This window comes from Dermacentor albipictus, chromosome 2 (genome assembly GCF_038994185.2).
Source record: "Dermacentor albipictus isolate Rhodes 1998 colony chromosome 2, USDA_Dalb.pri_finalv2, whole genome shotgun sequence".
Lineage (NCBI taxonomy): Eukaryota > Metazoa > Arthropoda > Arachnida > Ixodida > Ixodidae > Dermacentor > Dermacentor albipictus.
In genome coordinates this window covers 163,977,000-164,049,088 of record NC_091822.1, presented here as the reverse complement: position 1 = coordinate 164,049,088, position 72,089 = coordinate 163,977,000, and the positions used below count along the sequence as shown (strand labels likewise).

Sequence of the window (72,089 nt, the reverse complement as noted above, 5' to 3'; positions counted from 1 at the left end):
ATACTTTACCGTTGTCGTTGAATCGGGGCTCAGTCACCGAATACAGAATCAGGCTGATTTATTCCAAGAAGGATGACTGTTATTGTTCTTACAAAATATAATTTCCGTTGTACAATCATAATTCATTGCGCCTCTGTTATGTACAAAACCGCAATCGCGCTCCAGATGTGAGAGCAATCACTGAAATTATACAGTACAGAGTGCAACACGCTCATGGGACTGCGAAACCAGTTCGCTTATGTTCCTGAACACGGCAGGTGCCCAGAACGCAAGCAGTATCGTCCACGACGACGCAGCGTCAGCGACGGTATGTCTGTGACAGTGAGCGCCGACTCAGCGAACAGAGCGCAGTTGAGGCTACCGTGCGTACGCATGGTCGCCTCAACCAGTCCAGCGAGCCAATGACGTCACGGGCAAGCAACGTGGCTGTTGTCGCTAAAACACACCGTTCGCTGCGCCCAACTGACGCCGGAGACATCGTCTGCTTTCGTAGATTTTCGGCAACGACGACCCTGGATCGGGCCTGCGCTGAAAGCGGTTCTGAACGGTTCCTGCAAAAAGTTCCGGTTCGGGTTCAGTTTCAGGATGGCGGGGAAAAATAATAGTTCGGTTCGGTTCCGTTTCAGCTCAAAATATCAGTTCAGCTATGGTTTTCGGTTCAATTCCGGTTCGGTTGGACACCCCGACTGCGAGAAAATGCAGTCCGCAAGGACTCTAACAGAAGCGAATTGTGCCATTATGTTCAAGTAAGCATCTTTTCTCAGTGGTGGGAAAGGTGCACTGTTTCTAGAAAATGTATTGGTCTACGTTTTTCCTTGGACAACACAACTGCCCTTCGCGGTGCATTTTAAAGCAGGGTGTCGGAACTAAGTGTTTTTCGATCCGGTTATAGTTCTGTTCATTGAAAAAAGGCCGTTGGGTTCTGTTCCAGAAGGAAAAAAAAAAAAGAATTGTTCGCACCGTTTCATAACCATTTTGGCTCGTATGCAAAAATTTTCGGAGCAATGTAACGATAAAAGCATAGATAGTTATTTTTCTCAATAAGCGAATTCTGAATTCTGATATCATGCTGAGTGCCTTGAGCCAAGTACCTAAGCGTGCTCTCAGAAGCCGCACATCGTCGAGTGTACTCGCCGAAATGCGAGACCGCCGTTCCCACAAAACGAACTTAAACGTATGCACAAACGAACGATAAAACTTAGTTAATAAAGCGTTGCATCCGTGGAAAACAAAACGCTAAGCTCCTCAGTGCGCAAGCCCTGGGCTTTGCTACGATGCCGATCTACTAGAGCACCGAGCCGCAGGCTTAGATTAGTGGAGCGCTCGACCGGCAACCGCTCGCACTATCTCTGCCTGAGATACGTCGGTTGTTTCGAATTGTCGACCTTCCCCTTGAAGCTGATCTGATCGAAAATATTTCGGTTTCACTCCGAAACAAAATAATAAATAACGTTTCGGTTACGTTTTCGTTCCGGTCAAAATATGTTGTTTTTTTCGTTACTCGTTCTTCTTTTCGTTCCGTTCCGGCCTTCTGTTTTAAAGTATCGTATTTATTTCAATTAGGTAGGTGTTTACTAAAGTTGAGCCTCGAGATAGTTGGTGCTGTGATAACAAAGTTTCCCCTCAGACAGGTATACACATATCTAAATAAATATTAAGCTGATAAAGAGTGTCAGTGTCCCGCCTCCTTGTTGTCCGCGTGTGAGGCATTGGGAAACATTGGTAGCGTACATTTTGTTTAATTTAGAATCAGTCCGTTCTTGTTACGCGTACTCTGACGTGTCTGCCGCGGCAAACTGTGTGGTGCTGAAGACATCGTTCCCTGCTTTCAACTTGGTTGGTGTTCATTCGTCATTTAGCGTATTGACTTTGAAACACCTGTCCCGAAACAAACGCGGCACTGTAGGACATGCCACCGCGACGAATCAGTGACTGCGCCGTCTTGTTGCTGTCGCTCGAGATCACGTGTTCGATTGGTTGCTTCAGCCGCCGCATTATCGCCACGGAGTACCTCCAGAAAAGCTTTTGGCCCGAGCTGGGAAAGCGTGGCGGTGCCGCACGTTCTGGACAATGACGCTTCTCATGTCAGCGCCGGCTAATTCACCGACTGTGGTAGAGACCGCGGTCACGTGAGGATGACGTCAACTCGTCCGTTTTGGCTCGGGCGCTTTAAATTGAGCAGCTGCTAGCAGCGCGACCATGGGTGCCAATTAACCATAAGCGACGGAGTCGCGGATTGGTACGCAGAAAATGACGATAGACTTCTAGACCAATAGTGTATTCACACAATTCGGCTTAATATATTCTTTTTCCTTAGCGTTTCTTTAACCCCGAGAAAGCCCAAGCACCACTTCGCATCCAGAAAATATCGAAGAACTCTGTTAGACCAGCAATAACTTAATTCCTGATTCTTTATTTTTTTCTCTGTATTTTTACGATATATAGTTGTTCCTTTCAACATTTCACCTGGACAGGAGGTCTGAATACACTCGATTACAATGGGACCTAACTTTGCATTTCATATTTCTCAAAATGCTGGGAGACATATGTCTCCCAATAACTAGTCAGTAGGCAGCGCAAACTACGATATATGTATTACTCGCATAATGCAGAAGACTAGAGTGCTACCAGCCCAGGCCGGAGAGCAGGGCCATCGTGCTGGGCGAATGAGACATGCTTGCTGGGCGACTGCTTGAACTGTCTCGACGATGCGAGATATTCATATATGGAGAAAGCCAACATACATCGATACCAAGGTGACGGGCTCGTTTTAATTGACGCGAAATGAAAGGACGCCCGTGCGTTGCGTAAGGTCAGCGCACAAAGTGCCCCGGGCCGTCGTGCGCTCCGGCGTTTTAGCAGACGACACGAAGCGCCGCCTACGAGCCCCTGTGCGCCTGCGCCGCTCACAGCAACACGCGAGCCACTTCTAGAATTATTCAAGGCAAATACATTTCATTAAAACTTCTTTCTGGGCGAGTTGGTGCATACTTGACATAAAACTGCTTACAGTGCAAACACATGCAACCACAAACATTTATTTACATTTTATACATTTTTTTGTACATTTATTTGAGTAACGTGTTGCTTCAGTAAACGAAATGAAATTTAGAGAAATAATAGAACATACAAATCGCGTGTCGCGCGTTTTTCTTTTACTTCGCACCGCAGCAAGAGAGATGTCAGATTTCGTCTGCTTGTTTCCGCGTCGTTGTTCCACGTCGTTCCACGTCGCTTCCACGTCGTTTCCACGTCTGCTTGTTTCCACGTCGCAGACGACGAAACCATGTCGTTTTCTGCCTTATTCCAGCGCGCGATCCTGCTCTGTGATTCGCTTGCGTCTGCCTGAGTGTTCGTGTAGCCCTGACTTAAGTATAAACCCCATGCAAGCGATCTTGCACGCGACAGCGACAAGCGACGCGATGGAGATGGCTGTCGCGTTCTCTCGTGGCCTACAAGTTGTACCCAATGCGAGCGATGACTTCGAGCGACGTCTCCCCAGTGTTGCCGGTATGAGGGCAGCAATATCGGCGCCGAAACTGGCGTGACGCGTGCTTTATTAACTTAAGTTGACGTGTTTTGTTGTAAAAAGCAGCACAAAATATTTCTGAAAGTCTTGCAGTAGGCTCTTTTCCTAGCGCGTATAAAAATTCAATCCTTTGCTCGTTCCGTGCGGCAATCAGAAGTACTTGAGTTATGTACATCCAGTTCCGGCTTCACCCTATTGGCTAGTCGTTCATAGCACTTCCGGGCGACGGGCGACGAATTCTAGATTTGCAGAACCAAGCGATCGCGCGACAAGACCGAGCGATCTGTTCACGCGACGGCCCGATCCGTCGCTCGAAGCCGTCGCTCGTCGCTGTCGCGCACAAAATCGCACTCATGGGGCTTAGCCTTTATGCCGCTAGTCAGCTGTTCTCACGCACAGCGCTCGAAATCGTCTGCTGCGCGAAACCAGACAAACACAACAGCTCGCGCGCAGGCCCATTAGGTAAAGTACGCCGCACAGCAAGAAAGCGAGAGAAAATGAAAAAAAAAACAAGATGAAGAAGGCGAGGATCGTGACTTATCGGTCACGCGATCCTGAGAACGCAGGGAAGGATTTTCGCTTGCGGAGGCTATAGGAGGGACAGGCGGACAGAGCGTCCGTGCAGGCGGTGACGCCCGCCTTTTGAAATCGTGGCTTTGCTGCACTGAAATATTTCTGTCTCGTCTAATAACGAACAAATTTGAAAAAAAAAATTCTTGCGGTAAAACGATCCCAGTAGGGGACGCAAAGCCCAGACCACACGTACGCTTGCGGACGCGCGCGAGCTCGCGTCTATACGCGACTTGCGCCTTCCGCGAGTAATGGTGATTTGCATCCACAAAGACGCGCTTACATTCGCGCGACAGCACGCGTTCACTGGGCTCACTCATAGACGGCTTGGAAGACGTCACTTCTTCATCATCATCATCATCTTCTTCTTCTTCTTCTTCTTCTTCTTCTTCCTCTTCTTCTTCTTCTTCTTCTTCTTCTTGGTTACGCCCACTGCAAGGCAAAGGCCTCTCATACTTCTCCAACTAGCCCGGTCATGTAGCAATTGTGGCCATGTCGTCCCTGCAAACTTCTTAATCTCATCCGCCCACCTAACTTTCTGCCGCCCCCTGCTACGCTTCCCTTTCCTTGGAATCCAGTCCGTAAACCTTAATGACCACCGGTTATCCTCCCTCCTCATTACTCGTCCTGCCTCTGCCCATTTCTTTTTCTTGATTTCAACTAAGACGTAATTAACTCGCGTTTGTCCTTTCACCCAATCTGCTCTTTTCTTATCGCTTAACGTTACACCTATCATTCTTCTTTCCATAGCTCGTTGCGTCGTCCTCAATTTAAGTAGAACCCTTTACGTAAGCCTCCAGGTTTCTGCCTCGTACGTGAGTACTGGTAAGACACAGCTGTTATACACTTTTCTCTTGAGGGATAATGGCAACCTGCTGTTCATGATCTGAGAATGCCTGCCAAAACGCACCCCAGCCCATTCTTATTCTTCTGATTATTTCAGTCTCATGATCCGGATCCGCGGTCACTACCTGCCCTAAGTACAAGTATTCCCCTACCGCTTCCAGTGCATCGCTAGCTATCGTAAACTGCTGTTCTAGACTATTAAACATTATTTTAGTTTTCTGCAGATCAATTTTTAGAGCCACCCTTCCGCCTTGCCTCTCCAGGTCAGTGAGCATGCATTGCAGTTGGTCTCCTGAGTTACTAAGCAAGGCGATACCATCAGCGAATCGCAAGTTACTAAGGTATTCTCCATTAACTCTTATCCCCAATTCTTCCCACTCCAGGTCTCTGAATAACTCCTCTAAACACGCTGTGAATAGCATTGAGGAGATCGAATCTCACCCCCTGACGCCTTTCTTTATTGGGATTTTGTTGCTTACTTTATGGAGAACTGCGGTGGCTGTGGAGCCGCTATAGATATCTTTCAGCATTTTTACATACTTCATACTTTGTTATTGACAGGTGTTTCAAGATGCTTCGATATCTGTAAATGTAATTGTCATATTTTTAGAGCTGTTAGATCAGCACAAAAGGTAAAGATTAAGCACTTCCTCGCACGATACAAGTCTGCTTCACAGATATTTGAATCTACCGCGCCGTAGCTGCGTAGCCAGGTGCGCCGATGCGAGGCAACCCAAGTATAGCCTGAGCGCTCAATAACCGAGAGCAGGAGGTACTCTGTCGGAGTCCACCTATAGTCGGATACAACTTAAGAAAAAAGGGGGCGGATACACACGAGCGGATGCACACGAGCATCCACCAATGGGCGCGCACTCTGGACCGACGTCATGCGCCGGACGGCCGGTGACTTCGCCGCTTCGGTCATCTGGGCGGGGCCTCCCCTTTTTTCTAAAGTTGTATCCGACATAGTAGACTGTCCATTTCGACCGCTGCTGAATTGCTGGGGCCGCTCATCTCCTCCTCGCTCGTACAGCTGCACCCAGTCAGCAGAGGCCGAAATGGACAGTCCACAAGGTGGACTCTCGCAAAATGCCGTCGCAGCTGTTCACCGAGACCTGACCCAGATCGCGCCGCGTTTCGACGCGCACGAGCCATGTCGGACTGTCTGCGCATACGTGGGCGAGCGGACGCAAACGTACATGTGGTGTGGACTTAGCGAGTTCCAGCCCATAGCCGAAATTTGCTATGTTGCTTGATGAGAGGCCCTGTAAAACGCACGTTATATCCGTGCAAATACGATACGTCATACTGAAGGCGCGCAGAGACAATTCACGTAAGTAGTGTTATCATGGGTTCATGCAGAATGTCACCCCGCTTCGCTTGCAATTAGAGCCAATGTTATATACATTCCGATTAATATCTCATTCGCTTCAACATCAACACTGACACGAGGTTCTTTTATAAGTTTTCTTTATAGCAACCGTCTATTCAGCAAATATACATATTTTGGTAAAACCCACCACTGAACATATTGAGACGAGCAGTGAACTGTAATTCAAAAAATTAAAAATAGATTAGTAAAGTCTGGTTTACACCCTAATTATCAGTCATATATCAATAAGTTTATTCTCGGATGCAAGCAAATTGGCGTGATGACGATGACTAGTCTACTGATAATGAACATGATGATGGCGGGGCGTATATATATATCGTACAGATCTTCGCTGGTTCTCGACAGAGAACACTTTCATGGTAAGAAAAAAGCTTCAGAAATGTAAAGCCAGTTCTAGGCAGTGAAAGCAATCGAGACCAACGTTCTTAGACATACTTCAATTTCACAGCTCCGCACACGTACCCACTGGCCGGTGTGGCCGCAGCGGCTGTCCCAGGAACTACCGGCGCTGCAGTCGCGTCTTTCGTCACGCGCCGCGCGTCGTCTCCTCCTGCTGCGATGCGTCGTTTGCACCAACTGGCCTGTACCGCTTATCCGTCGGTAAATTTAGTTTAGATACGCGCTCTGAGTTTTGTGACAAAGCTGCCACGCTTAAGTAACAGCGACTTTAATGCGTTGGTGTATCTGTGTCAATGTGTCTTGCAGTCGCGTCTCTCTTTCCGCACGGTGCTTCGTCTGCTATGATTGGTGCGACGAGTCGTTTCTCCACCTAGCCAGGTACGGCTAGGTGAGCGACTGCGTGCGATGATTGAGTTCTCCAACCAACTTGTACTAGTCAGAAGCGCCACACTGGCCTGCTCAGTGCTTTTCTTCTGGCAGCGTATTCATACCATGTGTAATAAAGACAAGCGCCTGTATATACTCTGCAGCGGTATTAAGAATGTATCTCGCGAAGCTCGAGATTGTAAGGTGCACCTAATGCTACTCTTCAGCTTGTAAGCTAACTCTCGTTATCTTAATGCATAAACATTCTTTGGCGAGTACCTTCGCAAAATCTGTCACGCTAGAAGTGTAATGCCTTGTATCGACACAAAAATGCGTGATTCCCGAAGTTAGGGCTTACAGTAATTCGTTAAGGTAGTGTAAACATAGTTGATTGGCATGCGCATAAGCTATAAACAATAAACAAACGGGACTCATATCTAGAAACTGAATGCGTTCGGTGAATTTCTCCACCCGCCATCTGTTCCTTGTCTAGTAAACCTAATTTGTGCATGCCTTTTTACACGTCCATCACGCATTCAAAAATATGTACGTTCAATGTGACCGGCAGGAAGTGGCTAGAACCGATTCAACAACTGAACATTTATAGGTCAAAGAATTATTTTATTTTCCACGAACAAAATTGGCAATGAACATTGTAAACTAATTTATTTACAAGACCAACCTTTTTTCAAGGTAACTTACATTTTTTTTTTACTGGCGGGTCACGTGCACGTGCTTTGCAAGCGGTCATTTAATATTCTTTCTTTTTTGTCAAGTGATGCGGATGATCGCATAAAACTTGATTAGTCATGTCAACGATTGCAAATCTTCCCATCCAAATGCAGGCGCTCACATATAAAGGTGGTTTCGCCCGCCTGACTGGGGTGTTCCAGAATAAATCGCCGGAAGCAGAATTCACTAAAGTGTGATACAGTAATGTTTACTTCTGTACGCGTTTAATAACGGTGAATTTAGCAGGACTGTTTTGAACGACTTCATATCATTGTGAATAAAGAGGTTTGTGGAGGGGGGGGGGGGTACAGCATCACGTTCATTTGAAGCTTCAGGCATTTTTCTTCATCGTATTGCCCATACTTATGCTTCTGTAGTCGCTTGAAGGTTGTGTTCGGAGGCTTGCTCGAACAAAGTTGCCTCTACAGCAACACATAACGTTCACAAGCTTTTCCAAGTACTGCACTACACTATTTGTGGTGCACAAATGATCTTATCTTGTACGTCGCTGTTCTACTTTGGTTTGATGTTATGCACACTGGGCCGTGCTTAATTTTCTTTAAATTATGGGGTTTTACGTGCCGAAACCACTTTCTGATTACGAGGCAAGCCATAGTGGAGCACTCCGGAAATTTCGACCACCTGGGGTTCTTTAACGTGCACCTAAATCTAAGCACACGGGTGTTTTCACATTTCACCCCCATCGAAATGCGGCCGCCGCGGCCGGGATTCGATCCCGCGACCTCGTGCTCAGCAGCCCAACGCAATAGCCACTGAGCAACCACGGCGGCTGGGCCGTGCTTAATTGCCAAGCCGTCTGCTTCTCTCAGGATGATTTCAATTATGATTTTGAAGGTAGTGTAACCGCTCGAAATAGCGTTTTGTGGATTTTGTTGTAGCTTTTCATGCAGCAAATTAGGTGCGATACTCTTCAACGACAACACTTCCCATAACTCAAAATATTCAACATACGACCTAGTTGGTGAACTCACGTAAAAGTATTCTCATATAGCTGCTGCATGGCGTAATCTTCAATAAATTAAAGCTTTTAGAGTACAGAAGGCAAGATCACGGCCGTGAGCTCATTGATCACAGTCAGTAGTGCATATTTCGAAGGCAAGCGCAACAACATTTCATGTACAATTGGTTGGCCACCTGCATGAAGTGCATCCCTGCAAGATTCCGCCGAAGTGTCTGCCAACACTCGAGCGGCTCCTTATGTTGAACATCGCTTTTGCATCACATTTATTGGCTTCGAGATGTGTTCGCGTGGACCGGAATAACTAAGTCGTACAATCGCGTCGTGAACAAGCATCCATATTTCCAGTGAGGAATCAATATATATTTGTTCTCAAGAATTAAAGTATAGATCGTCGTCCTTAACATGACGTTCACACACGTCGGTCTTATCTGCGGGGCATTCTTTCTTTCGTGCAGCATGTGTTTTCATATAAAAAACTCTCTGCCGTTGTCGTGGTGCGAAAAAAAAAATAATGACCACCAGCTTCACGTTGAATCTGGCCGCTGGAGCAGTCGTGTGCAAAGCAGAACTGCATAGGGAACTTCTTCCCATTATGAGACGCCGAAACGTTTCAGTGCGAAACCTTTTACTGGAAGGAACCGCCACACATCCCACGACGCCAGCAACACGCCCACAGCAGCGAAAGACGAAGCAGCACCACCGAAATGAAAGCAGAAATGAAACTAGAAGCGAAATCAGAAGTGGTAGAAGTGACGAAAGACGCGATCGCAGCGCCACTAGTTCGCGTGACCACCCCTTCGGCCATCTCCCAAGCGGAGCTGTGAAACTGAAGTATGTCTAAGAGCGTTGGTCAAGAAAGCGAAGCTGGCGGTCGTTTTCTGAAGTTTGAGCTCGTGTTTAGCGCGATGTGCATGAAAGTATTTTGTCTCGTTGTCGTCGTTTTGCTAGATTCGAGATTCGGTTACGGATTGCGCACACTCTTCAGTTGCGTGAGGTTGTGATCAAGCCACGGTCGGTCACACACCTTGCAGCTGTGGCCGCACTCACGGTCTTGGAATTTTCTCTTGAGCCATCTATCGCTCCTTCCTCGGGAGGGACCTCTCTGCGTCGACGTCTCGGCTCGGCCTCCTACTCTCGAAGTTGGAGGTTAACTTGCCTCTGCCTGCGCTTGGCTTGGATTGCCTTCTCTTGAAAGTGGGGATTGGCTTGCCCCCACCGGCGCTTGGCCCGGGCTTCCTGTTCTCGATCCTCGGCGTTTGCGGCTTCCCTCCGCTGGCGCTTTGCTTGCGCTTCTCGCTGTCGAAGCTCGTTATTCACGCGACGTTGGCAGTGCCGCTCTCGTGCGAGCTGCCTTGCCGCTCGCGCCGAACGAGATCCATGGAGCGAAAGGGGGCGCGCCGGCGAAACACCTGCTCCTATACCCCTATCCCCCTCCTGTGGTCTATCCCCTGTAATCGGTTTGTGCCATTAACTTGTCCCGCTGCGTTACACCGTATGATGGACTGCGAAGGCTCGGCTTAGAACAGCTCGGCTGTTACATGTCCAAAAGAAGCGCGAACTCTATTGCGTTCAAAAACGTCACAGGCCTCCCCAGCACAGGCAGCACAGTAATAGCGTGAGCTGGAGCTGGGCTCCACAGGCGCTCCATTTCCGGCACCTCGCCCTACAGGGTCTTCGCGGCGAAATCTCTTCGCTTTGTTTTCACGAGAACGATCCGAACTCTCCGGCCGGCGTCGGCGGTGAGCTGTGGTTTGTGCTGGTCTCTGCACAGCGGTCTGCTGAGCTCGATGTAGCCTGGTTGCAGCAGCGTGCGTAGTTCTGCAGTTGGCTTCTTCAGCAGCGGTTGGCAACTTGCGAGCAGGCGTAATGAAGAGCAATCAAAAGTATCCAGACGATGGGGCGCGCATTTCACATTCCTTGACCTGTGGCACGATAAGTTGAAGATGACGATGGTTGTGATGGTGGTGGTTTATTGGCATCCCCTTTGAAGCGCGGTGGTGGCATAGTGCACCTAGCCAGCTAGATTTAATTAGGTATACACTATATATATATATTTCTAATATTCTTGTATACATCTCCTTAAACTTCTTTTTCTTCCTCAAGCTTTCTCTACGTAGCACTGCTACTTGTGCATCTGCCAAATGGTGTTCTACCTGGTGTAATAATACGCAACTGCAATGCGAATTGTGCACGTAGCGACGCTCTCACGCTGCAAGACAAGTGGCACGATACGATGCTAATGATGGTGATGGTTATTATTTATCGGCACTCCCTTCGAAACGCGACGGTTACATATCACCGGGCGAGCTTGATTCAGTCGGATACACAGTATATATGTTTTTTCCAGCATTCGTGTATACACCTCCGTAATCTTCTTTTTCTTTCTCAAACCTTCCTTAACGGCCTCGTACCGCTAACACGTGGATCTGCTACATGGCGTGAGGAGACATTGCGACTGCCCTCCCACGCTAGGACGCGTTTATAAGGCATTTATGCCCGCCACGCTGGCAAGCCCTGGCGTGGCTCAGTGGTAGTCACTGAGCACGTGTTGGTGGGCTAGTTGGTTAAGCATGATTACAAAGACGGCGCCGAATAAAACAACACACGAAGAAGGGGACACGAGACAAGCACGTAGGCGCCAAGGAAAAGGGCCCACTGAACTAGAGATGAAGTCACTGAGCACGTGTTGGTGGGCTAGTTGGTTGAGCACGATTACAAAGACGGCGCCGAATAAAACAACACATGAAGAAGGGGACACGAGACAAGCACGCAGGCGCCAAGAAAAAGGGCCCACTGAACTAGAGATGAAGTCACTGAGCACGTGTTGGTGGGCTAGTTGGTTAAGCGCGATTACAAAGACGGCGCCGAATAAAACAACACACGAAGAAGGGGAACACGAGACAAGCACGCAGGCGCCAAGGAAAAGGGCCCACTGAACTAGAGATGAAGTCACTGAGCACGTGTTGGTGGGCTAGTTGGTTGAGCACGATTCCAAAGACGGCGCCGAATAAAACAACACATGAAGAAGGGGACACGAGACAAGCACGCAGGCGCCAAGGAAAAGGGCCCACTGAACTAGAGATGAAGTCACTGAGCACGTGTTGGTGGGCTAGTTGGTTAAGCGCGATTACAAAGACGGCGCCGAATAAAACAACACACGAAGAAGGGGAACACGAGACAAGCACGCAGGCGCCAAGGAAAAGGGCCCACTGAACTAGAGATGAAGTCACTGAGCACGTGTTGGTGGGCTAGTTGGTTAAGCATGATTACAAAGACGGCGCCGAATAAAACAACACACGAAGAAGGGGACACGAGACAAGCACGTAGGCGCCAAAGAAAAGGGCCCACTGAACTAGAGATGAAGGCACTGAGCACGTGTTGGTGGGCTAGTTGGTTAAGCGCGATTACAAAGACGGCGCCGAATAAAACAACACACGAAGAAGGGGACACGAGACAAGCACGCAGGCGCCAAGGAAAAGGGCCCACTGAACTAGAGATGAAGTCACTGAGCACGTGTTGGTGGGCTAGTTGGTTAAGCGCGATTACAAAGACGGCGCCGAATAAAACAACACACGAAGAAGGGGACACGAGACAAGCACGTAGGCGCCAAGGAAAAGGGCCCACTGAACTAGAGATGAAGTCACTGAGCACGTGTTGGTGGGCTAGTTGGTTAAGCATGATTACAAAGACGGCGCCGAATAAAACAACACACGAAGAAGGGGACACGAGACAAGCACGTAGGCGCCAAGGAAAAGGGCCCACTGAACTAGAGATGAAGTCACTGAGCACGTGTTGGTGGGCTAGTTGGTTAAGCATGATTACAAAGACGGCGCCGAATAAAACAACACACGAAGAAGGGGACACGAGACAAGCACGTAGGCGCCAAGGAAAAGGGCCCACTGAACTAGAGATGAAGTCACTGAGCACGTGTTGGTGGGCTAGTCGGTTAAGCGCGATCACAAAGACGGCGCCGAATAAAACAACACACGAAGAAGGGGACACGAGACAAGCACGTAGGCGCCAAGGTAAAGGGCCCACTGAACTAGAGATGAAGTCACTGAGCACGTGTTGGTGGGCTAGTTGGTTAAGCATGATTACAAAGACGGCGCCGAATAAAACAACACACGAAGAAGGGGACACGAGACAAGCACGTAGGCGCCAAGGAAAAGGGTCCACTGAACTAGAGATGAAGTCACTGAGCACGTGTTGGTGGGCTAGTTGGTTAAGCATGATTACAAAGACGGCGCCGAATAAAACAACACACGAAGAAGGGGACACGAGACAAGCACGTAGGCGCCAAGGAAAAGGGTCCACTGAACTAGAGATGAAGTCACTGAGCACGTGTTGGTGGGCTAGTTGGTTAAGCATGATTACAAAGACGGCGCCGAATAAAACAACACACGAAGAAGGGGACACGAGACAAGCACGTAGGCGCCAAGGAAAAGGGCCCACTGAACTAGAGATGAAGTCACTGAGCACGTGTTGGTGGGCTAGTTGGTTAAGCATGATTACAAAGACGGCGCCGAATAAAACAACACACGAAGAAGGGGACACGAGACAAGCACGTAGCGTGCTTGTCTCGTGTCCCCTTCTGCGCGTGTTGTTTTAGCGTGCTTGTCTCGTGTCCCCTTCTTCGTGTGTTGTTTTATTCGGCGCCGTCTTTGTAATCAGTGGTAGGTAAGCTGGCACCCACACAGTGGGGCCAGGTCCTGTCCCCGCAGGAACTGAGTATTTTCTCATTCCCGCTGATAGCTGCTACGCACACTGGCGGCGCGGCGTCCGCGGAGGACACGATCGCCAATCGAAACAGCTGTTGGAATGCGCCCACAACAGCTTATACGCTGTAGAACTTGTTGACCTTTACTTCTGACCGTGGAGAGTATATTCGCGCCAAATAAAACAACGCGCTGTTACTTGAGTTAAGGATATTTACTGTCGTATTACTCAATTGGTTTTCTCAACTCATTCACCACTACAGCTTCGCTTAAGTGCGTCAAAACGCTACCATGCTCTTCGCTACCACTGCACGATCTTTTCACGCCTAAAACAAAACTAGGTGCCCAATTCTCGGCGTGTTCAAAATTATTTCTTTGGGATCTGCAGGGTTAGTATTCCCATTCAGTGTCCCGTTATTAATAACTGCAGCGCCGGAGAAGCCAGGGAAGCACGGCGAAAGTAGAATTGATTGAAGCCCGTCAGTTCAAAACAACCGTAAAAGCAAGCCAATGTCGACCGAATGGAGGAGCATGACATTAAAAAAAATTGAAAAAAATGCTGATTCTTTTTTTTTTTTGAGCGAGGTCGTGCTGAAAGGGATGGAAACTGGATCGCACAATCCAGGCATTCCCAGATATTCTTTTCCTTCTCGTTTTTGCTGTTCGGGAACTCGAACTATTTGCCGTGTATCAAATTTATAGGTCGCCTTCATGAAAGATTTGGTTTTATAACCATATTTGTATGTCGGTACGAGTGAATGGATCAACTTCATTATTGACATATAGTTGGATGAGATGAGATGGAGAGTTGGATTAGTTAGAGCGCTTGTTTGTGTCATCTTCTTCATATTCCTTCTTTTTTTTTTGCCGTTTCTGCGCTCTTGTTCCTTTTTTTTTCTGAGGCAGTTGAATGAATTGAAGGGAATGCTGATAAGAAATGAGAGTGACATTGTTTTCTCACAGAATTTTCGTGCTTCGGTCCTTTCGCGATGGCGCAACATTTTTTCTGCGCTTCTTTTCCCTTGTGACCGAGAATATAGGATTGCATCATGCTAGGGTTTCATCTTATCGCATCTGCTTATCCACTATCATTTGTCCCAGCTTTTGGTAAACAAAAGCCGTGGGTGTCTCCAATGCATTCAGAGAGCTTGATTTAATAAGCTCCTCAGTGAAAGCGCCTATACTTGGCAAACTTGATAAACATACGGCGTGTACGCAACGTCGGCACTAAGTCCGTCGACCGCGGTTCTTCTCGCAGTAGATCTATGATCGATGTTTCATCCGACCGGGCGATTTTATTATTCGTTGACAAGAGGGCTCGCACTATGCACACCGTTTATTTTCGGTATAAGGTACATTTATAACTTTTTTTCCCCGTAAGAACGCGGGCAATGAAGTGCGAAATTCCTGCATTCGCATCTGTCGAAATCAATGGACGAGCGGAAATATTTTATTAGAAATTTGAATGATCGGTTTGCAAAATAAAAAGAAGCGATTTCGGTAAGTCACTTTCTCTCTCCAACTTAACTCTCGCTCACAAGCTGCCGGTAGTACGACGAAGCCTATAGCGCTCATATCAGCCAATCCCTAATGAGAGCCGGTTGCACGTTCCATAGAAGAATGCAGGAGGGTTCGCCCAATGTACTCCGCTGCTAGCTTTTTTTCTACAACTTTACTCCCTTTCACAAACTGCCGGTAGTATAACGAAGCCTATAGCTCTCATGTCAGCCAATCCCTAATGAGAGCGGGTTGAACGTTCCATAGAAGAGTGGAGGAGGGCTCGCCCAATGTGCTCCGCTGATCCTTCCATGAAGCTTCCAATTCAGGCGGCGATTGGAGGGAAATGACGGAGGAGCGCTTCGTACCATCTTCGTACCATTCTTAGCCCCGACTGGCTCACGCGGCGCATTGCTTTCGTCGCGCTGCCTTGAGTTGGTCAGCTGTATTTCAATGAGTTTGCCTGACGCCTTTATCACGTTGCGGAGTTGAAGGACAATCTTACGAAGGGCATTTTCTTTTTTAAAGCGAATATTTCTTTGCCTTCTTTTACTGTAAACGCACGTCGTTTCTCATAGAAAAGTAGATGAGCAGCGAAGTGCGAGACATTGTGACTGCTTTGTCACGACATGTGCCTATAACATTCAACAATAAAATCCGAAGGAAACACCTCCTCATGCAGGGAAAGCTAGGGAACGACTGGGTGTTACATCTTTATTCACGCCTCAAACAACACCTTCTGGTAACTTCTGCCGCCAAGGGCACATGGTAATGCTAAATATGACGTTGTTGACACTGATGTGATAGCGTGATCTTGTTGACGAAACCAAAGCAAAGAGAGAGACAAAGCTTTCTTTTGAAGCGGGCGTCACTTAACAAAGCTGGCTTTCTTTTTCTCACTGAGACACTCCAAACTGCAAATATGACAGACAGGGTAAGTTTTAATTGAGAAACGGTTGTTAATAGGGGCGATGGTGCTAAAGTGCGGCAATGCTCGCCCTTTTCTTTCCTCGGCAAGTAGTCTATAGGACAGTCCCCAAATTAGTATGTTTTTTTCTTTTACAAACGGCACGTGCAAAAAATAACTGCGGAAGAACCCATCTCGCGACGACTGTCGGCCGTGATTCGTTAGCATTGAATCAATATAGCGACACAACGTACATTGCCACCGTCGACACGAGTTATGTATGAGGCGTGTACTGCAGGGGGCCTGATCTTTCGCACTTCCCTATAAGAACGCTTGGCGCCATCTAGGGCTGCCGCCGCGAAGCCTGCGCGTGGCTTCCGAAATGCACGGCTCACCGGTGCTTGCGAACGCCGAGGAACGTGTCACGTGGCAACTGGGCTCCCCTCTCTTTTTTCTTTCTGCACACGTTGCGCCTTCTAGTGGCACTGCCGAGAAATGCACGCGTCGCTTCCGAGACGAGTAGCGTAACGTGCCGGTTTCCTGCGAACTCGGAGGGAACGCTAGCAGGATTCCTCACAGCTGGCAACTCTTTAGAAGCTTGCTAATCTGTAGCGAAATTGACAATTGGGAGAGTTATAGCTTTTGAGACAGAGCAAGAGGGAAGAAAGACACGGGAAAAAGTGCACGGGGTAGGCGTTGATTGACAACTGGTATTTTCATTTAAAAAAGAAAAACAGCGATGGTGGTGGTGGTGGTGGTGGTGAATTGTAGCAACAGGCGGGTTTAGCCTGGCGAACAAGGCCGGCAATTGCTCCGCCCGAGCGTCTCGCACAATACCGCTGAAGGGTTTCACCCTTCAGCGGTATTCACCCTTCAGCTCACTCACCCTTCAGCGGTATCAACCCACGCGAGCATACACTCAACCAAAGGCACCGTCGAACAGATCTATTTTACAATTACTGAAATGCTAGAAATCATATGTACAATTATCCGATTCCTTTTTATGTTAAACGCTTTCACTCGTTTAAGAATGTACTAATCAACATGAAATAATGTATGGTAGCAAATGGCATATTTACATTAGAATTGGTGAACATTGCCTACTTGGTAAAGTGTACTGTTTCTGCGTTTTCATATTATGTGTCTCTTTTGGTTGTTATGAACACATTACTAGTTTTTTCATATCTCTCTTTTTCCCTGCAGTGTGAATTCCTAGAACTAACCCTGTATTTTTTACTCTTTGAACAGATTCTCGCTCCTCCTCTCTGCATTGTACAACTATGTATCTTGAGAGTCTCGCAAATAAATAAATAAATAAATAAATAAATAAATAAATAAATTTTCCATGCCCTCTGACTGCCAGGCATGGTTATCACATACGTGCGCACAAAAGGAAGAATGCAACCGCTCGACCTAGATCGAGTAACCGAGTAAGCATTTGTAAATGTCACCGCTCCCAGCTACAAAGTGACCCAGAAATGTCGCATCGGAATGGGCGAATCGTCCCGGTAGTTGGACGCTCATCTCGCAGTCCCTTTGAAAGGGTGCAGTCCGCTCGCCGTTTGAGCCACCGGCAGATCGGGGAAGGCGCGAATGTCCCCCCTATACGTGCGAGAAGTTGACGGCGAAGCATTCCCCGAAGTATACAGCGGACTGGCTTCTCCGTCACTCAACGCATACGCCTCATTGACCCACACACACACACACACGCGCACACACACACACACACACACACACACACACACACACACACACAAACACACACACGAAAAGGGACGACAAGGAAACCACAAGGGAGCCGCAAGAACTACCCGCTACACCAAAAGGGGCCGCGTCCACGGGGGATGCCAGCCGGAAACGAGAGCGAACGGACAAGCCGGGCCGACTGGCGCCGCGCCGATGCTTTGACCTGGGTTTGGCGCTGATGGATCGCCTTTGTAGACGGTCTGTTCGAGCGAGATTCGGTCGTCCGCAATTTGCCAGCGCCGACGAGGTCCAATTTGCCCACCCTTTGGTGGTGCGGGCTGCCGCCATTCACCGTTTTCGAGAGGCGTCAGCGAGCAGCACGATGGAGCTGCATGCGTTTGGTAGAGAAGGCCGACTCCTCAATCGCTCACCGCGTATGTGCGCCTAAATCGCTTCGCTTATAGTAGTTTCTCTATACCGTTCTCTCTCTCTCTCACTCTCTTTTTCTGGCTTTTTATCTTTTTATTCGCTTCTTTCCTTGCGGATGAAACGTTGGCGCACGAACGCTGGCGCCTGCTGCTCCTTGTATCACATAAAGTTACTGTTTTACACGCATGCTTCTATGGTATGGTATGATGAACTTTATTTATTTTCCTGAAGATCAACCCTTAGGTTGACGCAGGCGGCTCCCACATCGGGACAGTAAGGTTCAACCTTACCGCCGTATCATGGGCCTTCTGGACGGCCTGTACTTGATCGAAAAGACCTCCACCGTGTAGGACTCGCTGCCACCAATCTCTCTCCTTGTCACATGCTTCTATGCATTCTAATACAAAACTGTGATACTCTCGTACGTACGCGTAACGTACGCACAAGACGTAGACAACTTATATGTGACATATATATGAAGTGTGCATGTATCTAATATAAACATGAAAGGAAACTTTTTTTTCCCATTTTTTGAGAGTAGCACCAAGCTACAAGGAAGTCCATACGGGTTTCTCGGATAGAGAGCTTCGCCGTTGAGAAAAAAACAAGAACATCCTGTTTTGGGGATTGAACTAGGGATCGACGGTGTTTCCGAGGTGATCGCTGAACCTTCCTAGAGAAATAAAATTTTGTGCTTATAAATTTGCTGCCATCTTGCGAATTTTCGCAGAACTGATTTTCCTTAACATGCATACGTATAGCATAGGTTATGAAATACGACAGTCATAGCTGTTTTATTATTGAGTCATAAGTTATCATCTAAATCATTTGGTTTTTATTTATTTCTGCATTTCATACACGAGAAATATAAAAAGCAGCATAATAAGCGTGTCCATCAGCATTTTAACGGGATACCTGTCCCCCAATGGGAATCCTGTCACACCTGCCATGATGCTTGCGTCAGGAAAATGCTACCTCTTCTTCTAGCTAGGGTGTTTTCGTACGAGCTTCTCTTCAGAGCAGAATGTGTCAATCGATTCTGCCTCTGTAACATAGGTAGGAAATGTTGATAGAGTGAATGAGTGACACAGAAGAATAACAGAATTTATCGACAGGAAATACAGAGAGATTGACCTGAGCTAGTGCTGGGGAAAAGGGAAGGTGAGTGAAAGTACTGGAATGGGTGATGATGCTAAGAGAAGTGGTGCGTGCTTATGCATATGAGACAGTTGCCCTGATAGATCCGCTGGTCCAGCTTGGTGTCCTGCAGAAACTTCAGCAGCGCTTTAGTGGCCCACATTTAGGTCGCAGTGTCAAGCCATGGGCCGAGGATAGCGTCCCCCGGCAGTGGTTGCTCTACGTGAGATCTCTGCATAATTCCGGGTATCTGAAGCCTCACTAATGGTCTTGGCAATGTCCATGGAGGTATCTCGGGGATGTTTGTGGCCTAGTACCTTGCAGGTATAATGCTTGTGTGGCATGCAATTGCTTTAGAAAAAGCACAGTCAAGGTTGGTTCTTGGAAGTGCTGGCAGAGGATGGTGTGAGTGTCTGGTTGCTGAATGAGTGAGAGAAAATAAAGAAGGCATGGCTATTAACCAATCAGGAGTCCGGTGGGCTACCCTACGCTAGGCAAGGAAAAGGGGGTAGAAAAGGGAGAGAAAAGGGAAAAGGGACAGATCTAAATGGAATTTGCTGGTATCTTAGGGAGCTTAGCAAGATTAAACTTGAACGTAAATTTTCTACGCTGCTTAAATTGGCAGGTTCAGTAACCAACGTGGAAACGATGTGGAAACGAAGGAAACGTCATGCAGTACTCTCTATCACAGATTTTTTTATTATCGTGATAACGTTCGTATATGATATGAGATCATAGAGGTGCCTTAAATGATTTTACTCTTCGTAGGCGTCGAGTACGACAGAATATGAAACAACAACTGCGTGAGTTGGGAGCGTGGGTAACAGCTTTTCCCTGTCGCCATGAAGCGCCCATTAATACTGCGATATCTTGTAGCACCTAAGCAAACAGCTACTCACTCCAGCGCCTAACTATAAACACAGACGCTCAAAGATCTCCCTGCTATGGCAACCACTGATGAAAATCAACAAAGAAAGTTTCGAAACAGTGCAACCATTTCCCCTTGTAAGCCTTTCGTACTGTTGCGACGACTGTTTTCTGTCGACATGACCGAAATGAACTGAGCAGACAAGCGACAGAATACTTGCCGAAAGGGTAAAGTCGATTTTGTTCTTATTACGCAATGACACGGCGTAACAAACCTTTCCTCACTAGGATAAAACTTTCCTGCCACGACGACGACTGTTCGATCCAAAATACAAGAAAAATTTCTATCGTTACGACGAAAGTTTCTGTTCTAATGACGGAAATTTATCTTGTGACAATTTTGGAGCTTTTTTTTTTCTATTGAGAAACCCCGCAGTTAACGACATGTGTGCTCGGGAAAACTCTACTTGATGTTCACGAGCATATGTGCTTTCTTCCACAGAATCTCGTAGTCTGTGGAAGCACCAGTCAGAAGAAGAGAAAAATAACCCCGAAAACACCGGCTAAAAAAAAAAACGATAACAGTAGCTGAGTTTCTTTTGACTGAAAGAGGCAAACAGGAAGTAGTTTTCCTGTTTGCAGGCTATGCGCTTTCATTAATTAAAAGCACTGTGATGCTGCACCTACCCATCAAAGAAAGTAAAAGTGCAGCAGAGGAATATAAAATTTGGTTGTGAAAGAACTAACGCGCCAACAGACAACTAATACGATGAAAGTTGCACCGGGATCGAGCAGTGGAGTCTATAGTACTTATAGCATAGTGCCATAGTACCGGCTTAGATGCTCCCAGACGATCAGCGTTAATACGTATACAACCACTACATGCTGCTATAGGTCTAGACGTATTTCTCATTACTCCCTTTGCTAGCTTTTCTTTTCTTGCTTTTTTTTGCAATAGCCCTGAATCAACGAAGCTTTGCTCATTTGGAAAATGCATAACGTCAGCTTCCCACCAGACCTTTCTTCTTTTTATTTATTTTCTTCCTTTCTTTCTTTCTTTCTTTCTTTCATTCTCGTCTGCTGGCTTCACTTATTTTTCAATCACAATATATGACTAACCGGAGTAAAAACTTGCTTTCGCTCACTCCCTGTTTGTTCGGCTGAAAGCTCCAGTCGGCACGACTTACCCGCAGGGGATTCATTTGCTACGCTTCTGCTGAATTAACCCCGAGAGGAAGCTGTCTTTGACGTTTTCTGCCACTGACCTCGACTGTATGGAGTCAGATGCCCTTCGCACCCGTACCCTTCGAGCGGCTCCCCTACTTAGACCTTCTATGCCGCACTCTCATTCTGACGTCATCCACTTCTGCCTACCGCCTCTCCCGCCATCTCTGTTGCTTGCTTTCGGATCATCTTCGAAATGTATGGCGTTTGCATTGTATCTCGTCAGCAAAGGGAAATTTATTCCGGCAAAATCTTGTGGCCGCACTTAGAAGCATTTTATCGTTTGCTGTTTTACTGGGTCCCACCATTTTTTGGCGTTCTCTCTTATAAACGGCTGCACTAAGCTAGAGTAAATAGCTACATTGATCATCGGTTAAGTACGCTGCTTAGCTTTAGTCTATGTTTTGTTTCTTCTGCAGTACAAGCGAAAGCGAGGAAGCAAACCTGTTTGTTTTCGCAATTTCTGGCTACGGAGTTCTACTTTCACCGTCGAATTGGAGGTGTCTTGAAGTCGTTCTTTAGCTAGTTTGGCACCTCTTCCCTCACACTTTCGGAACACTGCTTTTACTGACCGCGCCTTAGGAGCAAACTGTTGCTTTCAAAAGATATGATCATGACCAGCACTTATACATAGATGCATTGCAACCTTTATACCACAGTGTGCTATGCCATTTGTCAGTGCCATTCTTGATTTTGGATGAAGACGACGAAGAATGACGTGCATAATAATATATGTAACCAAAAGAAGCCACGGTGCTGGATAAGATTTGACCACTACGTTATGTTGGTTATGCATTTGAAGCTTCCAAAGTGTTCTCTGTTCTGATCTCTCATAAGTGATCAGATGGTATTATGTGGTACTCTACTTCTCGCACCAGCATTTACAACACGGTTCTGCAGCTTCTTATTCTTTCACCCTTTTTCTCGAGAAGCGCTGCATTACGCCTTGAAAACGTTGCTGTTTTGCTTCGTTGAATAATTTCGTATTTTTCCAGCGTAAATAGCGCAAATGCGCAGTGACAAAACAGTGAATGCCACCCAAAAAAATCTTTAACAGCAACACAGGCAGGGTGATCCAAACCGATGCAAATCTAGACCCAAGCTAAGGTGAAAATTATCCCTCACAACAACCAATCAAATAAATTGCCCAGTACAAGTAGTGTGTGCTTATCACGTTACGGTTATCAAAACACTCTCCTTGTCTCGTAAGCATACGTAGACGGTGCTCTTTTATTATTAAAACAGCCCACATTGAAGTGCACGAGTTAGCTATGCACATAGCGCATTCTACTTGAAAACAAGGATGGAAATAGAGAAACGCTGACGCGATGACTAACGAAGCTATCATTCGTGACCCAGACTTGAGTTCTCGCGTTTGCAGCGTAACCACCAACTTTAGTCGTGTTTGAGAGGCAACTGCAGCCTAGTTTGAACAATACCAGTTGATGTGGATATAGACAAGCCAAGGTCATAGCTTCTCCGCCGACGCCAGCGCTTGTCACTCCCCTACCGGAGCAAGGCGAACTCTCCCGGGTGGTCACGCCCGCCTCCTCATCGCTTCGTTAAGCTGCACCCCGCTCGCGTTGCGTGTGGCGGCTTTGTTATCCGATTCACGTGAAAATCTCAGCACTGGTTGAAGGAGGGATGTCTATCGAGCCAGCGTTTCAACAAATGAACTTGTCACCGTCGAGGAAACAATTGCTACGGATGCCCGATGGAAACACGCGGTCGTCAAAGTGCTAGGCGTACGTGTTGTAGAGCACCATGACAGAAGTCGGAATGTTTCATGACAGAAGTCGTGTGTGCTAGCCACAGAAGGGGTCGGAGGAGGCGAATGAAGCGGGGAAGTGCAGCTGATTCTTTCAAGTGGTAGTAAGAGTGCGAAATAGACAGGAGTCCTCGAATCTAAGCAGGGCCCGTCAATACCAGGGGCTTAATTTCTCGTGAGAGCAGGAAAAAGCGATATACTGTTTGGCAATTAAAGAGATGAGCAATACAAAAAAAAAAAGGAAGAGGTTAATAGAAAGTGAGTTGCATACACAGACTTATATTGGAGCACAATGCTTTCATTTCACATTTCCCCTGCTTACTCAATACGCTCGATGGCTGTACAGCACTGCTTAGCACGAGGCGTTGGGTTCCATCGCCGACTACGGCTACCGCATTCCGATAGATCTAACGAAAAAAAAAAAAACTGCTCGCATACCATGCTTGGGGCGTGCAGTCAAGAACATCAGATGGCGAAAAATAAACAGGGCGGCCTCCACCACTGTGTCCCTCATAGTCCACTTTTAAGCTTCTGAACGCTGCAAAGCCCCCCATTGAACATAACTTATCACTTTTCCCACTGCCGTGCGCTGGAAGAACAACACAGCTTTATGCATATTTATCGCATGCGGGATAACAGAGGAAAACAGCGTGAATGATCTGTTCGTTTTGCGTACGTATCGCAAAAAAGAAAAACGCAGTATGAATATTGAGAATATTTAAATCGCAGCCTTCCGGCTCTGAAAGCGCGCAATGTAAATTCTACAGGACGAGATCAATGAGTACCTACAGTCGCTGCGGACCCGCGAGAGGGAAAATTACCTGCTGCTGACTCGCGTTTTACTTAGGAGCATGAAATTACCGTAAGTGTTCACGCTCGTCTTCATTTAAGCCACGATTGGAATCATTTCATTATCTGCAAAATAATAAATGACAAGTGCGGCCACAGAAAACAGTGCTTAAACAGTACAACGAAACGGAAGAGGACAGCGCGCTGTACTGCCGGCCGTTGTAACTTTTTTACGGTACACACTAAACATTTTAACACCCTTAAGGGTGTAAATCAGTTTGTCGCCAGACGAACACCCTAAGGGTGCTGTTGTCTACACCCTACAGTTGGGGTGCCACTATAGCACCCTAAAGGAAGGGTGTCCAGCAAAATAAATTTAGGGTGTAAGGGTGCTCGTCCAAATTAACACCCATCTGTGTGGGTGTTGGAAGGGTGTACATTCTTTTATTTCTAGCGTGTATGGAAGGCAGATTCGGCAGTACACGCGTTCAATTACTACTATGTACAGCGATCCTCGCGCAACTATTGCGTGTACCAGAAGGTTCAAGTTCGGCTACCAAACGCACTGTCGAACAGCCGGCCTTGAAGCTTCGATGGGCATACACAACACCTATACATGTGGATCACATTACATATTAGTAATTCATGGTGTATATTGGAAAACCTGTCTTCGCTGCACAAATACAACCTAGCAAACTTGACACTTTTGAGCATGTATATCAACACCAAGGTTATCACGATTTCCATATCCAAATAACATGCAACAGACTGGTAAGATATATGTTGCATTTTCAAGAAAACGCAAATATATTTATTGCATGCTGCAATACAGAGTACAACATATACATAAATCACATGAAATATAAACATGCACAATCACCAAACACATCGGTAAGTACAAGAACATGTACATTCCCCACAAAGGTACCTAAAATATATGTATTGATCAAATCTGTTATTAGAGAAGAAACTATGTATAGTGGCACTGAAAGAGCCTGGGTTGATTCGCAGTGTTTTGGGACACATAAAGGAATAAACTTTTAGTATTAGGCTACAGTGAACGAAAATTCAAGTTTTGATGCCTTAAAAAAAGGCATATTGCCAAGGCGAATTAGGGAAGCAATTGAAATGCAGAGCAAACGCACAAGAAAGGCACGTGTTATTTTGTACGCTAATGTAATCGCAAAGCATTATGAAAAGTTTGGAAAGTCGATGTAAAGCATAACTGGCCAACATTTTTCAGACTGAAACAATACTTTCCAAGCATAGACATGCTCTAAGTGAGGTTTATGCCAGAAGCCTTATTGCTAATTTTCTATTTCCAACAAGATTACTTGAGCACAAAAAATACGTAGAATTTTTTAGTGCCTACATAGTTTGTCCTCTTTTGTGAAACGAGAGTTCTCTGGGCTAAAGGTGCTGTGTAGCGGTTTTTCCAACTACAATACCAGTTTCTATAAATTTTTGTTTTGTAACTCTAAGGCACTGGTACATATACAATATGTAGTTTGAAAATAGGTTCTTTTCTTACTATAAATCAAACGAGTGCATATTCCACATCTACTAGTGCCTGGGTGCAAAGTGCAGTAGGAAGCCTGATAAAAACAAACCACTGTTGATTAAACGATTTTGCTGAGCACAAAATGTGGACAGTGTTTTAAAATACATAGTAAATTTCTAAATTATTTGCACTTAGATGCAGTAATTCAAGATTAAGGCATGCTATAGCATGTGAGCATGCAAATTAGCAAATATGGTTTAATAAATTAGCCATACTCTGGTTACTAAAAGAACACAGGCATAGGCAGTCATGCAAAAGTTCAAGTTAAATATCACACTGTTAACATTTGCCAGCAAATGGTCGTATCAAACATTATAATTATACTGAACAACGGTAGTTTCTTGGGATAGTTTGCAATTAATGAGAAAAAATTACGTACAGCTTGAATGACAAGAACTGCGAGAGATGACAGACTGCGCTGACTTCCAACAATATTTAATTACGTTGCCACATCATGTGTATTTGTACAAAAGCGGGCATGCGCAGAATATGAGTCACAAGGGGTGTCTAACAGCAAGTGACTGTACTAAGAACATCGCCCTTTGAAAAAAATAAACATTAGAATTTCTATCTGTTGGGATACAAGACTTCACTAGGAGTCAGCACGATAGAGGGGTCACTAACGCACACACTAACCAGTTTTCTAGTGAAATCTGCTTCTACAGTTTCCCGGATGACCTGTGTCTCGCTAAAGCTTCCGTACCTTCAAAGTGGGGCACGCAGCCGCAGTCCCAGCAATGGATGCCGAAGTGGCCTTGAATAGTGTTATGGACGTTGTTATCGTGCTCTGCTAAATGATTGTTTAGGCGCCTGCCTGTCTGTCCAACAAAGTCAAATGAGATATTGTAAAGCTTTGCCTCCTTAACAGCCTCAATAAATCTTGCTCACACGAGATGCAAGATAGCGTTGCTGCACAGGCTGATTGCCTTTCTTGGGTTGGCTACCCTTTGGACTTAATTTCAGGCATAGCGGAACAGCTTCTGAAGTGCACAAAACATGATGAGCGCGCTCGGTCAAGGAACCAGCCGGTTTAGAGACACAGGTTTGCAGTGCTACCGTATGTTCATGATGTCTCCCATAGGCTAAAAAAGATTAGGGAACCTACAGAAATCGCAGTCCTTTTCTCAGCCCCGGAAAAGCTGGCAAGGCTCTGTAAGTGTGTAAACGCGCCTGAATCACGTCAGAGTTGTTGCTCTGCCGGGCACATAAAACGTTTTGCGATGTGTGCAACGAATGTGGTTTCCCGAATTCCCATTTTGAGGCAGTAAATATATTGGACAGATAGGCAGGCGCCTAAATGATCGTTTAAGAGAGCACTCTAACAACGTCAATAACACTGTTCAAGGCCACTTGGGCATTCATTGCCGGGACTGCGGCTGCATGCCCCTCTTTAAGATACGGAAGTTTCAGCGAGACACAGCTCACCCGGTAAATTATTGAAGCTGATTTTATTGATTTTATTATAGTAAATTATTGAACTGGGTAGTGTGTGCGTTAGTGGCCCCTCTATCACGCTGACCCCTAGTGAAATTTTGTATCTAAACAGATAGAAATTGTGATGTTTTTTTTTTCAAGTGACCATGTTCTTTTTACAATGACTTGCTGTTAGAACACCCCTTGCGACTGGCTTTCATTTTCTGCGCATGACCCCTCTGTGTATACACACACGATGTGGCAACGCAATAAAATATTGTTGAAAGTCAGTGGAGTGTGTCTCTCGCAGTCCTTGTCCTTCACGCTGTACGTCATTTTTTATACTGAACAGCCAATATTGATTCAAAATTAGAAAAATATAGTACACATCTGAGCTGCAAAAATGCAAGTGATGCAGCAAATGGCCTTTAGCTTTCCAAAAGAAAAAGAAATGTTCACGGTTAACCACGAGGTGCAGGGACTCCATTCTCTGACTCCATCTTGACCAATAAATGCAGCGCATGGCATTGCTGGAATCTTGCATCCTGCATTAGCAAAATAAGAAGAGAATCATGAGAATTCAGCCCGTGCAATTACACACGTACTTTGCGGAAAAATGATAATTAATGTGACTGGGCAGAATGCACCGCTCAGGCAACTGGGCAAGACAAGTGAAAGGTAGGAGAAGTTTCTATTTTGCAAATTAAGGAATTGCATGTTACTGTGAATGCTAAACCACTATGTCATTGTGAACACAAGGTACATACAGCAGCAAAAACATAAATTTACAGTAGCTTTTTCACCATAGAAAATAAGAGTGAATAAAGTTTAAAGACTACCAATGACATCTCTCAACAACAGAAATTTGTCCAAGAGTGTGTACGTGACCTTAATACAAAATTGACATTATGAAATGTGCAATATATCTGCATTACACTTTATAAGTACTGCAGGTGAGAAGCTTACGGGATATGGCACATTAAGAGTTAAATGCACAAGGCATTAAAAAATGACTGTTTTTACACAACATTATTACACTAGGAGACAAAGAGAACTGTTTTACAGAGTGTGCACACAAAATGAAAATGAGGGAATCCCCACTGGCATTCTCATTTGCCTTGAAATACATGCATCCAGCCCAACAATATCCAACTCTACAATGCAGTTTATTAGACACTTTCTGCATCCTAAAATTTATCGTGTATTTCTTATTTACTAATTTAGTAAGAATGGGCATTTTGGCATACTTTCCTCGAAAATTTAGCATGTGTAATCAACTATTTTTCTTAGAGCACGCCCCCTTCTTTCAATGGGTTAGCTTGGCAATGCACTGACAAGTAGTATTCCCTTATTTAAACTTATGATCCTTCCTCATGCTCCCACTTCATGCTCTAAACTGTGATGCCACTCCGATGCAGTTTATGTTAATCTGTGACTATTTACATGGTCCTTCTTTCTGTAGCCTCTCAACTAGAGCCCGAAATTTCTTGTCTCCTAGAACAATCGTTTTTCTTGCCCAAAACATATTGCACGGTTACCCCTCATAGGGGGTGGGGGGGTGTACTGTATAAGAGTTTTCACATATTCAATGAACCTCAGAGACACAACCATTTCTCATCCTGTGTTGCTACTACCCGCATGAGTCACAATGGTTGTAAATTGGCTACCTGCCCTCTCTCGCTTAAAAGTACATTTTGCATGTGGAAAATAACCACAAGCATCACATTTCATTGAATGAGTGCTCCTGTGCATGTTTTTTTTCCGTCCTGTAATGGCTAAGTTCAACATGGTCAAGTTGTTTGAAAACTGTCTAGCCTCAACCAATACTTTGTGTAGTTTCAAAGTTATGATACATTCATTTTTCAAAACTTGTCCCAAATTCAGCACGAGACATTTTCATGATGCAAATGAGGTAAGGTTGTGCTCAGAGACTATGATAGGCCTGCTATATCCTGCAAAACTATGTGAAATGAAATATGCTTGCAATTTTCGTGAGCAGCTAGCTCAGTACAATTAGGCACATTACCTGCGGAAACGTTTTTTTAACGCTCTCGAGAGGTCCTGGTTTCTTGTAATTTCTTCAAATCCCTTGCAGTCTAGATTGCAATCCGGTGCATTTTGATTTTGATATTGTATTCAAAATAAAAACAGCTGAAATTTTAAGGTTTTGATAATTATGTGGGAATATATTAAAGGTAGAAGAGTGTAATGCAATGAGCAAATAACAAGCTCATTGCAGAGAGTAAACAAATATTCCTTTCCTGCAAATAAATTGGTAGCAGGAAGGTCATACGAAATTAGCAGTGAATGCACAATAAAGAATATTATGCTACAATGCCCCGGCATTCTGTGAATATTCTTGCACAAAGAAAATCCTCATTATGAAAGACCATCAAGAAAATGCAAATGTATACTTTGGATCAGCAGTCATACCTGCAGTATGCACTGTACCATCGGCAATATTTACAACCACACACAACTGCACATCATATCAAGCTTAGGCGGCCAAGGAGCCTGAGTGTTAAATTATAACTTGACTTATTATATTACACTACACAACTATATCTACTTACAATGTTGTCTTCTCAACCGCTTACAAGAAGACATTAACCATCTGTCTGAAGGCGAACGGGGGGCGCCAAGGCTGGGCATTGTGAAATTGCTGCTACCATCTGCATGACCTGCGAGAAATGACGCTCTAAGTACAAGATAAACAAATGCTATTAGAGCAAAAGACAAGATCATTGGCAATGAGCCTCGTTTTGGTTTGAACGAGAAAAGCCAAGAATATGGACTTTGTGCTGCTTACTGAAGAAGCAAGCCTCCTTCCAGATGTTGCAGTCATGCATTAAGATTGTCACACAGCTGCATGCTTGTATGCTGCTGTCGCCAGTACGCCAGTATGCTTTGAAGTTTATTATTTCAAGTTAAATTGATTATTGTGTTTTCTTGCCAATTCTTGGCAAACAGACCAGCAATACAATAGCTCACTTACACACATACTCCCTTTTGTGGAGAGAATTCACACACATGCACGCATGCATGGGCGCACACACACGCACACACATGCTTCTACAATATGAGCAGCTTCCTGTGCTTGACACACACATATTTTTTATCCTGTGTCACTCCTACTGCTAAGGCATAAAAAATCCTTTGTGTTACCAACCCCAAACTCCTCAACCTACACCACCAGCTTAAACACTTTCTCGAGAGCCAGGACAAGCCTTCTAGCTTCCCCAGTGCTCCAAACTGTAGTTACGAATTTCAATAGGGCTATAGGCGACAGCTCTCGAAGGGCATGCAAATTACTCGGAGACCTAAAGCTTGTATATGATACCTCTAAAGCACAACACTTCAAATTTTCAAAATTCATTAAAGCTCCTGAAGACAATTGCTATATACGTAGAACGTCTCGAATAACCTGCCGCTAACAATTTCAGCGGTTGTCTGCATCAAAAGAAATGTGGGCTAATGGGAAATCCACATCTTTAAAACACGCTACCAGATTTCTTAATCATTTATTTATGCTCTGGATGTACCGTTCCTTTCACAATAAAAAGCAAGGCTATTGATTTATCAGTGCATGGGAGGAAAAAGGACGAAGCGTATACTTGGCGCCTTCCCACTGGTCCTCCCGAGAAACGGCGCCTCATACAGCAGTTGTCCAGGGTGGCTTGAAACCAAACTCGGCTTTCAGGCAGGAACATTCGCTGCACCAAATCGGAAGAGTTTTATTGCGAGTAAAACTCTACCGGCCTCATGCAATACACACGCACGCACACAAAACGCACCCACACGCACACACAAGTATACGCACTCTCAAAGCGCAGACACAAAAGCGCGCACGCGCACATTGATGAACACAAACAAGCACACATACATGCATGCAGGCAGACACGCTAACACGTGCACGCACACACAGCGACCCACAGACAATACACTCACAAAACACGTACGCACTAGACACGCGCAAACACGCCGGCCCATACAAACCGGCATGTACTGAACGCGCGCGCGCGCGCGCGCACACACACACACACACAGCGAGCCGAGCGCACGCACGCACACACACACAAAGCGAGCTGAGCTGAGCGCACACACGCACGCACACACAAATCAAGCCGAGCGCGAGCACGGGCACACGCACAGACAAAGCGAGCCGAAAAAATGCTGAAGGCGTCCGGCAAGCAGCAAGAGCAGCACGCGACCGCATCAGGGAGAACCAATACCGCGCCGGTTCCTTCGAAAGGTGGCTAGGCCAGTCCTTTTTCTACGCGACGCAAAAGTGGTCGACCACATTTAACTGAAGTGCGAACGACCGTATTACAAGCAGCCGCGCTGAACGCACAAGAGAATCACATCAATGAACGTTCAAGCGCTGAGAAACAAAGCGTAACTATGCAGGCGCACCACGCCCGATGTAGATTTGACAAACATTAGTCACACGGGACGCGATCGAGGTAGTTAACTTGCCCTAGTAGGAGTGCAGCTGCTCTTGCTCTTACATTAGCGAATTATAAATTATGCTACGAGATCACAGTGAGATATTTCTAAAGCGAACAAAACAAATACCAAATAAACGAGCACTTGCCTGAAAGTTTCCATCATGCCAGTACTACCGACCGGGCACGTTGCAACTTCTCGTTTCAGCCTTCGTGGATCCATCTTCCAGTGCGTACGAACGCTTTGCTTTGAAGTGGGGCACGAGTAATACACAAAGCATGGGCCACATCTTTTTCTACCCCGCGCGCAAAACTAATCACACGTTTAAAATTACTTCGCACAGCGGGCGACGCGAACGCACGCGAAAACGAGCATGATGGCGCAGCTTCCGCCTTCCCGTCCTGCCGCGCGCCGAAGTGATGGTACAGCGTCGGCCGTCACTTCCGGTCGCTTTTCATTGGGCATGGGGTGGCCGCGCAAATTGAACGTTTATTCTGACAGGTTTGCTTGCTCGCATGGCCGCCTGTTTGCTGCTGCTTCGTTGTGGTCTCTAACTAGAGCGGTGAGGCGGGTAGTTACTACTACGTTTCGTGCGGGGCATTTTATTTTGGGGTGGGGGGCGCAGTCTGTGCTGCATCACTGAGGGTACAGTACACAAATCGGGACCGTGAGCGAGACGATCGGCGCTCTTCTGCTGGTGCGATTAGATTATTCGCTGCGTCCGAACGAAGCAACTTTGCGAGGTCACAGCGTAGTTTCAGCGATATCATGGCTCGATAAAGAAGCTCACATCTTGGTCGTGCGACAGCGACGCGTAAGCATTCATGAGGAGACTGAAGACTGCGTTTGCAAGTGCGTATGCTCTGGATAAGAAATTACAGCTTTGACGACACCAGCCCTTAATATATAGGCTCAGCCTTACAAGCTGTATTTGAGGATGCACTTAGAAAGCAGATCAGTAGCTTAGTAAGCCTCTGAATGAATTAGGCAAGGTACGTGGAAATTCGGGTTTGAGAACTTCCAACGTGATCTCGCCTCTATAAGTCTTCTTTATGGATTCACCATGCAAATTGTATGTTGATGCCATTGTACAGCAGAGGCTCGTCCAACAGCACGTCCCTGTTTGTTCAGCAATGTATCCAAACAGCTTCTTCCATTTCACCACTTTTTGTTGGGCTATTAAGGGCACCGAAATATTAGTGCAGAATTGCGCAAGTTGCTCTCGTGTTTTCGCTCTGCTACTGCAGTTTTTCTAGAAGTGTTTAATTGCATGTTAATATTCCTGTGAGCACGAAAAATAATGATAATGGAATTGTAAGTGAAAGGGCGTTCTTTTTCTGGATGATACATTTTTGGAGTGGCCGTCATGCCAGTAACATCAGAATCCTTGAAGAAATATCGACAGTCACTTAGGTATGGGAAAACTTAATCGCTTCACGCATCTACACTTGCAATTGTCACGTGACCATGATACGTTAGTTCATACATTGTCACGTGTTCTTCACAATACTACCTTAATCTCCCGTAATCCACCGTGCTATAGTTTGTACGAACCTTAATGCAATTTATTCCACCCTTATTCACATTATTTCACATTATTTACCCATAATTGCTCATACTTAACGTTGTTGTATTTACTACCTTCTGTATCACTACTGACGTCATACAAGACGGTGATGACTTCACATTTTATTTATTTATTATATACATTCAAGGCCTAGTAGGCACAACAGAAAGAAGTGGTGAAAATATGCAATAATTGCAATGCAGCGCAAAAATAGAAAATCAAACCATAAGATAATTTGAACGGCGACCTTGAATTAGTGGTGCCACAAATTGAGACTGTGGAGGCGGGAAGACGATTGCATTCAGTGGCTGTTTTTGGCAAAAAGGAAGAATGGCACATCAATTTTGTGTTGATGGTCGATGCGAGACGAGAACTTGGTGTGGTGAAAAGATTTTCTTTACGAGAAGGGTATATTAGCATATTCTATGAAGAAGACAGAGACGAAAGTATTTGCGACGTAACCAAAGGTCAGGTTCACCTAGTGTTCTTTTCATGGACGTGACGCTAGAATGAAGTGAATAATTTGAGAGAATAAAACGGGCGGCGCGGTTCTGAATGCTTTCTGAATGCCTTCAAGGTAAATGACAAGATTGGCATGAGCAGGGTCCCGTATGAATTGTTGTTGCGGAGAACGCCACCTTTCCTACCTGAAAGGCCATGAAACGCTTTCGCATTAAAAATGCAATACAAACACATTGCTCAATGCGTGGACGTGTACACGTTACTCAGATTTATGCATCAATACGTTTAACACCCTTCAGGCGTCGATTTAACACCCTTCTTTGAGCAAAGTCACACCTTATGTGTGGTATATCCACCCTTGTGATAGGGTGCTTTGGCCGAAAAGGGTGCTAAAAGGGTGTGGGCATGGGTGTGAATGCCGAAAGCACCCCTATTAACACCCATAAGGGTGCAAAAATGTTTAGTGTGTAGGTGGCGTGCGCCACTGGCACCGCAGCGCCCCCGCACGTCGCTGCGGTTGTGTATACTGTTTGAAACTTTAGATGCTCGAGAACGTTAGAACAGGTGAAGAGACTGCGTGGCTGAACAGGGAAGTGCGGCGACGGGCTCAGCTTTCGCGAGAGCCGTCTTATCCCTTCGAGTGCCTCAAGGTTTCGTGTTTGGCACCCATAACTTCGGCAACGCTCACAGAAACAACGAGAGGCACAGAGTTCCACGTCGACAATGCTGCTACCGCCATGGCTAGTCTCACAAAGCGAGCCGACGGGTGCTTCTCGTCCCTCGCCGCAACTCGAGGATGGATGAATAAACGCAGGCCGTCTAAGCAATGTGCACGTACAGGCGATAAACTGCAGGAAAACGCACAACGGCTGGCTTAGATCGATGGTCTCTTTTCTCGTTCAGACGTCTCGATGCGCCAGGTGCCGTCGTCGCTGATGCGCTTGGAAGAGCGCTGCTCGGTCCAAGTTCAACGCCATTTTGCATCGACAAACTCCTATAGCCTCTTCATCGCACTGTTTCATCACTTTTCCGCCAGCTGAAGTGCAATGCCCGCGGCGCCTCTTCTCCACACCATATTTCTTTCTTTCTTTCTTTCTTTCTTTCTTTCTTTCTTTCTTTCTTTCTTTCTTTCTTTCTTTCTTTCTTTCTTTCTTTCTTTCTTTCTTTCTTTCTTTCTTTCTTTCTTTCTTTCTTTCTTTCTTTCTTTCTTTCTTTATTTCTAGGTATAAGCTTAACGGAGAGGTTGACGCCTTTCGGGAGGAGCCGTTACCCCTTGTCATATGGCAAACATAAAATTAAAGTACGAAAAATAAAGCACTGAAAAAGCCTGAAGACAGTCCAAGGACACGAACGAATTCAAAGCTGCATGTGCGAATAAAATTGAAGGCACGAGAGGAAATATGAGAACATGAACGAATCAGCAACAGTCACGCATTATTTAATAACCAAATCACACCACACGAGCAAGATATAGAAATATTCGGGAATAAAAAAGGTGGCATGCGCCTGAGTATAACACTGAGGCACAAAGAAATACGCTACTGAAAGAATGCTTTCCAGTTGGAGTATACATTTGTTCCTGGTCCAGTGTCTCAGAACTACATAATTCCTTGCCAACAAATTCAGATTTGCAAAACATGGTTCAATTTGTTCAATATTTCAATTTTACAGCTTACTGTTGCTGATTAAAAAAAGGTTTTTAAACGTTTTTCATGGAGCTGCCTTCACCTTTTGTCTTTAGTGCCTTTAGATTACTGTGCCAGAAGGCACAGCCTGCGATACCGATCAAGGAACGTGATCGTGGTTCACGGATCACGATTATCGGATCGCGATTATGATCTGACGGTGACCGTGATAGCAGCTAGCACACGGATCCGGATCGAGCACAATCCGGATCGGTCCCGATCGCCATCAAAAGTGCACCTGTGACATCGGTGTTAAGTTCGTACCGTTAGCCAAGGAATGCTAGCATACGCAAGACCAACCACAGTGCTCCTTTCTATCTCCTCTTTCCATCTATGATAAAGCCTAATTAGCTCTCCATTCCAGTCCTTCTTTTCCTTACTCCCCGTGAAATACAGCAAACCGAACGCTCGTAAGGTTGGTGCATCTGCCCTTCCTTTTGCGGCTTTCTCTCTATCTTTATCTATATAACTTTCTCTCCTTTTCTTAATTATACACGCCGTTGAAGGCACAGGCTGAGAAACGAGCTTATGAAACACTCCTATTTAACACGAAATGTCTTACTTTCCTCCTTGCTCGGATGTGAGCAGTACATTACGTTGAATGTAGGCTCTATACGAAACTGAAAATCCTCTTTACGCCCTTTGCGCCAGTTTGCGCTTCTTTTTGCACGCCCGGCCGACAGCATTTCCGGACTTTGCCTCCCCTATTTCGAAAATCCCCCTGTTGATGATCATACGAGGAGAGAAATGGTCAAGCTTTCCTGTCGCGTTCATGCTTGCGTTTGCCTTCCAATGCCGAGAGTGGATTCCAGAAACAGAGGTCGTTTTCGATGCATCAGGTCAGTAAATTCGAGGTCACATTAATGCTAACAAAAACGTCCAGTAGGAGCTATACAGGGATTGCCTCAGTCTGCAGGGGTTGCCTCGGTCGACATTCACAGATTCCAGGGAAAAAAATATTTATTATGCCAAGATCGAAATTCATGGATGTCGAAAAAGAAATAGTTTTTTTTATATTTTTGTATTGTGCATTTTGCTGCTGTCTGTATGGTCTGCCCTGAACAACATTCAGCGATTTCACTGAAAAATTCCCGCTTTCTTGTAATTGAAATCTTTTGAATAATAAAAATAATGTCGTTTTTTGTCCTTATTATATTCATGAAAACTATCCCTAAAAGTTAGAGCACATAAACAGATACCTTCGTTGGTTCGGGCAAGAACATCGAAACATTTTGAAACATCGCCAACCTTCAGTTAGAAAACCTTTTCGCCATAAATATTACTGGGCTTGAACTTTTCAGAGGAATACCCAAAGATCAGGCTAGAGATACTGATCATACGTATACTTTTAAAGTTTGAAAACCCAAAAGCAAGTGGCCCTGACGTATTTATGCTATTGGCACAAACATTTTTTTTTAAATTTTGATCCCTGTAGAGCAACCAGTGTGAAGCAGCAATAATTACAAGAAGCCTGTCTTCTGTGTCCACGGCATCAGAAACCCTAATAACCAGACGGTATCATGAATTCAGACATGAGGACAAACTGCAAAACTGTTTTTACAAGGAAGCGTTAATAGAGACTGAACTGTAGAAAAGCGACGAGTTTCAAAAATATTTTTGAGTCCTCGGAGGTGGCCATGCGGTTACTTCATTCAGCTCCTGAAAGCAAGGACAGAGTTTCGTATTGCGAGTTGCGTTTCGATTGAGGAGGAATGGAAGAAGGACGCTGCAGTGCGTATACTTTCCCGAATTGAATGCTTATACTTTAAAGCTCGTTGGAGAACCCCAGCAGCTCGAAGTTAAATCATAGAAAGATACGCTGCTGCTTCTTCCTCCACAGCCAAGCTATAACTTTGTGTCACAAGACGCGTCGGCTAACGAGGCCATTCGTGAACAGAGAATAACCCGTCCCCACGCAGTCGCGGACCGAGCTTGTGTAAAACGACTTCTTGAGAATATCCCTCTGTGCTTTCTTTGTGAACTCTCTCAAACAACCAGAGCAATGACCCTTGCTTGTTTTTGCACAATGTGGGCCAGTGAAGCGTAGGAAATGTCAGAAGGAGGGACGCTTACTTTAATGAGAAACTGGAAATGTTTGCCCGGTTGCCGGTTCGGTATGCTGCTCCAAGTGCCGTTTGGGAAAGCTCAGTAGCGCTTCAGCTGCCTACGCATAAGCAACGAGTCTACTCAATTTATTGGCTCTCTAGTCAGCATTAGAGAACCTGGCAGTTCATTACGACTTCCAGCTAGGCGAGATGATACACCCTAATTAGATAAAGGCTCCGGTACACAAGGGCAGAGTCGGCGCCATCTCATTTTCCCTGGGTTCACGATGTTTTATAAACTGGGTTAGCTTTCAACTTACTGTGGAAACATGTCCTTCAGAAGGCAAGAGGCAAAAACCAATAATGTGGCCAGCGGCCTCCTTCTCAGCAGCAGGAAGCCGGTGCGACTGAGCCACAACGCGTGCCACTACTTGATTGAAATGTTGTAGAGATGATGACGTAGTGCACGATATTTAAAAAACGAAGGGCGTACAAACGCTGTGTGTTGATTGTCGATGTGAAAAATTGCAAGTGTTGCTTCGCAACGGAGGACAAATCCTGATAAACATAAATTAATTAAGAGAGAGAGAGAGCAAAAATAATACGGAGAAGGCACAGTTGTTAACCAGAACACCGTCTGGTCGATTACCGTGCAATGAGCAAACGGAAAAGGAGAATAAATGGATGAGAGAGATAGGAAGGAGAGACGAAGTGAATGTGTGAGAATACGCTGACGGCACCAAGCAGTCAAAGGCACTCGCACGAGGCAGTTGTTTTCAAAAAAGTTTGCAGTTCCGTCCACAAGGCGAAGCATCAATTGCGATAGCAATTTAGCAGGCAACTATACGAAGTAAGGATAGTAGTTTTATCTGCCGTAACAATTTGTAAACATTCGTTTAGTAACTACATTCACAAGCATGCTGTCATGCGCACACGCACAAGCAAACATGAACCCATCTCACTCGATGACCACGCAAACTGGCTGCCAAACCGCTGGAGGGGGAAAGGGCGGCAGCAGCAGTGAGCGCATTGCCGTTCGTGCTGCCTCTCGCTTCAACGCGAACTAAGCGGTGAAAAACGCCGCGCTCACGAAGCTACCAACGCTCGGCGCACTCTGTCCTCGCCGCAGATCGGGCCGCAGTCGCAGTCGCCGCTGGAGTGGACACCCCTCTTCCTCCACTACCCGCCGGTGCCTTGCGCGCGACGCAAAACGGCGCGCTTCCGCCCCGCTTTCCTTCCTTGCGCACGCGAGATCGAGCCACCCTCATCGGCTCATCCTAGCACGGTTTCACTCGCGCATAGCACACGGCGCGTGGCGACGATGTTATCGCCCTTGGACTTTATACGGACGATCACGACGATTCCGACGCCGACGGCAGAAATGCATTTATAGTGTCCATATATTTGCATTCTCAAATAAAGCGCAAAAGGGCTTTTACTACTTTCTGGGCCGATAATTGGCAAGATCGGTGTTCCAGTATAGCGTCCACAATTTTCAACTTATCGCTGTGCATTGGATGTTGGTTTTCTTTGCGTACCATATAAACAACGCTGTCACAGTAAGTGGTAGCTGTTTGTTTGTAGCTGTAGTCATCACATGCAGCACTGACAGCCATTCCAGTTAGCATCGAGTTAGCTCTTGTGAAGGCCACTGCCGATCGCAGCCGACGCAGAAGAGATGCCTCGTGTTGGTGAAGTGCAAATGAAGGTCGGAGCTGCAGCCAAATTTGTGCTGTCTAGTGTACCTTATATGCGTGCTATTCTGCTCCGCCAACGAGAGTGTGCGTGTCAGAGGGCGGAGCTGTCTAGCAGCGTCTATGCTATAGATAGTGGAATCGGGAGGCAATGTTTTTTTTTTGTGCGGTGTTCGGGCAGCCTTATCTGCATCGTCATTTTCGTGTTCCGGCAGTGGCTAGGTAACCATTGAAAAAAAAAAGATCGTGGGCTTTTTATTTGAAGTTGTGGTGGAGTTTCATGGCTTCTTCCATCAACTGGTGACGAGTTCTATTTCGTAGAAACGGCTGCATGCACAGTGTAATACTGACTTTGACTTGCAGAAGGCGGCTGGTTTCCCAAGATTCTGTCTCGACCAAGTGAAGTGCACCGACTGGAACCGTGGGTTCTGTAATTGTCGACGCTCGGACATGCGAAATATCGAAGTGTTGCGTTATCGATCACATCGGGGAAAAAAATAACCATTCTTTCATCGCGCCCTTGACGTTGTTCTCCACTTCGAAATGAGCATTGTATTCGAAATTTCACGCGTTTGGCGCACGATGTTATCTTATTATGGTTCCTGGTTTTGTACTTTTGCCGAAACCTTACGGGCGACCTCGTAACATAGGAGTTCAGTGACCTTCGCCTCCTGCTTTACTGCTTTCAACCCTTTCATTTAACATTCTCTTTTATCTGATGCCCAGACGGATAGCTCTCGGGAAGGAAAACAATGAAGACCTTCAAGCCTCTCTCCAGGTTTATTCAAAGCACCACGGTAGGGCGCGGCACAAAGACTTCAAGTACTGATCGTCATCGTCGAAGCCCTTCGACAATGCCGGCCAGTGCTCCCTGAACTTCGAGCCTCCACTAACGCAGTCACCCGTGGAAGTCACGCTTGAAGAGGTACGTTCTCAAACACAAGACTTAGAATTTTGTTCGTTTGCTATAGTGTTTCTGCTTCTTTGGCGTGTCCATTGTTTCATTTATATGCCGCCTCCACGGCATCCTTAATCACACTTGCTTCGTGTCCGTTGGCCCCGTCCTGCAATATTCGATCCTGAAAGCTGCACGCAAACATTTCCCGCTTAGTGGCAGCACTACATTCAGTTCTTCTTTCACTTTTAGCTGTCCTGTAGATGTAGTGGTGGCGCTGGATAACAATCCCGGAATTCTAGCAGCAACACATAAATACCCTGGAATGTGGATCGAAAAATGGCGCCGAGGTAGCTCAACCGGTAGAGAATCGCATGTGTAATGCGAAGATGTGGGATCTGGGGCAGATTGATTTTTCATAGGCTTTAAATTCCATTAGTTTATCATTTCTTTATTTCAGTCAGCATGCAAGGTAATTTCCGCTGTGCTGCCTTTGGTGTCCTTGTTTGTTGTCTTCTTATATATATATATATATATATATATATATATATATATATATATATATATATATATATATATCGAACTCTCGTTAAGAAAAACTCGGTTAAGCCGAATTCTTGCATAATGCGAACAACATGGGGACGCTTGTTTGCTTTTCCATAGCTCGATGCACCGGGCCCGGGAGCGCGGCGCATCGAGGCGCCCTGGCTTGCAGGATCGGTAGCGGTGGCGGTCACTCCGAATATTCGTCTTAACCGAAGGGCACCTCTGAGGCGGTGTGTCTTAAGCTGATTTTTTTTTCCCTAAGTCTATGGAAAAGCAAACAAGCGTCCCCATGTTGTTCGTTACATGCGACAATTCGGCTTAACCGAGCAAAAAAGATCAGCTTAGGACAAACCGCCTCAGAGGTGCCCTTAGGTTAAGACGAATGTCCGGAGTGACCGCCACCACTACCGATCCTGCAAGCTAGGGTGCCTCGATGAGCCGCGCCTCCGGGCCCGGTGCATCGAGCCACCATACTGCAGGCCTGTGGCGCACATCGCTCATGGTCTGAGGCGAAAACGAGAAAAAGAAACAAAAAGAGAGAGTGACGTTTCACTTCGTGAACGCGGGTTGCGCGCATACGCATGGCTGCTATATAGCGGATACGAAACTATCGGCCTTCGTTGCACCTGGACTGTCCACCTCGCAGATTGTATTCAAGACAGGGCTCGCGCGCCCGCGACATACGCAGCAGCTGCTGGAGTAGAACGCCATTTTCATTCGGTTACTGACTAAATTGACAAGCGCGGTGTCAGCCCGCACAGGCAAAAATGAACACATTACACTCGATGACAGCGGACGCTCGCTGTCAAAACGCTGGCGTGAGGAACCGCGGCAGCAGCAGCGAGCGAAGTGACCTTCGCGCTGTCTATCGCTTCAACGCAAGATGAACGACGAGAACACAGCGCACGCAAAGCTACGAGCCATCGGCCCACCTAGACGGTGCCCCGATAGTAGATCGCTTGCAAGATAAAGCACGCGTGACCGTCCGTGGTCGAAAGCACAAAAACCCGTCACTCCACCCCCCCCCCTCCCGGTACCATGCGCGCGACAGAAGACGGCGCGCTTCCCCGGTCCCGTTCCCTTCTTTGTGCACGACGAGCCACCATCGTGGGGTCACAGTCGCACGCTTTCACTCACGTACACAACGCACGGCGCGCGAGGGCGATGTTATCCCGAGACAAACTTGGTACATCCGAATCACAAACGAAACCCGTAGTAACTTTCAGAGGAGGTCAACCCAGCGCGCTTCCACCTACTTTCCCCCTCCTCGACGCTTAGCCTGGTTTCTTCATCCTAACTTCACTCAACGTCATCTAGACTTTCTTTAGGTTGCGTTGGTTTTGTTGCACACTCAGCGCGCTCCTTTCGACTTACGCTAGCTCGGAGCCACCACCGATGACTTGTGAGGCGGCAGATGCCGGCTTGAACTTCCTAGTGAACTTTTTCCAGCAGCACGAAGGCACAGAATGATTTTTAAGTCCATTAAGTGAGATGACATCGTCCGGGACGGCTCGCTCACTTGCACAGAAGTGCCAAACATCCATCACAGTCTGGGTGAAACCAAGCAAGAGTACCATTTGAAGACAATGTTCTATTAAGTCACAGCTAAATAAATGTTTTTTTCTGTCATTTTTCACCCTTGTAAGTGTACTTCATTTACCGTTTTGAAGTAAGATATTTCGATGAGCCTCGTCTTGTTGCCAATTATTCTTCTTACAAGACGAACTTCTGATAAGACGAACAAATTTTTATGGCCCCTTTGAGTTCGTCTTAAAAGGCGTCTACTGTATTTCGCTTGCTGTATTCTACGGGCCCTCCCGAAATACTGTGATAGTGACGTGTGCTGACTCGGAATTTCGTACGCGGATTTCCGTTTCGCTACTCATTTTTCTTCCCATCTCTTTAAATACGCTTTCCCTCTAACATCGTGCGGGTAGCAAACAAGATAGTTTTCTGGTTCACCTCTGTGCCTTTTCTCTGTCTCTCTCTCTCTCTCTTGCGAATTCCTCAATAAGAAAGCTTCTTTGTTGCAGGATATTGGTCCCAGTCCGGAAGCGGAGGGGGAAGCTGACACAATGTCATGCCGACTCCCCAATTTTCTGAGGAACCCGTACGGGCTTTTTTTTTTCACCATCCCCGAAAATACGGGACATGTGGCGCAAGAAGCGCGTAGGGCCCTTTTTTGTGGTCGTCTTCTGAGGCACTGCGGAACTCATTAGTGAAAGCAGCAAAAAAAAAAAAAATTATAGCTCTAAAAAAGGAAACGCAGTTATCCAGTAGGATTTTATTGATCTATGAAAACAATATATCTGGGAACTTATCTCGCGAATTACGCCTATATGGCAGTAAGACTCTACGTTCCTGGGCAGTTGATTACATTGATAGGTCACCTTTTCAAATTAAGCATTTATGAAACTTCTTTGCCCCTTTGCAGATCACCGCGGTATTCATTTGCATGTGAGTTTACCATGCATAGACGTAGCGCGTAGCCATGAAGAAATGTGCACTGGTGCCACCAACTCTCCCTAAATACAATAACAGCGATCTCATGTGTCGAGTGTGCCATGTTCTTAAACAGTCAAGGTGTTTTTTCAATTCTCTATCCCGCGTTGCAGTATGTTCACGTGATCACATTCAATTGACGACGCTCTGTAAGACAATTACGCCAGAAATTGTACATCGAATGATGTGAATGGTGGGCCGAGTGCCCACCTAAAGAAAAAAATAGCCTATTTACTATTGTCGCCAAGTAGGCCCAGCTTCCTTGTTAGGAGTAATCAACAATGTATAGAGAGAGAGGGGAGGGAGGGATGGCGCTTCCTCTTAGCAGGCTGAATTTAAAATCACACGCCATAAATGACAGCCACATGGAAGACTTTTATTTCAAATTGCGAAGCATTCTTTGTATCACTCCAGGCATTTTGCAACAGTAACTTGGCTAACCATGTGTTCTAATGAACGACGCTACAATGTTGCTACAATGTGCTGCAATGTTGACACAACGAAACGTGGAAGCTATTAAGGGATGCCGCAGTCAGGAGCTCAGGATTAACTCTCAACACATAATAGTTCTTTCATCTGCACCCAAAGCTTGGTACGCGGGTAGTTTGCAAACCTCCGCCACCACCGGAATACACCACTCGGCGTGACCTATGATGAGAAAAAGAAACAAACGCAGAAAAGATAAAACTGTAGAGAATATTTCTGGCCTACATACCTTTTTCTTTCAAGCCTGTGAGAAGTATAGGAAGCTTAGCCTGCAAACCATAAGCGGTACCGCGCATTGCCTATTCGCAGTGGACAGAGGTGACCTGGCAACTCGGAGTGGTATCGAAGGGTCAAGGAAGGAAGGAAAAAGTGGAGAAGAAAGGCAGGGAGGTTAACCAGTTTAGCTTAACTGGTTTGCTGCCTTACACATGGGAGAGGGAAGGGGTGATGAAAGATGGGGAAGGGGAACAGAGAACGAGAGAGAGAAGTGTCAAGGTCGTTGCCGTACGGATTATGGCTGGAAGCGGCATTCAGGAATGTTCATTGCGGTCGGATTAGAATTAATGATACTCCGGTGTACGACGGCCGTAGGTGCGAAGAAATCATCGAGCACCTGAAGTGGTTGAAGAGCACCGGTGTGAGTGACCGCCCGTAGTCTTTGTGTGCGTATTTCGTCGTCCATGCACGCAGTGCCCACTCTCTCACTAATCTTCCTCTTTCTCTCTGACCTCTCTCTTTTACATAGTGTAGGGTAGCAAACCAGACTCTCACCCGCTCTGGTCGGCGTAGTGTATCTGCGTTGCGCTTAAGCCCGCGGAGGTGCAGGATCAAATCTCGGCCGCCAGGGCCACATTCCGATGGGGGTGAAATGCAATAACGCCCCTGCACCCTGAATTGGGTGCCCCTTAAAGAAGGCATGGGGGTCAAAATTAATCCGGACACCCCTCATTACGGCGTGCCTCATGACCATATCGCGGCTGCGGTACCTAAAACTACGCAATTTATTATCAACTTTGAACCCGGCTCTTGTTTGGTTTAGTTCCCTACTTTTCCGTGTCTGTCTCTCTAAGTTGGCCCACGCACAATCATGTCTAGCCTCTCTATGGTTTCTTGTTCCTGAAGCGTTAGTTCCTGTATCCATTTACTTACGTCAGGCGAAGGTAGACTTTCGTTTTCCTTTCCTTACACACGAGGGGCATGCTGAGATCCGACCATTCCAAGGTAACTGCCGGCAAAGTATCAAAACGCGCACGAGCACAAACGTGCGCCCGTTTGCATATTGAACGCGCACTTGCGCTTTTTTTGTTTTCCCGTCGCATTTGTAGAGTTGGGCGCAAACGATTGCACGGGGGCTGCGCAGCTGTGCACTTGACCGTGAGGCTCTCTGCCGCGCCCGTATATTGGTGGGGGCTCGCTTATCGCGAACTCGCGACGTCGTCTCGCGTATATGCGAAAGGCGGGAGTGTCTTTCAAGAGCCCAGGCCGCCGCGGGCAATACCGGTACTGCCGAGATTGCGTTCCTCCTGCAAAGGCCGCTTTTCTCCCAAGGGAAATGCGGTGACCGCCGGCATCGGGGAGGAATCAGAAGGCCCCGGTGGCTCCCCTCGCTGACGTTCGAGGTGATTCGCTCGGGATTACGTGTTTGCCTCCGTATTCCCCTTGGCCTGCGAGAGTACCGCGGAGCTCGCGTTGACTTAGCGCCTAGCATTTCATTCCGTCTGCTTACGTTCGTCGGCAGGTCGCCGAAAGTCGAGCAAGCAGCCCCGCTCGGCAAAGCGTGCGCGGGGCGTCTCGTCTTGGTCAAGAGTAAAAAGGGTAAACGTAGTTTCGCGTGTCTTCCCGCCGGGCTTAGCGCAGCAATTAGAAAGTGCGCTTACGGTCTGTAATCTCGAAAATATCGCGAAGCAGCGGAAACTTGCTGATACTTTCGTTGAGTGTATACGTTCTTCCTACTTCGCTGCCTGCTTTCCCATTCTGTCTGTCGCTTTTCCCGCGTAAAGAAGACATGGAACGACGATAAGCGACGGGAATGTGCATGTTTTCTTTTTATTAGGTTATCAATCGCTGGTACATCTCGAAGGTCGCGTCGGAGAGCTCTTTCGAGCGACTTCGCTGACTCTGATCTTGTAGAAGTATGCACGGATCGGCATATTCTTGCTGAGTAACGGTTACTAATATTTGGCAGCCTCCAACTTGTAAAGCGCTGACGTCAACTACCCGGCACAGTGCTTAGTAGCTAGAACGACTTGAAATCTTTCGTAGTTCAAGGCATATGTGCCAATATGCATGCATCTGTTTGCGTTCGTGTATAGAAGTAAACAAAAAAACACTGTCATCAACTGGGGCTGAAGAAAGTTATGCCCTTCTTTTTTTTCTTTTTGCTGTAATGCAACGTATCTATATATAGGGTGTCCCACGTAACATTAGCCAAACTTTAAAAATGTGCAAATGCCACGTAGCTGGACAGAACCAAGGTAACGTTTGCCGTCGCTTGGCGATACTCAAATTATTTTTTGAGTTCCGCCTATTTGTAGGATTAGTTTTAATTAGTTCACCACTTTTGAAATATTGTAATTAGATGAAAAGTGTAAATGGTAAATCGCACAGCAACGTGAAGAACTCCCAATACAGCTGTCCCTTGCCGAATACGTGCTGCACGAAGGCGTTTTTCCGAGCGTGAAACTATATCCCGCGAATACACGCAAAGTGCCTTGAGCGAGCAGTGCGCGAGAGCGACCAGAGTCGCCACCAGAGCGTGCATTGGAACATTGAACTGCGTAGAAGTGAAGTAGAAGAAGTGAGCACGTTTCAGTAAACGCCAAAGAAAGCATTCCGTTTTAATTATAATAAACGCGCTTGAAACTGTTTACTTCTTGGCCAATCCCCCGTAGAGGGTATGGCGCCAGCGTTTGGGAGCAGGACAAGAAAAGAAAGCTTCACTTATTACCAATTTCACATATATGGGTGGAATCCGTCGATCTCTCTTTTCTTTTTTTCTTTCTTCAAGCTTTAAAGATAAACAGGTACACGTGTCAATATTTAGTAAGCCCTAATTACTCGCGCTACATCAAGTTCTTTTAAAGGAAGCGTTTTTCTTTCTTTATTCCATTCCCTAAAGGCAGCACACGGGGTTATTACATGGAGGTATTATTATTCTATGAGCAGCAACGCGGGGCTGTGTTTCAATTAAAGGAAATGAAAACAAAGAGCGGTATCTATCTATCTATCTATCTATCTATCTATCTATCTATCTATCTATCTATCTATCTATCTATCTATCTATCTATCTATCTATCTATCTATCTATCTATCTATCTATCTATCTATCTATCTATCTATTCATCCTCTTTCGCTGACCCAGTGCCCCAAGTTGCCCATCATCCCGGACCACTAGGTATCTGCTGATGGTCGTGATGTGATCATTCCATTATAGTCATTCTAGCTTCATCATCTAACTCTCGTCGGGCCGTCGCCTTCAAGCTTTCGACGGCGAGCCAGTGGCCAAATTTCTCAAACAGCTTGGGACACCAGACACGTGCTTTTGGTCGTGATGCCCTCGCGGTCCTTGCGTCGTCGCCGTTCCAGCTTTTTCCCCGGCTGCCGTCGTGCCGTCGTCCCGTCATTGTCGTCATACAGTCGTATGACGTCATGCATTTGTTATCGTGCCGTCGTCCCGTCATTGTCGTCATACAGTCGTATGACGTCATGCACTTGTTATCGTGCCGTCGTCACGTCATTGTCGTCATACAGTCGTATGACGTCATGCATTTGTTATCGTGCCGTCGTCACGTCATTGCCGTCATACAGTCGTATGACGTCATGCATTTGTTATCGTGCCGTCGTCCCATCATTGTCGTCATACAGTCGTATGACGTCATGCATTTGTAATCGTGCCGTCGTCACGTCATTGTCGTCATACAGTCGTATGACGTCATGCATTTGTTATCGTGCCGTCGTCACGTCATTGTCGTCATGCAGTCGTATGACGTCATGCATTTGTTATCGTGCCGTCATCACGTCGTTGTCGTCATACAGTCGTATGACGTCATGCATTTGTTATCGCGCCGTCATCACGTCATTGTCGTCATACAGTCGTATGACGCCATGCATTTGTTATCGTGCCGTCGTCCCGTCATTGTCGTCATACAGTCGTACGATGTCATGCACTTGTTATCGTGCCATCGTCACGGTGCCGGCTTGATCCTTCCATCGTCGTCGTTCTAACTTCGTCATCCCAATCTCGTCAACTGTCGTCGTCACGCCATAGTAGCCGTACCATTACGCTCGTGCCGTCCTCGTCAAGCTGTTGTTTTACTGTCGTCATCACATCAGAAGTGTCACCTCGTTGTCGTCAAGCCATCCTCGTGATGTCGTCTTTGTCATTCTATCAACCTTATTCGTTCTCTTTCATTCTCTCCTAATCATGCTGGGATCTGCAAATCGTGAATATCCTGCCGTTGCGGCATTGTCGTCATGGCGTTTTCTTAAGGCAGTCGATGTCGTGCATCCGCGGTCATATCATCGTCGTGAAGCCGTCGCGATCCTGCCATCGTAGTCATTCCAGCTTCGTCATCCGGCTGTCACCGTAAAGTCATCGTCAGGCTATCCTCGTCACGTTCATGTCGTCGGTCATTGTTCTCATGTCGTGGTTGTCGCGTTGTCGTGTTATACTATCGCATCATTTCGGAATCGTCATATCATTGCCGGCATGCCATCTTCGTCATACCGCGTTCGTCCTTTCATCGACGTCATTCCTTCATCATGTCGTCGTACAGTCGTCTTCATGCCTTCACGCTCATGGCACGTGAGCTCCATGGCAAAGTGGGCCGATAACGGAGACTGTATTTCACATATTGTTTAAACAACGGAAGTCTCAGAATGACCACTGCAGATTTTAAACAAATATCACTTCAGCAAAATACGGTACCCACCCTGGTTGTTCAGTGGCTATGGTTTTCGGCTGCTGAACACAAGGTCGCGGGATCGAATCCCGGCCATGGCGGCCGCATGTAGATGCGGGCGAAAACGCCCGTTTACTTAGATTTAGGTGCACGTTAAAGAACCCCGGGTGGTAGAAATTTCCGGAGTCCTCCACTGCGGCGTGCCTCATATCCAGAAAGTGGTTTCGGCACATGAGACCCTGTAATTTACTTCAGCAATACGGGGCGTCGCTGCACTGTTTGAGTGCTAATCACATCATCGTCGACAGTTATCGCGAGATAGGCTTCGCCGTAATATATATTTTTCATTTTTTGCCAATGAGTTAATATTTAGGAAAACAAGTCTTACAGACACCATTCTTTCTTCTTTGATTATATTTAACTGTTCCAAATTTACTATCCTTGGGCGCCTGCCTATAAGGGACCGGAATGGGAAGGTTCGCGCTGGCACCCAGAATTTTCTTGCCGGATCAATGAGATTGATACAATAAATTCCAGATTTAAAGTTTGCTTTAAACGAGATTGATTTCGAAATATTTTTTTTTGTATAGATCTAACCCTACATTTTCATGAAATAATTATCTGCCATTTATGTCTTGTGATTGTAACCTACCTATTTTATACATTTATTTTCTTATTCCTTACATCTCACATTTTATTTTGAACTACCTAGTTCTTGTCCGATCTTCCAAAGTGGGTATGTGTCATTAACTCCAAGGATCCCCACATGTATCTATAATTTCCAGAGAAAGGCGGGAAGAAGCTTTCCCATTATATATATATATATATATATATATATATATATATATATATATATATATATATATATATATATATATATATATATATATATATATATATATATATATATATATATATATATATATATATATATATATATATATATATATATATATATATATAGACAGTGAGATATACACAGTGGGATAGAGAGACCAAATCATCGTCATAGTACGACCAAAGGCCCAGGTGAGGAATAGAATAAACACAAGCATATCTTATTAACAAGGAAAGAAGCAAGGTTTGCAGACTACGCGGGCGAGAGCTGCTGACGCTAACAACGACAGGCGTGGCAACTTCAGTACCCGAAAGAACAAGGCTCGGGCCTCATTGCAGGTGCCCCATTTGTGCTTATCCGGCACGCATGAATGGGCCAGCAAAAACGAGATAAGTGAAGAGGAAAAAAAACAAGAAAAGGTCGGAGGAAAAGGTCAAATAGTAAGGGGCTCAGTACACAAGGGGACGTCATTCTCACCGCAGCAAGCTGACCGTTCTCGGACTGCTCATTGTCAGGCTTCTAACGTCGGGTTGTCGCGAAACCGAAGCACTCATTCAGTGCTTCCGGAACTCCCCCCCTCTCTCTCTCTCTCTCTCTCTCTCTTTGTGCCACAGTAGTGGACTTTTGTAGCCACCGTAGAAAGTGCCTTAACGCTTCACGTAGTACATTTTATTTATTTATTTATTTATTTATTTATTTATTTATTTATTTATTTATTTATTTATTTATTTATTTATTTATTTATTTACCCTCAGGGCTTTTTGGCATTAGAGAGGGGAGTGGGTTATATAACAAATAAGAAGGGAATAAATCATGAGCTTATACACAATATTTGCTAATTATACAATGTTAGGTGAAAGTATGATAAATGCAGTAATAGAACATGACATATAAATGTAACATTAAACAAGAAAAAGGAAAACACCAGGAGCATTTGTTACATCTGTTGGTCTTCTTAACTTTGCCGTGCTATAACCTGCAATAACTGCGCACCCTGGCCTGTCGAGAGGCGTTTTTCTAAACGTAGCTGCGCTAAAACGCCTCTAATTGCGCATACGTGTGCGTATGTGTGTGCACGTGTGCTTGAGAAAGAGGACGCGCATGTGGGCGTCTGTGGGTTCGCGTGCTTCTAACGTCTGCGACGCGAACTCCAATGCATACTACTATAAACAAGACAATAACGTGGCGTGCGCGCTTTGTCCGAACTACGAGAACAGCAATTAGTTGCGATTAACACGGCACAGATGTCGCCGGCTTTACATTGTGCCTTATGCTTGACGTCTTTAAACTGCGCGTCAGCTAGTTATGCGCTTTCAAATGCGAGAGCATTACTTTGCCTACCCCCGCCCACTTTAGCCTGGCAATATACGTTTCTGGCTTCGATAAGACTATAGGTAGCCGCCGTCAGAAGCGAAAGCGAATTTAGAAGGAAAGAGTTCCGTCCCGTACGAAGAATCGATCCCGGACTCTTAGCGTTGTGAGCGAGAGTATATTTCCTTGGCACCAAGCCAACATTTCTTCTGTCTTTAATACACGTAAGTAAAACATAGAATGTGATAGACTACGTTGATGTCACTGCTACGCACTCAGTCAATACTAAGCTAAACTAAAAGTATGCGTCGAATATGTGCAGGCAGCCCAAAGAAACTTCCTGCGGGTCATATAAACACTTACGTAAGATGCGGCTTTCTCGAAGGAAAGCATTTAGTAGATCACGCACTTTCGGCATGTCGATCACATAGTCTAGATCGGCAAAGACTGTGCAAACCCAGCAGCGTGAGCATGTCATATGGAGTGGCACGCGTATTTCTATACGGCAGAAACCTCGTTGAGTATGGCGTGATGCCTACGTCATTTTATAATCGTTCGTTGGAGAATGTCCCAACAAAATAACGAGAACGAGCATATCCACAGTCTATAAAACAGTGGTGCATGGTCTCGGCGCGTGGACATAGTCGGTAGTTTCTTGACCACGAAACAAAGCAGCCCTCGAAGTTAACCAGGCTTTAACAGGAAGTGTTTACGAATGCAATTTGTAGAAAAGGGTTTTCAGTCCAGGGGGTACATCCGTTTTGCGGAACCAGCTGAGTTCATACTGATATGGGTTACCTAAACAAAGTGTTCCATAAAAGGGATCCGAAAAAAAGCGCATCCCTTAGTGGAGCAGAAAAGCTTTACTACTCGCACCGGAAATGTATTGTAGGCTGAACTTGGTCTTTAAAGGGCCCGTCACCAGGCCACGCAGAAATTTCGGTTATACTCTGTGAGTTGTTAAGTGCCATCTAGAGCGAGCTCTACCGCAAGAAGTTTTCAAGTCGCTCCTGTGTTAGCAGAGATAGAAATATTTGAGTGCGAGCTGCACACGCTCATGCAACACGTCCTGAAGGAAGTTGAAGACATAGAATGCTTCGTCATGCGTATTGTCATCGACAATCACAGGATCAATGTCTTAGCGTTCCAACCAATTTCAGGAGGCGAGCGTTACCGCCAACAGAGGCAACCTTTTCACTTGCCCGCGTCTAGCCTCCTCGAGCGAAATTCCTTCCCTGCGTTCAGCTATACCGGAGCTCGATGATAGCGTGACGCTTACGTCACACACTCTTAGAAAAATTTACACCCTTTGAGGCGTATCTTGTCCCACAACAATAATCGTCATCCGTGTTGCCCGCGTTCCCTTTCTTTAACGCTGCGAGCCCAGTACTTTCCAGTCACGAACGGCATGAGCCTTATCAGTGTGACGCAGCATTCTCGACAGGAAAGTAGCGAGCGCCGAGCTTTCAGGAAAGTAAACGCAAGCAAGGCAGATGACGATTATTGTTGTGGGACAGATATACACCCCAAAGGGTGCAACCGTTTTAAGAGTGCAGCCTCCCACCCCTCCCGTCTTTTTTTTTCCACGCTTTTCTTGCGGCGCGTCGCACTTCCCCTGGCGGTGTCGCGCGGCGCGAGCTGTCGCGTTTGTCTGGTTTCACAAAGCGCACGATTTTGTGTGATGTGCGCGTGAACACTGGAGCGGCGGCGTACACTGAGGCAGACACAAGAGAATCACACAGCATGATCGCGCGCTGGAACAAGGTAGAAAATGACCTTGCTCGACCTGAATAACCTGAACGACGTGGAAACGAACAGATGGCAGCGGAGGCACGTCTCTCCTGCTGCGGTATACCAAGTAACACAACAACACGCAGACATTCGGTTTGTTTGTATTATTGTGTCTCTGAACTTCAGTTCGTCTATTGAAGAAACAGATTACACAAATAACAGATATTGCCTTTAATAATTATCGAAGTCACGTGTCACTATGAGCCATTGCACGGTACATACGTGCACGTAAGCGCACTTGCGCATATACGTCACGTCTCCGGCTGGGAGCTCTACGCCGGCGAGGAGGAGGGCAATAAACGGCGCTGGGTATGAAACTTCAACTCTTTCCTCGAAGCGTAGAGATGTAATACTTTCTAATACTTGCAATAATTAATACCCCTTTCCTTGATTTAACATCAAATCTTTCCCTTTCGTCCATGTCCCTCTTTCGGAGCACACCTCCTGAAACTCGTGGCGGGGTGCGACACCCCAACAACAACAGGGAAAGAAATATAAAAGAAACATACTTCAGGAATATTACCGGCTTATTAGGAAGAATAATATCTTTAGCTTACTTCCATTCCTGGATATGTGCCTTGTTGTCTCTCTCTGTCTCTCTCTCACACACACACACACACACTCTCTCTCTCACACACACACACACACTCTCTCTCTCGCATTCTCTCTCTCTCCCTCTCTCTCTCTCTCTCTCTCTCTCTCTCTCTCCCGGTCGTGCTGCCGTCATTTGATCTGGAAAGCGACATTCGTTCTCTGGTGAGCACCCGGTGCCCCTTTCTTCGATGTGCTCTGTTGGTCCAGGCTGTCGGGGCAACGCTTATTACGCGGATATATCACCACAACCCCCGCGTTCTTCCGTTTTCGTTTCTTTCTTTTGTTTTCACCGCACCCCCCAATCGCTCGGGCTTTGTTTGCTGCTTTTAGCGCTTCGTGCTGACTACAGCTCTTAAAAGCCACTCCGCCCATTTGGCTTGCGCTCTCTCCGTGTTCCTGACGATGCGCGGGTTCCTTTTCGAGCTGAGGCGAAAGAAAATGAGAGGTGCTGTAATAAATATGCACGAGAAATTGTCTTAACGTGACCTACATCTTGCCGGCTCCGGGCTTTTTCCGGTCCTTGTGCGACCCTCTATACTTTACGGCGGCGAACTTTCGCCAGCTTTTGTCGGTGTGTGCGTATTTAGGAGCCCACTGGTGCATCGTTTCGGTGCCAAGTGAATCGAGCAGGCCGCTTGGTCGAGAAGCGGAATAAAGCAGAAAAAGCAGTGATTGTAAGGGCTAGAGCCGAGTTTGGCGAGCAAGTATGTTTTTGTGCGCTTTTAGTGGACGGCTCATTCACAGGTCACTGGATGAAGGAACGAGTGAGCGAGTGAATGCGACTGTGATGTGATTAATGGTTCCGCGAGTGGGAACACGAAGGAAAAATTGGGCTGGCGCGTCTTTGTGCTCGCGTGTCAAAGACTGGATGAATGAATTCGAGTGCCATTAGACAGGGCGGCGAATGTCGGGAAGTAAGTAAAACGATCGCTATGTTGATTAAAATTATCGCGAAATGGTATTGATATAAACAGTTCGTCTCCAACCCCAATGGTGGCGATAGGGGCGGTTTTTGCCCGGTTTTGCTGGGACAAATTTGCAGATATAGTAACCGTCGAATGGCGCATTTGGAAAGCTCTCTCATTATGCTGGCTGCGCGTAAAAAACTCTTAAACAGATGTTTTACGATCACGTTTCAATGGACATTTTATTTATTTATTTATTTACACAATACTGCAGGCAGCAGTGCTGCCCAAGCAGGAGAGGGTTTACATAAGATACTTTATCAACATATTTTCAAGTGAAACATAAGAAGTGCATTCAACAACACATTCCGGTAAATGATTCCATTCTTCGCTCGTAAGTGGAAAAAAATGATTTCTGAAAGATTTTAGTTCGAGCAAAGTATGACTGAACTACTTTAGAATGAGAAATACGCGACGATCTTTCAGGAGCATGGGTAATATATGGGGCATTTGCTAAACCTGTTTGATTATGAAACAACGAGTAAAAAAAATTCAACCTGGCGATTTCACGGCGCACGTGGAGCGGATCCAGTCCAAGTTGGCCTAACATGCCAGAAACTGATGAAGATGTTTTGTAATCGGAGCAAATAAACCATGCAGCCAGGCGCTGAATTCGTTCAAGTTTGTCAATTTCCTTTTTAATGAACGAGTCCCACACTACGGAAGCATACTCTTGGACTGGGCGTACGAGGGAACGATACGCCTGCAGCTTGACAGATGCAGGCTTATCATGAGAGCATGAATTCATAAAGAAGCCTAATCTAGCTCGACTTAATATTTTTCTTTAATCTCCCTTTAAGGATGAATACCAGTTAATCAAGTTAATGTTGCAATGCAATTCCACAGAGTCGAAGTTACGCTGTATTGCAATGCGTATTTGTGTTGAATTCACCCTTGAACAGCTTGAAGAGCCGCAGCAATAATGTTCTAAAAGAAATGAAACAAGCTCTGCCTTGACCTGTGTCTTTTCCCATGCATTCGATCGGCCGAATTTATCTCTCGCTCTTGTGACTCGAACAAAAAATGCTGCGTCGACTAAGGCCGTTGCTTCTGCCTTCAAATAATGGTAGATATTTTGCTTGTCATTAAGCAGAGCCTACGGAGTGCAACACCGAAGATGTCAGTGGAAGTCGATGGTTGGATGGATGCTATGAGTGTCCTCTTCAAAATGGGCTGATTAGCTCTTGTTCCTATTTTGCCTTGTGTGCTGGTTATATTTTTGAGAAAACACATCAACACAAGGAATTCCCAGCATCAAACTTTTTGAAACAGTAATGCGAACTCTGTTTTTGCACGCCTCCGTCGTTCGTGGTCTCCCTAATTTTCTGCCACCGAATTTTTAATCACCTTTTACTAATCTCTCTTGCGGACATGTTTACTTTCCACCTGCTATACCTGAACCTAAGGGCTTCAAGGAGGCCAGGGGAGCCTAAACAGCTAGATATCTTCACATTCTAATAAAATAAGCTCCGTCGTTTTGCTAGCTTTACCTCAGCAAGCACCCTCCTAGGCAGTGTCATCTTTTGACACTTTCTTCAACCACAACACCTTGGTAAAGCTTTTCTCTTGCATTATTGTTCTCGTAGAGCAGCAAAATATACAGATCCACTGCATGCCAATGAGCGTTGGTGCCGATGCCTCTACACCAACAGAGAGGCAAGAACTGGTCGCCTCAAACTCCTAAAAAAGTTTACGCCCTTTGGGTCGTAACAGTTAGCGCGTTATCAGCGTAACAGAGCATTCTCGGCAGGAAAGTAGGGAGCGCTAAGTTTTCAAGAAAGGAAACGCAAGCAAGGCAGATGACGATTGTCGTTGTGAAACAAGATAGGCCCCAAATGGTGTAAACTTTTCTGAGGGTGCAGTTAGAGTTCTGCACGCTCACATCAAAGCCACAACGTTTCCCAACGATCGCTGCTAAATGTATACGTATGTCTTGCTCTCCCGTGTTCCGGTGTATCGCAAATTGTTATAAGCTCACAGACAGATTGCAGCTCTCCAACACTTTCGTAGTTAAAAGCTTGCCATTGTTCTGGAATGACTTAAACGAACAGCAACTGCCAAGTTGTGGCTCGGTGACTGGAGGGGTAGTTTCTGTAATATGTGCCTTGGGCAGCAGTGCCAAGACGTGAGCAGTCTATGCAGCCGACCACCTCTGCCCCCTGGTCCTTTTCGCAACGTCATATACTCAGGCGGACTATGGGGGACCACACTTTTTGCTGCAGGAAATATCGAAACTTCATTAATAGCGTAATTATTACCGTAATAACACACGTTGATGGATAGCATGTACGGAATTGGATACGTACACAAAAGTTCGAACACGAGCCAAGGATGAGACGAGGGCAAATGAGTCATTCTGTCCAGCAGCGTACAAATATTCTGCGGCCCGAGTGTCACGTTATCGCTGCGCCTCCCACCTCCGTATGTAGTATAATTATTGAAGTGAGTATCGTGTGACAGACAACCGAGACCACTTTTTTTTTTCGTCATAAGAAGTTCCGCACTCTAAGTATGTCTGGTAAACCCCGTACCTACGTGAACATTATGACCTACAAAAGAGTCACATTATTGGTTACGGGTGAACTCTTCTCTGACTGCCATATTGTTGTACGAAGTGCCCAAAGAACGGTTACGGCACTGGTTTTAGGCAGGAAGAAGCGATGGCGTACAAATTAAAAACCTGTCGGTGACCATTAATTTTGCAGGCGTTCCGGCTTGATTGCTAAACAATATGCATGACATTTTTATTAGTTTTTTTCTGAGCTGATTTGTTGTCTTGTTTTTAAGTTTAGGAAACGCAGATAGAGTTCCTCTTACGTGGAACGTGGAGCACCCCGCTCTCAAACCTATTTCTGCAAGACACGTAAAGAAGGCTACACAGAGCTTTGCTTCGTCTCCGGCCAAAGTAGCCTCAATGTTTGCTTCTATCAGTCATCCGTGACTGCAACATGTCGACGTTTAACGGCATTACTTTCAGTCGAAATCGCTCCTGGTTATTGGCGCTGGCATGAAACAAACGAGGTTCTCTGAAAACTTTCGCACGCATCGTCGAAGCATATTTATAACGTCTCGACCTAGCTACTGCATGGGTGCCCACGTGCACTCCGACGTCGCGAATTTAACGAGGATCGCGGCACACTTTGTTTGACAGCGATTTCGCTGTGTAGCGCTAAGAGCCACCAGCTGCCACCAGGAAGGCATTTTCGCTAACGTGTTCGCATTTTTGTTACAGTGTTCGCAGCTGTGCCTGATTGACTCCGCGACGGAAACGAAGAAATAAAGCTAAAGATACGAGAGATTGAGCGATAGTTTTGAACTTACGATATTACAAGCGAAAAATTGGCGGGGCTAAGGAAGAATCAAAAAAAGATACGTATCTGAATTGCAGAGAAGCAAAGGCAACTTTCGAGCTGCCGATCCAAAACGTTACAAACTTAACGAGGAAGCCTGAGTGTTCAGACACGATGACTATTGAAACCAGCTAGAGGAGGATAGAAGAAAAAAAGAAGAATGTTACGAAACAACCACAACTTCAAAACGCAGGGACAAAAGTGGACAGTGGAGACGCAGAGAAGAAAAAGAAGCACTGAGTAAAGACCGCACAAAAGCACAATCAGGTCGAACTCGGGGCTCCAACCGTGACGAATAATGAAACGAGCAAGAAGGCGGAAAAGCGCCAGTTACAGAAGAACAGAAAGTTTGATACGGCGAGAGGGGCAAAGTGTGCGGCGAGAAGTAGTTGCAAAGCAACAAAAAAAAATGAATGGCAACAGGCACGTACGTGTGCAGTAGAGTCAAAAGCAACACATGTGGAACTCGGGGTTCTTAATTTTCCACGAGGGCACACTTACACGGCGACGGCTTCAATTTCTGCGTGCTTTATAGAAACGTAGCGGAACGGAGGGGCCCTTCAAAATCTTCGTTTTTGGTTCCTGGGTTCGGTCAGAAAAGTTTCTTTTTCCACTACTTCGGGGTTTATGAAAAGAAGGGTTAAAAGAGTAAAACTTGGCCTTTAACGTGGATTCCACCGGGGAAACGTTCTTCTTTCCAATCAATCTCCGACGCGCGCCAGGACCTTGAAGTGTCGTTCGAGATCTCACTTTAAGATGACTAAAACACTTGTTACGATCAACTTCCTAGTACGTTCGAAGAAATACTACAATAGCTTTTTTTTTATTGTTCTTGTGAGTGTGGAATAAAAGTTTGTTGAAGGACTGTATAACGAATACTCGTGCACCAAAGCGTTGCAATGAAAGGTATTGCACAACTAAGCACATTTTCAACTGAAGCAGGTTGAAAGAAAGAAGTGTATGTATGTTACTGCAATACGTATTGTAACAAGAATGTGTGCACTTCGTGAAGCTTCCTCGTCGGATTCCCTATTTCCAACTTTGTGCGCTTATATGTCTTGTACCTCTCAGTTGGTCAATTTCACTCGTTGAAATTGCGTTCGACGCCGTCAGCCAAGTGAATGGCTTTACGAAGAGTACGGAGCTGCGCTTGGAGATTTTTCTCAAGATTGAGTTGTGAAATTCCCTGACGACGACGAAGGTGAATCGGCTCTGCATTCCGCATGTCACTTTCCCCAGTTTTTGTGCTACCAACACCTTCCTAATAGCATCCAAATTTTGGCCGATCCCCCGCGGTGGGTACGCGCCATCGAAGAAGGATATCCAATACAATCCGATCCAATCCAAATCATTTAGGCTGCAAGCACACGATAACCATGGCCTATAGTGTAGCACGGCTTTAGAGGCGATAGCATTTAGTACTGCTGCCAGCGGTAGTATTACGACTAGTGGTACTACTACAGCTAGTTGTAGCAGCACCACTAGTATAGTAGAGTGCGCAGGAAAACAAAAAGTTTGACAGTAAGGACAGAGAGGTAAACCTGAGGTAACGTTTACTCTGTGCTCGGGCAAAGAGAAGATGGAAATTAAGAGATGCAAGATGGCTGACGACGAGTGCAGATTCAGCAGGCGAACGGACATAACGAGAAGCCAGGCAATACAATTAGCGAGATGGCGCTCTTGTTGTCCGGTTTGAAGTATTCGGAAGAGGAGGACTATGACTTTGCGAACGGACTAAACCACACGACAGACAAACAGGCTGGAAGATCAAGGAGGCGCTGTATAAACGTGTCAGGTGTGATGGCAAACGAGCGATTGCGGTATTCGACCAACATAAGGGCGGTGCCTTATATGCTCTTTTCCAGTTTTCTTTCTTGCCCAACTATGAAAGGACAAAAAAGGAAAATCACTGTCCGAGCATCTAAGCCCTGTACATTTCGCCACGAGACTGACGCGGACGCCCTGAAGCTGGGCCACCATAATGTCCCTGCTTATGGCTGGCTTCATCTTTCGACACCGATTCTGGTCTCCCGAAAATCGGCCCCTGAGGCATTCTCGCAATTTTCTCGCGGAACCCTCTCACTCTCTCCCTTCACATGGACTCCAAAGGTCTCCTCCGCGAGAATCCGCCCTATGGATCCGTTCGCTCAGTTAATTAAGTTCTCTTAATGTAAGGAATTCAAGTCAGTTCTTCATTTGTCTCTATTTAATTTGTTTAGTTTTTGATAGCTTTACTTGCATGTTCTGCGTGTGTCATGAAACAACAATGCAGAAGCCGGTCCCGTAGTCTGACACTGTACCGGAACCTCCTTTCAGTTGTGGCTGAAATAATAGCTACACAAGTTATGCGGTGATAGACAAGAAAACGACAAATATTACAACTGCGTGAAAACGCGTTGGAACTTAAATACACTAGTCGAAACAATGAAGTGGTATAATGTAATAGAACGTGGGTAAGTGCCTACATATACCTGCAGTTGGCCACAAAAGGTTACGTCCAGTCGGTTCTACGACAAATGTCAAGCTTTAACTAGTTTGAGGCGTGGTTCTTCTAATTTAATGAATAACTTTGTACAAGTCGGAAAAGCTGCTAAAGACGTGGACTTCGAGGTCACGTACCCACTTAAGCTTAGCGGGAAATCACCTTTTTCGCAAATTCCGTGTCCCGGGAGCTTTCTTGGTCGGGCGTATATATTAAATACGCATCTTGAGGCCTCTTTGCGACGCTGTTTGCTAGTTGTGGGACTACGAAATATGCTGTTCGAAGAACAAAGAAATTCAACAACCTAGGCAGAGAGCGGTAGATAAAAATAACGTGTTAATTGTTCAACGAAACGGTTTGCTACCCTGCAATGGAGTGCAAAAAGAGGAGGATGAAAGAAAGAAAGAAAGAAAGGAAGAAAGAAAGAAAGAAAGAAAGAAAGAAAGAAAGAAAGAAAGAAAGAAAGAAAGAAAGAAAGAAAGAAAGAAAGAAAGAAAGAAAGAAAGAAAGAAAGAAAGAAAGAAAGAAAGAAAGAAAGGAGGAATTGCACCACTAGGCAAGAACTTTCTAAGTATGCTATCGCGTGCTCTCTGAGCATGCGATAGCATACTTATATTGTGATGATCATGATGGTCTCGACAGCTTTGCGCGCATGCGTCATTGGCAACCCTGATGTAGAGTGCCCTTTATCACTTCCATAGCTCGTATCTTTTGCGAACTTTCGATTTCCTACACACAATGTGACGCGCTTGCATACGTTCAGCAAACCTATTGCGTTTCCTGTTGGATACGTCCAAAGTTGGTGAAGTAAGCATATGATGCTATAAACGAATGCGTGACTTGTAGTAAGATCGAAGCTCGCGAAATGCGAAAACACCGTGTACTTAGGTTTAGGTGTGCGTTAAGGAACTCCAGGCGGTCCAAATTTCCGGAGCTCCTCACTACGGCGTGCATATCTCATAATCAGATCGCGGTTTTGGCACGTATAACTCCATAAATTTTTTTTTTTATCGAAGCTCTGTTTTCAAACACAACAGCTCGATGATATAACCATTAGGTCACAAGTTCGTCTTACTTATTTATCAAGGGACGACCACACGCATCTTCTCTCTAGCCAAAGTTTCTCTTTGAAACGCCTTGCCCATGCACCAGGTGCCAGTTTCGCGCAGTCTTCCCTCGTGACAGCTAGCGATTGCAGACGCTGTGATGAACGGCACTGCCTCCAGCCTATTTATTTATTTATTTATTTATTTATTTATTTATTTATTTATTTATTTATTTATTTATTTATTTATTTATTTATTTATTTAGTACCAGCACAGGGCTAAACAGCATAGGGAAATAATTCTGACATTTAGCGATGCACGTTCTGTGATGTCTATCTCCTGCTCTTGAAAGAAATGGTCTCCCGTGGACCATCCCTCTGCAGGAGATGTTCCAGCCCCGGTAGTCAAAATAACCACACAAGAAGACCGATTACTTGTCTGCATACAGATCGTATGGTATGTCAACATATAAATCCCTGCCAATGAATATCAGAACTTTGCGACGCATTTGCTGCAAGCACGTGCACAGCAAGCTATCATTAGACTGCGAAGTGACACTAAAAACTACCGCTGTTGTTTGCACCGGTATCAGCATCACAAGATATTCACAATGGCGTGCGATCAATCTATTCTGGAGAACTACAGAAAACGAAAGAGCTACGCGAGTTCGCGCAGGAAATGGAGGTCGATCGAATTACAAGACTTAAAGACTCATAGCATTTTAAACTATAGTGTACTACATTGCCACAAAGCAGTAATGCACCTATGGCGCAAGGACAGTAGGCAAGCTGACTGTCGTTATAAAATAATTTGCGCACCTGTTCCATATAGACAAAGGAGATGTCAATATTCAGTTCTATATCAAGTATATACCTTCGTTTTCCGCGTGCTGTTGGTGGCCGACTGCATTATCATAGCTTTGATGGATGTATTATTCGATGGATCGATGCATCAGCATTACGAAACGCACATTGCGTTGTGGGAGATGCCTCAGTTTCCGGGCTTCTGATTAGCTTAATGATGCGCCTGATATATGGTCCCTCATGCAATCCCCTCTTACCCAAACATATAGCCGGTCAGTCATTGATCAAACGCATTCTCATTGCAAATGTCGACGGAAGCCTTACTGGTGTGGCAGCTCTTAGAAATGAATCCGTCTCGCAGGTAGCACAAAGATCTACCTCTCTGCCTTTCTCTCTCTCTCTCTCTCTCCCAATAAAAAAACAAAACAGATTACGACTGTGTGAAGTCAACAGATCGAAGAACAGCACAAGAAAAATTAACTGCGGTGTTTTTTCATTGAAATGTAGAGTCACTAAGTAAAATGGAAATGAAAGTCGAAGGAAAGACAACTGCCCGCCTGCGGGAGCCGAATACACAAACTCCGCGCGACGTCTGCGATGCTTTACCAACACAACAGAACATATTACGCACACAGTGCATACAATACAATATGAGAAACGCAATGCACACACAGCGCAGGAAACACTACACAATATTGTATAATATCCACAGACTCGCAGCTTATATGAAAATCTGTTCAAGCGAGTTGGGATGCAAAGTGGCCACTGTCACTAACATTCACTAGTAAGGCCAACGCGTTCATCGTTTCCTTCATTCCTTTCTTTCTTTCGTTCTTTGTCTATCTATCTATCTATCTATCTATCTATCTATCTATCTATCTATCTATCTATCTATCTATCTATCTATCTATCTATCTATCTATCTATCTATCTATCTATCTATCTATCTATCTATCTAGTTAGTTAGTTAGTTAGTTAGTTAGTTAGTTAGTTAGTTAGTTAGTTAGTTAGTTAGTTAGTTAGTTAGTTAGTTAGTTAGTTAGTTAGTTAGTTAGTTAGTTAGTTAGTTAGTTAGTTAGTTAGTTAGATCATTTTTCAAGCCATCTTTAGTTCTTACAAGTTTTTCTCTGTTGCTGTCGTTCCTTTCAGCTGTGATAGCTAGGTTGCGCAGTCTTTGATAATAGAAGTATTTTCGCCGCGTCCAGCAGTTAAAAGATGTCTCGAAGCCTTGGAGTTTACAGCCTGTCTACGCAGTTCCTTTGTGAAACTCTGCGCACCGAAGCCTTAACGAAGGAGTCTGCACATTCATTTTCTAAGACGCACACGCTGTACGGACGCCAGTGCATCGACGCCGAAGGCCTAAAGCTCGTCCATTAGGCGTGTGTGTGGGTCGAAAGAAACCCCAGCGCTGCACCTCCATTCGAGGCGAGCACGAGCGAACTCGGGCAAAATCGGTCGTGACGAAAGGACGCCGCGCGATCTACTCCGCAGGATGTCGAAGCAGTCGATGAATAATTCGGGATTCCCTCCAGACGAAGCCGCGATACCGCTCAACTGCGCCCGATCGTGGAACTCAACTATCGCCTATCGTAGTACGGCCTACGCTATACGTACCGTGCGCTGACGTCATTCAACGTCACCGCTGGCACTTCCGGTATGGGCGCCATGCCTGGGCACCCACGCCAGTTGCGCACTAAGATGGCGCATGGGTATACAGCTTGCTATTTTTTTACTGCACCCGCCGCAGTAGCGTAGCGACTGTGGCTTATAGCGTTGCTGAGCTCGATGTCAACGGTTCTGTCCCGACTCCAGCGGGCGGCGTTTCTAGGAAGGGGGGGGGGGGGGGGTAGTGGTTATATGGATGCAAGAACGTTCGTATATCTAGATTTTGGTGCACGCTGAGGAAACCAAGGTGATTTGAATTATTCCGGAGTCTTCCCGCTACGGCATGTCTTATATTCAGGTTCTCGCACGCAAAAGCACCTGAATGAAAATAAAAAAGTAACATTTCACTGCTCTTTCCTTGCCGCGATAACCACGGCTATTTGCGTGCTGTTCGGCTGTCCAAACAGAAGGAAGGCTTCTCCGAAACCGATACCAGAGGCAGCCGGGCATTGATCCCCCACGTATAGGTTCTCGAAAATCACAACATGGCGGTGTGAGTGGAAGTGAGGACCCTATAAAGACTGCCGTAGTCATGTGTCTGGCGCGCATCAAAAGAAAAGATTTGGGAAATCACTGCATTCTCTATCCTTCGCAGGTTACCCCTGTAAGCGGTAATTTCCTTAGGCGCTGTGATGAACTTGTCATTCGAGGAACGAAATTAACCACACGCTGGATGGACTAAATCGACAAGTTCAAACTTCACTTCACCGATCGAGTTCGTGTGGTGGGGGAAGGAGTGGGGAGGGAGGGAAGGGTCGGAGTAGGTAAAGCGCACACATAGAAACTGTGAACTGGACTAGTTAATTTACACCAATGTCCTTAGTGTACACCGATGGTCCGATAAGACTCGAAGAAAAATAACGCCATATAGGTTGCAACTTCGGAGTGAAATCATGGAAGCACTGTTAAGTCAGTTTAGGGTAATAGTTGTGTCAGCCGAACGCCGATTGCATTATCACAGCAGGAAGGGACATATCTCCGGAAGTGTTTTAAAATTGGTGGTGGCGGTTATTCAGCTTTATCATGCGTCCCCTGTTCGGTACCAACAGCATTCCTCGCTGATTGCACTTGTTGGATGATCCTCCCTGATTTCAGCATTTTGTTTTTGTTTGTTGTATTTTTATTTTACTTACACCTGTTTTCTTCGAAATAAAAACATTTATTGGCAAGTGAGTGTTTGCGTCGTCTTCTAGTGCTTTGTCCACGTTCTTGGCGCGATCTTTCCCTTTTTCTCTCCCAAGGAAAGTAAGGAACGGAACCAATAAGGAAGAACATTTTGTATTTCAGCACGGTAATATCTAGTTGTTCTTTAGTCTCGACACAGTTGCGTTGTTCGTAAAAACTATTCTAAGAAACTATTTGGGAGGAAATTTGCCGCACGAATTCTCCGCGAAATTCGTACGAAAACAGTATCACTGAGTGTCCTAGTAAAATGTGGCGAAGGCGCGCTTTTCAGGCAACTCCTCGTCGCAGAAATCACCGAGAAGCGCTAATGAAGCGCGATGTTTGCGTTTCTCAAGGAACAAAGCTTCACCTCATGGGTGACTTGTCGCGGTATCCATCCGGAGGTCAATTTCGACCTAGTGACCCGGTCCGAAGACTTTTGCTTTAGGAATAGTAAAAGAAAGGTAAACGAATTTGCGGTGGACACTAGTAAGATACAGCCGGAGTAATGGTGGCACAGGAGCAAGGAACACAAAGAATGGATATTAGGATGGTACATTTCTATCAGGTTTCTATCTTCTCTTCCCTTAAACCCCTTTACCTTTCTAGGGCAGCAAAGTGGACGTGCGTCTTGTTGACCTCCCTATACTTTCCTTCCTTCTTTCCCTCCTCCACCTCCTCGATGTTTTGTTAACGAGTGCTGTGGGTCTCAAGGGCTGATAAAAGAAGCTGAGGAAAGGCAAAGGTAGGCACCCCGTTTCAAAGGGAGTACTTATCCATCCATCCACTATTCATCTGGGGAGTCTGGGAGGAACGTGGAGTCAAGGCACGTTTTCGAATAGGACGCAAGACGTTTCTTTTTCCGTGAACGGGCTGAGTACGTACGACGTGCCAGCAGCAATGTTCCTCCGCCGACTCCCCTCCCTTTTCCCCCTCGTGGCACTGCTGCTGACCGCCGCATGTCGCCGCTTTTGATGCCCTCTTACACTCAATACTCTCAGCCCCTCCCTGCCCGTGTGCAGCGTGGTCGAGGTGTCCTCTACTGAGAGACGGTTACCGCACTGCACTTTACCCCACTTTCACCTCCCTTATTTAAGAACCTCCTTAACCAAAGCCACTAAAAGGAAAATTTCGCTTTTTTCCACCGATATGGCGCCTGCACGCCGACCCTCCCAAAATGTCAGCTCTCAGGATGCTTGGCTACTCGTGCCGTAGCCCTACTGCGTCTCCTCTTCTTTATCTCCCTTTTCGCAACATCAATACGCGGCACAGTGCCTTTGCGTCCCGCTACTATACTCGAGATCGGGGATTCGATTCCCGACATCCGTCGCTCCATTCGTACGGGTGCGAAATGCAAAAGCACTTGTACGCTTTCGATTGGGTGCAAGTTGAACAATCCTATATGTAGTCAAAGTTGACCTGCAGTACTCTACTACAGCTTCTTGCGTAGAACATGTGCTGCTTTGAGACGTAATGCCCAATATTAAATTCTGTCTATTTAATAATTCATTCATTCATTCATTCATTCATTCATTCATTCATTCATTCATTCATTCATTCATTCATTCAGTCAGTCAGTCATTCAATGAATCATGTAGTCAACCAGACAAATTAGTCCGATGCGTTTGTACGTGCGCGCCATTCTGCCTTGTGGGGTCATCGGTGAATGTTGACTATTAATCATTGTGACAGTTTAAAGCCTGTACATGTTAGCGTTTCATCTTCGGACGCGAAACAAAACCAATTTCTACAAATCAGGAACGACAAGATTTCGCCAAAGCTTGAAGCATAGGATTGTTCCTTGTCTCTCTAACCATGCATACGAATAGCGAATGTAGTGATTTATGAAGCAGAAATTGCGTTGTATGGAAGGCGCCGCCGATGATCGCTGTTGGCACTGTTGTCAAGATCTGTTGGGTTGCTTTATACCTCGGCCGCCGAACTGCAGTGTTAACAGAACAGCTCTTCTCGTAAGATTAGGTCAAAATTATCAGTGTTATGCAATGAGCGCCCCAACGAGCAAGCCACGCAAACGTTTTAAGAGAGTGTTCCTGGTGGAACTGATGACGATGCTCCGGCAACACTCATTTCTAATGATAGCGCTGCAATTGTTCTTACCTAACTTGGCGCTTAGCCTAGGAAATTATAGTGGAGCTTGAGTAACGGAGACCAGCTGCACTGAAGCTTCCCTTATGGCTACCAGATGAAGATGGCTTCAGTGACCTCTTGATAGGGTTGCCGCAATGCCTGCGACTACGCAAAGCAGCAAAGACCTCATTGGACGTGAACACAGCGGGTAAATAGTTAGAGAAGTTGCAACTACAGTGATCGATCGGCAAAACTATCGAAATGGCCCAACAGGCATCGAAAGCGCGGGAACTGTATATGGAAGCTTGAATTCGTAGTAGGCATGCCGATCTTTTTGTCCGTCCGTCCGTCCGTCCATCCGTCCGTCCGTCCGTCCGTCCGTCCGTCCGTCCGTCCGTCCGTCCGTCCGTCCGTCCGTTTATTTATGTCTCATTTATGGATAACGCAATGAAGGCTAAAATTTCGTTTGTCATAGGCAATAAGCTTGAGTAAGCTACAAGCATAGAGAACGTTCGGTTCACTACTAGATCATTATTTCCCGCTGTCTTCTACCAATTCTATGTGCGTGTTATTTCATTTATTCTTTCGTCAAGTAAAGACAGCAATATTGTAATTAAGCTTTCGTGAAATGCTGCTGGCGAAACAACTGTGAGCGCATCGCAACTGAGATCATTCAAGAAAAGCAGCGCGTTAAAATATTGAAAAAAAAGGAGTAAGCATACTACGTTTCCCTATTTGCCAAATGCGTCTGCGACGCGCGCACGCTCCTCTTCTAAGTAGGTGAGCAAACAGCGGCCCACCGCGAGCTCTCCAAACTAGGGGAGTCCCGTGGGGTTCCGGGGTAAATTTAGTTACTCGCGCAGTTCATCGAGGCGCTGCTCGGTGCCTTCTCTCGAAGATTTCTCAACAAGGAGCGAGTGCCACAGCTGCGTCGCTGTCAGCGTCACTTCGTTTCGATAGAGCGCTTCGTAACGTCATCGCATCGACGTCGCCTCCGGCGTGGAATGCGGTACACGCAAAGCGTGCAATGCGAACCACTCTCGGAACTTCTCGTCAGAGCGTAGACTCGCAAGAACCTCATACCTCGAGCTTTATACGAAAATTGGTTCAAGCGAGTTGGGACGGAAACTAACTAATGTCACTAGCATTCACTATAGTAAGGCCAGCGCGTTCATCGTTTTTATTCCATTCTTTCTTTCTTTTTTTTATTGAAGTGAATATTAGGAGAGATTGGCGCCTTTATGGTGGCACCGGCTACTCCTTCTCACTCGGCAAACGAAACAAACTTGCGTAAAACGGGAGAATAGCGACACAAAATGTAACGCTCAGTAGAACACCGGATCGATAAAAAATATACAGTCCAATAGTATATACAGTCTAACAGTCGCAAAGTTCTGCGCATTAGTTCAGTCCGCGCACGCATATATAAAATCAGATGTTTTCAACAGCCAAAACACTCAACATAATATTTAATACACTGCAAGTACAGAACAGAATTATACATTTGCGAGAAAGTTGCGATCACCACATAAACCAATTATGAACCACGAACAACGTTTATCTAACTCATTTAGCGTATTCGGATCATCTGATACTTAATATTTTCCCGAAATGTTGGTGTCCTTTAAAAACTTTTTCCGAGCAAGAAGAGCTTTTTTTAAGGCCCGCAGTTGGCCATGGGCCAAGTATCTTTTTTAGAGTGAATGGTCTTCTGTCTAATATAAACAATAAACAAATTAGCCACATGTGAGGAAAAGTGGAAGTGGTGAAAGAGTGGTTAAATGTAGGTGTCAGTGCCGGAGCAAATGTACTGCCGTAACGTTTTAGAATTGTGGAGGGGATGTCATCAGGGCCGCAGGATAGGGAAGGATTCAAGCGCTTAAGACATTCGTGAATGAGCTTTTCATCAAAAAAATTTGTGAATGAGCTTTTCATCAAACAACACAGCACTATATGTAGGAACCGTCATGTGCAGCGTACTGACTCCTGCGTTGAAACCTGCAGCTTTATATAATGGTGAGAAATGGGCAATAAAACACTACGCAACTGCTTGGATTTCTACTCCTCTAGAGTCAAGCAGGCGCAAACACCATCCACGTGTATTAGAGGGCTTACGGACGTACTTCAACAATTCCGCCGGCCAGTCGGAGGCGCTCATTTCCAGGAATGCAATATATGAGTCTTGATCCCGCTTATAGAGGCGCTTACAGAGAGCCTGAAAAAAGCGTAATTCTTCTCTCCACTCACTACGCACAGGAATTCTAGATTTTAGGTGCGCGCGATCTTTATGTTTCAGGACAATAATTAGTTCAGATGAGTACACGTGGGGATATTTAGAGCGTTAGGTACGTACTGAGGGAATGCATTTGCGCATACTGCTCAAAACGAGCTCCGCAAACAGATCTACTCGGTATGCATTACTGGCCCCTTAATGGTGAAATGCCCTTCCCCCGCGGGTCGGCCCGGCATTGCACTATCTTCGGGATCGGTCCCCGTATGGGGAGTTTTGTGTCCGCAAACAAACACGATTCTGGGGGAAACTAGCTTAACAGCTTCTCTGTAAAATTGGTGCCGTCTTTGTGTTTCTCATGTAATCAATTGATTAATTAATTAACAAGGACGACTAACGCGGGGAGCACTGGCACGAGCGCATTCGTGCGGTAGCGCCGAGGGGTGCCAACGAGCCAAATGTGGAAGACGACGACGAAGCCGGAGCCAATCCTGATGACGCTAATTTTGTATCTACACATGGACACGATCCTGGGGGAACTAGCCCTTAACGCCTTCGCTGTAATAAATGCGCATGTACCCTTGTCTACAACGCTGTGTGATGTGCTACAGCTTCGCTGGTCGAACGCCTTCCCAAAGTGCAATGGCTCCAAAATTTTGGAGGTAAGCGGGGCAGAAACAAGGGAGCTGCTCGATTGCTACGGCCTCGCCGCGCACTGTGCAAGGCGGGGATGGAGTCGGGACTTGCCGTACCTGCGGGATGCCGTCTAGGAGTCATGCGGTCTACAGCCGCAGCAGGAGAGACTGCTCCTCCCTTGTGAGGTCACGATAAGGAAGGCAAGTTGCCGCTGCAACGTGCACGTTGCAGATAGGTTTGTTCAAAGGTCGTTACAGCGGTGCTGACGGGCTCAGTGGCGTGGTGGGCTGCCTTTTCATTGCCAGGGCGTCATCTTCCTCGTATCCCTGAACACCGACATGAGACGGGAGCCACTGTGGCGACAACTTCGAGCATTGCCATGTGACTGTTAACACAGTGTCAGATAGATGGCTAGAGCGATGGTTTTCTTGCAATGAGTACACCACCCGTTTGTAAGGAAAGCCGGTCCGGAAAAGAAATCGAAAAAGTAAATGCAGTTTTCTACGCTTTTAGGAAGCGAAACATCGTTCGCAATATCGTCCTACTATTTTATATATGTTGTCTCCAACAAGTACGCAGTCATGATAAAGTAAACATAAACATGCTTAACATTGAACTTGTTGAAAATGCCATATAAGCTGCCATATAAGTGGACCAGCCTTCGTCAGAGTACAGTCAGAGTGCAGTAATGTACTCTGACTAAGGCTGGTCCACCAGCCGAAAACGTTTAGTAAATAAGTCTTCCAAAAAGTTCGTCGTCTCTTTCTTGCGTATGTTACGTCGGGTCCTGCGTGCTGAACTTTGAAGAAACACCCTCACACACACACACACACACACACACATATATATATATATATATATATATATATATATATATATATATATATATATATATATATATGTATGTGTGTGTGTGTGTGTGTGTGTGTGTGTGTGTGTGTGTGTGTGTGTGTGTGTGTGTGTGTGTGTGTGTGTGTGTGTGTGTATACGGGCAACGGGCAACAAGCGCATCAATTGTTGCCCGTGGCGTTACAGCCTCGACTTGTTTCGGCCTACTGCTGCAAACCTAGAACTAGTGCTGCTAGGCAACCAACTCCGAAAAAGGAACGGTACAGTTCCTCTTTCTCTATTTCTTGCCTCTTGCCATACATTCATGCATCTGTTTCTTTCTCTTTGCTTCTCTCTATCTGTCTATCACTTCCTCACTCCCACTCTCTCTGTGGTCTTTCTATTTGCGTGGGTGCGCTAGAAGTTTCTGCGAAACTTGGAAACGCACCCGTTATGCATGCGGACTCGAGTAAGCAGAGACTACGACTGTTCGGCATTCCTCGAGCTCGCCTTCTTTTGTATGCTGGCCCCCGCTTGCGCAGGGCTTCCACTTGTCAGCAACGCGCCCGCTTAAACTCGTTCGTTTTGTATTGCACGCTTCCCTGTAGTGCCGAAGCCATTCAAACAACTAGGTCAAATTTTACGGCGTTGCATCTATCATAATTTCATGGAAAAAAGGATCGACGCATTAGGCGAATATGCGAGCGTATGCATAGAGAACAAGATATGAAATTCAGCCAGCCTATATTCTTTATTATTTTTCAGCTGAATGACGCCGTTCTTCCTGGAATCGCTTTAGCGTGCTCTGGTGGGCTGTTTGTAGACCATTATCCAATATGTCATCTTATTTTATGCTATACATAGTACTGTCGCCCTGGAGTGAGACATACAGACAGAAAGGTGGGCAAGGCAGGCAGGCAGGCGAACGGGCGGGCGGGAAGGCTGCCGGGCAGGTAGGCAGGTGAACGGGTGGGCGGGTAGAAGAACGGGCGGGCAGGCGGGCAGACCACCAGGTGAACGAGTGGGTGGGCACGCAGGCAGGCGAACGGACGCGCAGGCGAGCAGGCGGGCTGCGGGCAGGCGAGTGGGCGAGAGAACCAGCGAACGGGCGAACGGTAGGGACCGCAACATAAATAAGGCACATCAGAAAAGTGTCGTGCCTAGATGCAGACCGCAAATGCTTCGGAATAATGTGAGTGAATTTTCTGAACGTGAATTTTAGTTTTTTACCTTGGTAGTAAACATCGTTATAACGACGATTACTGCATCGTTATAACGACGATTACTGTGACGCCAGTAAACTTATTGACAGGCTGTTACTACCTTTTAGTTGTTAACTCGCACGTTCTTTTTTTTCCCTAAGAGTAGGTTAAAGAAAGGAAACATAAGCTGTGTAGTCATTAAAACTAAATTATGGGGTTTTGCCCGCCGAAATTACGATCTGATTTTGAGGAACGGTGGAGCAGCGGATTCCGGACCACCTGGGGTTCTTCAACAGGCACCTAAATTTAAGTACATGGGTGTGTGTTTCCGCATTTCGTCCCTATCGAAATGTAGCCACCGTGGCCGGGATTCGATCCCGCGAACTTGCGCTTAGCAGCCCAACACCATAGCCGCTAAGCGACCGCTGCTGGTGAGCTGGGTAGCCATGTAGAATATTTTGTACGCTGCCTGCGTGGTAGAGGAACAGTCTCCTAAGAACTTGCTACGACGCACTACGCTTGCACTGTGACCAGAGCTTAGAGCTGCAGTGCATTCTCAGCACCGGGATAAGCACTACCTACACGCTGACCCCTGCGAAAGCGCTTCTGGTTTGTCTAGTCTACAAGCATTAGCAAAATTTTGTGACTCACTTTAGCGTGTACCTGTGTGCCTGCATGTGTTCGTCTTGCTTACGTGTTTGTGTGACCACTGTGCATGCTATGTTATCACCCAGTGGCCTGTCAGGCAAGCACGTCTACATAGATAGACAATTCCTGGCGTTTTCTCTGACTCACAACATTATTATAACTAATTTCGCTACATTTTGGGGCACTCTTCAAGCGCTGTGGCCGCGCCCGGCGTTGTGACGCAGTTAGTGAAAAGAAGCTCGGCTGTGTGCCACAGTTAGTTTCGCGTGTACAGAACCTTACTTGGACAAGTTTGTGACGCATTCCCTGACCCTCAAAGTTACTATAGTTAATTTCGTTAGTTTTCGGGATATTTTTCAGGCACGATCGCCATGCCTGGCGTTGTACCGTTCGATCCTGTCCACTTTCG

At 46.0% G+C, this 72,089-nt stretch overlaps 1 long non-coding RNA gene across 1 annotated transcript; it reads right to left on the bottom strand.

The window, feature by feature from the left end:
• Positions 1 to 24,626: 24,626 nt before the first annotated feature.
• LOC139055594 (uncharacterized) lies at positions 24,627 to 31,622 on the bottom strand. Its single transcript, XR_011511877.1, has 3 exons — positions 31,405 to 31,622; positions 29,384 to 29,491; positions 24,627 to 27,355 (listed from the first exon to the last, which is right to left on the bottom strand). It is a non-coding gene; the product is annotated as an uncharacterized lncRNA (long non-coding RNA).
• Between the last annotated feature and the right edge of the window lie 40,467 nt (positions 31,623 to 72,089).